We start from the raw sequence: 72,089 nt of genomic DNA on the forward strand, positions 1-72,089 counted from the left end.
AGACAACATTACCTCTACTCCGTAGGAATAGAGAGGCTGCTTCTAGTGAGACCTCTGGCTCGATGTAATAGTTATACTTAAACAAATAATATGTATATTACATAACTTCATTGATAGGGGAATTTCTAAATATTATAAATATTTTTTATGTATTATTTTCTTAATAAACAAACACCAACATGAAAATATGCTTGCGGTTCATTTGTTAGGTATCTTAAACGGACGAACCCAACCCTTGATGTTTGTTTTGAGTCATTTACAATTGTAATCACACCCATTGCAGAAATTGGTACAGCACAATCATTCTGCCGAGCAAACTTCAACTTGATTTCTTAAGGAAATCCAAACTGAGGTATAGGAAACCAACTTGAAGGGGACTGTAAAGTTTGACACCTGATATTATGCAATTTATACAATTCAATTACACCAAAGATTTCTTTCATTAACCTTCTAGATTATTCATCCTAATTGTGCAAGAATTAGCTACTACATCATCGTTGTCGTCATGCCAGTAGCGTAGAATGAATCTTTTATCAGGAACATATCCTTCATCTGTCAAATGTCTAAATAACACTAACAAAGCATCAAAAATTACCTCTGATTGTGGGTGCATATGATCATCGACAACAAAGCTATGCACTCGTTTCTTCATCTCAATCCAGCTCGTCCCCGTATCCTTCGCCACCCCTACCGCCTTCATCCTTCTAATGGTTTCGGCTCTCTCTTTCCATCTTCCTTTCGAAGAATATATATTAGCCATCAAAATGTAAGGGACAGGGCTATCTGGCGCTTCAACAGACCATTGAGCGGCTGCATACTTCCCCATCTCAGCGTTACCATGAAAACTACACGCGCCTAACAGCGCTTGCCAAAGTTGTACATCAGGCTTTACGGGTAGTGATTCGATAAAACTTTTAGCTTCATTCAGAAGCCCTGCTCGGCCCAACATGTCAACTATACATGCATAATGCTCTTTCCTCGGGCTAATTCCGTACTCATTTTTCATGGATTCTAAAAACTCCATGCCTTTGGTTACCAACCCGACGTGACTACAAGCGTGAAGCAAAGATAAAAAGGTAATGTCGGTTGGTTTTATACCTTCTTGCCGCATTTCTTCATATAATTGAAGCGCTTTAGAAGCATTACCATGACGAGCATAAGCTGCAATCATGGAGTTCCATGAGACCGCGTTCGTGTAAGCCATGCTTTCAAAGACTTTAACCGATTCATCTAACTCACCGCATTTTGAGTACATGTTGATAAGCCCGTTACTAACGTACGGATTTGAACCAAACCCTTTTTTTAAAACCATAGACTGGATTTGCTTACCGAAAGCTAAGGAAGTGTCACCACCGAACACTCCAAGAATAGCAGACACCATGTTCGGATCAATCTTGATCCCCGCTTTCACCATTCTCACAAAAACCTGAACCGCTTCTTCCTCGCACCCATTTTGCACAAAACCAACGAGAATCACTGTCATGGAAACCTCGTCAAGAACTTGAGCCGACTCGAAAATCTGCCATGCGTCTCGCACACTACCGCATTTAGAATACATATCCATAAGTGCACTTTCTATATGCAAATCTGTATTCATACCTAACTTCAAAACAAGCCCATGTATTTGACACCCTTCTTTAAACGCGTTCAAACCAGAACACGCGAGTAATGAACTCAGGTATGTTAATGTATTCGGAGACACTACCCCTCTACGCATTTCCACAAACACCTTCAAACTTCCTTCACAATATCGATTTTGCGCAAGCCCAGAGATCATAGCTGTCCATGTAACCACATTCCGATCACTAGTTTCAACAAAAACTTGTCGTCCGAAACCAGAACACCCACAACAAAAATAAGCTGTAATCAAAGCATTGGCAACGGTAGTCTCCCGCTCGTACCCGTTAACAACAACCAATGTATGAATCATTTTACTAACATTAACAAACTCCCACCCTTCACAAACAGATAAAATAGTCGTAATCGTCCCACGATCAAACCGATAAGCACCCGAAGAGCCATACATCAGTTTGAAGTAATCAAACCCAACATTAAACAATTCTTTCTTGAAACACCCTGATATGATTGTGTTAAAAGAGATTGTATCTCTCACAGGCATTTCGTCGAACAGCTTGTGTGCATCATACAAGTGGGCACATTTGGAGTACAAGAACAAGAGGGAGTTCCAAATGGAAATGTGTGGGTTGTTGATGGGGTTATGGAATCGTGGGTTCTTGATTATGGAGCAGTGGATTGAAGATCCGATTTTGAAATTGTGTTCTCTTCCGGATATGGATAGTAATCGGCATAATTGTTCTTGGTTTAGGATGAATTTGGGTGATGAAGAAGAGGAAGAGGAAGTGAGAGAGGACAGCCATGGTGGAAAGTTGGTTGTTACTTTTCGGAAAACCCATATTGGATTCATCCACTGTATATATAACCTTGGATTGGCAGCTCACAAATGTATGGAGGTTTCACTTAATTGCTCCAATTTTTTATTTTATTTAAACTTTCTACAAGTCATACCTTCACTAATCAGTTAAACACTCATTTTCTTTTATTTATTTACTCCTATTAACCATTAATTAATACATATTATATAGAATAAGATTTGAAACCTCTACATTGAGTATAAAGGAGAGACACCTTACAATCATATCATGTCTCTTCGTGACACTAAGGTAGTCTTTGTTTTTTTTAAAAGCTCTTCTTGTCCTCTTATGTCTACGTCACGCGGGTCTGCAGAGTATTTGTTTTCTCGAAGCATTTCATTAAAACAACTCTGTGCGTCCTCTTGTTTTCTAACCTTTTCTTCTTGTCTAATATTAAAAAAAGGCTTCATGAAAACCCTAGCACCTCTCCTGCACCCCTCTCCTCCACCACTCTCCTCCTCCCCACCGTCCACCCTCCCCACCGTCCACCCTCTTCCCCACCGTCTTCCTCTTCCCAGCCGCCACCCTCTTTCCCATCGTCGTCCTCTTCCGAGTCGCGTCCCTTCACCGTCGTCGTCCTCTTCACTGCCGCCATCCCCCACAACCGACCTTCACAGCCGAATCAGGTATGTTTATGATTATTTGTTGTTTGTTTTCTGATTTTAGTTCATTGTTTTTTATGATTGTGTGAATTTTTGGTGTTTGTTTTCAAAAAATGCTTATTAGAATTTAGATAGTCATTGTGATAAACAAACAATCTTCTTCTTACAGACTGCACAAGTTTGATCCACCTCTTCTACTGCAGATGTGGTCCGCAGACTACACAGACAAATTACATCTGGAAAAACAAAGAGCACCTTATTTTCTTTTCATTCCTACGGTCTTCATATTTTCACACGACCATTTTTATATAGATTTTTCATATTAAAATTATCTATTTAATGTATATATTTTGTGTATATATATATAATAAAATAATTACAACTATTCCATGTGAAAGAAATAAATTAGTGTAAAAATTTAAATACATAACGTTTTCAAAATAAATAAAAAAATTACACATTTTTGTTATATTTACCCAATTACAACAAAAATTTTAATTGGAAATAAATGTTGTGTACAAGTTATATAGTATACAAGTCATTTATGCATCATAAATCCAATTGAAAAAAAAAAACTCCTTCATTTTAGACTGTGGGGTATGGTGGGGCTTGGGTTGGGGCTTGGGTTGGGTATTTGGTGACACGTGTAAAGAGAGCCAGCCCACTGCCAGGTTACGTGTCCGCGGGATATGGCGGGGCGTGGGTTGGGCTTGGGTTGGGTGCACCGCGTGGCATAAATGTTTTTTAAAAAAAATATACAAAAAATTTATAAAAAATCACACAACATTTATAAAAAAAACCTACAACTTCATTAAAATTTTAAAAATTACATAATCCTAAAAATTACATAATTTCTAAAAATTACAAAATAAAAAAACCTAGAGCGTTAAAAAAATTTCAAAAAGGTCGATCTTGTCGAACGCCTTGTTTTCCTTGCCTCGAAACTCTATGTTCGCTACCGCCACCTGGTCCTCGTGGCTTAACTCGCCACCGGGAACCGCTTCGTAGTAAGCCTTGAAACGCTCGAGCTTGGGCCGTAGCTCGCGCCATTTATGTTGGCACGCGTTGAGGTTGTGGCGGTCGTTACCGACGTTATGTCGGTAGGCCGCGAATGCTTCCGCCCAATATTTTGTTTGGCCCGGTGGCCGCCCCTTCATAGCGTCGACGACGCTAGTTACGAGTGCCATTTCTTCTTGACGGGTCCAGGATGCCATAGTGGTGTTGGGTTCGTGGGATGGGGGGACCAGCGGGGTAGCGGGTTCAAGACAGTGGGTAGCCGGTGGGGTTTTGGTTCGTGGGATGGGGGGACCAGTGGGGTTGGGGTTGCAATATATAGGGCCTTTGGGGGACCCGGGTGGCGGTTATAGAAGATGGGGGGATGGGGGGACCAGTTTGAATTTTAAAATTCAAAATTTTAAAACAACCGCCTGACGTGGCGGGTGACCCAATGAGAATCAGCCAACTCGCTTCGCCATACCGCCCCACGCCCGGCTTGAAAGCCAAGCCCCAAGGGGCCACGCCACAACTCAAACCCACCCGGGGTGGTGACTTGGGAGTTTTCCCCCAACCCACGCCCAAACTCCCGCCCCATACCCCACGGCCTTAGTCCCCCTACCTGGCTTCGCAGATAAAGGCATCATGATTCATGACCCCGAGCAAATCCCTCTATGCCTGCCCTTGTAAGGGTGGCTGGCTGCCACCTTGGATGGTGGTGCCCATATTGCGATAGTCTTATATTGGTTTTGAAAGATTTCTTGAACCATTAACCAAGAAAACTTTCAGTTTTCTATTAAAACTAAGTTATATTAATTTTACTCTAATATCTTAATCTTTATAATTTTTTTTCTTTTACAGTGAATTTTATCTTTAAATGAAGCGTTCTTACACACCATTCACCACAATTTGGGTAGCAATCACCACAATTTGGGTAGCAACCCCTTCTGTAGGGATTGTGATAAGAGCCGGATTCGAGATCGGCAGTTACCCAAGTGATAGACCCATAAAGTGGATTAGTGTCACGGAGTTATTCTTCCAGAACTTGCGCAGAAAGTTGTGTATTTAGGCGGATCCTGACAATTAGGCTCTTCAAAGAACATAGATAAGAGAACAAGACAATAATAACTTTGATCTAATTTTTCTTCTTGATTTCATCTCAAATGTAATACAACTTAAATAGGAAAATACATAACAAAGTGGTGAACGTGGGAATGCTAATGCATGAAGTGGAACTAGAATTGTGTAGGAAAAAAAAGTAAACGTGCAAATGATTTAATTATGCAAGAAGTAAACGTGGTCAAACATGCAGGTGCTCCACTTGCGAATACGGGTCACATGGGTGGATCCGTATCAGATTGTTTCCAGTAGCACATACCTTCTGAAGGATGCTATTGAGGACCAGCAATGAATTGATTTTCAAAGGGAACTTTCCTCGTTTTCTAAAATTATAGGTGAAATCAAGACTTGTTCATCCCTTTGTATTCGGTCGCGAGCAAAAGTACAGGAGGCTGGATCAAGAACAATGAAGACGCTTTCGTTTTACTAACTTTCCACTGTAACTCTAGTTGTTCAGGCCGAGGTTATTAAGTGATTCATTTGGTTCCTTATTATGTGATTCTCACTTGAATCTGGCTCTCAGAGAAAGAATAATGCATACCACTCAATGATCATGAAATTAACAAGCCATGATAGGCAGCTATGCATCCTACAAATGTAGTTCAATTAGTTCCTTGTATGTATATATACATGTAGAAAAGCATAGATGCAAAGAATCATGGTTTCGCAACTGGACGTGTGTTATTCCAAAGCCACTCGCGTGCAGACCCGTCCACCAATGATGAAACCTGTAAGAATATATCCAGCATGCATGAATTAGGAAAGAAATAGTGCAAGCAAAAGTAGTAGGCAGCAACTTTCTCAAGTCAGTTGGGGTTATTGTTTTAGATCATCATGCAGATAAAGACGGTCAAACGGGCCAGGTTGAAAAGCCGCACACATCATAAATCGTATTTCAACGGATTAATCCTCCGAATAGTTTTATTCCAAAGTCTAGGCTTTTATGAAATAATTGTTATATTTAACACAATAATTATTTAAAGTAAACAGAAGTGGAGGAAAAGTGTTTAGACCATGAACCCAAGCTGACCCATATATCAAACCACGCTACAAAGTAACCATTTCAACACAACCCAGTCTTGACTGTGGCAAGGTGTTTTTATGAAAGCTACCATGAGATTTGTCACGCGAGTCGATTTCAGGTGTTTTATATCTATTTCTATGACAGGTTGCCCGTTGCCACAAAGAAAGAACTGGTAATTTTCTTTTGCGTGTTTCTTTTCTTAACCTTTCATACTTGTATTACCGTTTTTAAGACCAATACAATGCTTACGCAATGAGAGGAATCATAACTTGCATATTGGATTTGGATGTCTACTTTTACTTTCTTTGATCATATTTATATATGTGTAACAGGGACAAAAGAAATATATTCCTTTTCTGATTCTACACAACTAAAAGATTATATTTCCATAACAATAATTTTTCATCAGCTGTTTCTTTCTTAGATTTTGATCTGCATGATAAACTTTTTCTTTCTAAGTTTCTCTTTGTTTACTTGGATGATATTGGGGATCTATAAGTTTTAAGATAAGTGTCTCAGGACAACATAGAAGAAAGTGATTATACTGACTTTCTAGTTTGTTTAACTTGTTCATACTTTGTTTTTGTGTTATATTTGGCATCTACATTATCTGCAAAATTTAGAGTAAATTACAAAAATCGTCCTTTATGTTGACACCAGATTGCAAACTATGTCCTTTATCTTCAATAAGTACGAAAAACGTACTCGATGTTTAGAAAACCCTTACACGTTATGTCCTTTAGCCCTAACCCAGTTAATTTTTATTGTTAAATTAGGTAACACAAGGGTATTTTAGTCTTTTTACTCTTTTATTTAAACATTTTAATAAACAAAACATAATATAAACTTAAAATATTAATATCACACACATATGTATACCCTTCTCTCTCTCCTCACTCTCTCTACCTATCTTTCCTTTAAATCACCTGCAACCACAACCTCCGTGGCTCAATCACCGCCACCACCTGCCACCACCACTCCCACCTCAACCATCAGTAACTCCGGGCACCCGCATATCCGGCCACTTAGTCCCTCTCTCTCGCTGCACACACGTACTTGTTCTCTCTCCTCTCTCCTCTCTCTCTCTCTCTCTCAAGTCCACCATCGCATACCCACAGATCAGTGGTGGTTGAGATAGATCTCATAGTTGTGGCCTTTAGAAAGCAAATCGGTGGAGGGGGTTTTGATCGGTGGTGGTCGTGGCGGTTTTGGGTTGTGGCCTTTAGAAAACAGATCGGTGGTGGTCGTGGCGGTTGTGGGTGGCTTAGGAAGACCTAGTGGTTGTGGCCTTTAGACAGCAGATCGATGGCGAGCTGCTTGGTCGGTGGTGACTGGTCTTTATGTTTTCTTGAACAATCGAGGGGGGTTTTATTGTGGGTTTGATTGAATCGGGTATAACTCAGGTTTTGATTATTTAGGTATGTTATAAAATATAAAGATTGTAAATGGAATTGGGTTTTGGATTTTGATTTGAGTTTGGTGGGGAGTGTATACAATGATAGCAGGCGTTGAGTTTGATTTGAGTTTGGTGGATTTTGATTTGAGTTTGGTGGGGGGTGTATACAATGGATAGCAGGTGTTGAGTTTGATTCGAGTTTGGTGGATTTTGATTTGAGTCTGGTGGTGGTGGCAGGCGGGTGGTGTTGGTGGCGGCAAGTGGTGGTGGTGGCCGGTGGGGGTAGGTGGTGGAAACGATGAAAATTACCAAGATACAATGATAGCAGGTGTTGAGTTTGATTTGAGTTTGGTGGATTTTTATTTTTATTTTTTATGATTATTTATTTTAATATTTAGGGTAAAATGACCAAGATACCCTCATGTGGGGTCCAATTGGTCAGACTTAAGCATGAAAATTAACTGAGTTAGGGATAAAGGACAGGACATAACGTGTAAGGGTTCGTAAACATAAAGTACGTTTTCTGTAATTATTGAAGACAAAGGACACAGTTTGCAATAAGTGGCATACATAAAGGACGATATTTGTAATTTACTCCAAAATTTAATAGGCTTACTTTACTTGGGCCCTCTCCTTTTGGCGCCTCTCATCTTATTAGTCTTTTGTAGTGCTGGTCGCCTCAAGTGCGCCTTCACCTTAAAGTCTTTAATCACCTTGCCTGGCAAACCAGCCCATTTTGAAACCAAGTAGTGTCTTTTTTTGTCTAAATCAGAGGGCACTATGGATCATGTATCCTAACTGTCGCGTGCAAGACATTACTTTCAATGCCTTGATACATGAATCGAACATAAAGACCATCTCTTTTTCTTAACTTCCTATAAGTTTATGCAGTATCTTGATTCCAAAGGGTATTTAGGAATTATGTCTTGATGGCTACTATTAACTATATACCTTTTATAAAACTAAACATTGTCCTAAAACTATCGGGCCACTAAACAAGCAGTTTTCATGGGACAAAATAAGTCGATATTCTAATTGCTTATTGTTTTAACTTGTAAGCCATGTCATGTATTTTTTGTTTTTTTTCATTTTTTATATTAAAAATGCAGGTCAATTCTAATTCACCATCATTCCTCCGACGTGAATGTGGTCTTCAGTGTTTTGGCTCTATAGCATAACAGAAAATTTAAGTAAAGACAATAACAACTATACTAATAACAAAAATTACAACAGCAAATTATGATGATAGCAAAAGTCATAATAATGACAAAAATAAGTTTTCATTCTAGATGACAGCAATAAGAAGATTTACCTTCTCCCAAACTTGCGAATGGTAATCATTTAGCCAATCAATCTCAGCAGCAGAGAGCAGGGTTAAGTCAATCAATTTAGTCTACATCACAATACTGGGATTAGCATGAACTGAACTAATACGAAAAACAAATGCACAATTTAAGATTAAATATGCAACAAAATTTGTACAAGAACACCAAGACCTATAAAAGCTAAAAATACAGGTAAACATACCTGTATAGGGACAAATGTAAGCTTCTCAAATCCAATATATGTGTTTCCTCCAAAACGATTAGGAGTGTTGACCTCTTTGACAAATAGAAGATTCTGCATGACGTATATCAAATTCATCAAACGTAATTTGTATTGCCTGAAGAAATTTTTAGCTACAATAAACAAAGTCTAATATTCTAATATTAATACTATCTTTGTGGCACCCTACAAGATATTTAAACACCCTAAACAGGTAAAATAATACCTCAATTCGAATACCAAAGGCATGGTCCTCATAATAGCCTGGTTCATTGCTGATGATCATGCCTTTAAGCAAGGGAGTCATATTGCCAAATCGAAAGCTAATACTTTGTGGACCTTCGTGAACATTTAACGCGGCTCCAACTCCATGCCCAGTTCCTAATAGATTAGAGAAGCAAATTATTGGTAATGAATGCATGCATCCCATCGTATCATGTGGAAAAAGAGAAGAAAATTACCATGACGGTAATCAAGTCCAACTTTCCATAGGGAAGCACGCGCAAACGCATCCAGTACAAAACCTGGAGTATTTTCTGGAAACACTGCTTGATCAAGAGCTATATGACCCTGCAATTATTTTACATACATAACTGCTTGATCAAAAAGATCATTTTAATGTTGAAATTGATTAATAATACTTCAGATTTCAGAAGATTTTAAAGTAAGAAGATTTTCACCTGAAGAACTCGGGTGAAGCATTCTTTTTGTCGTTCAGAAGGTTCACCAAAATGTACTGTACGTGTTATATCAGTTGTTCCATCAAGATACTGAGCCCCACTGTCTAGTAGGAAGAGTTTCTGTTTATCCACAACACTACAGCTATCTGCTTCTGCTTTATAATGTATAATAGCACCGTTTGCACCAGAACCTGCGAGTTCAAATGCTTGTTTTAAGTTCATAAAAAAATATATTAAGAATATTTAGTTATCAATTCCAAGAGCCCTAGAATATCAAAGGAAATAATAAAAACATGAAAAAGAAAATGAAAAAAAAAATAAACTTAGTAGAAATATACCACTTATAGTATCGAAGCTAGTATCAACGAAACCAGCTTGACTTGCACGAAACTCAAGAAGTTTGTCTGCAACTTCTACCTCTGTGAGAGACACGTCTTTATTTATTTCCTCCTCCAGCCATGACCAAAACTCAGCAAGAGCAGCTGCATCCCTGATACAAATATAAAAGATATATAATATTTTATTTACTTATATTATGGAAAAAACAATTGATAAACAAAAGCTACAATTTTATAATGCAACAGGTTCTGATTACCTTAGATGAGAATTACGCATCCCTTCTAACTCAGCATGATTTTTAATTGCTTTAGCTATAGATATGGGAGAGCTCTTATACAATGCAGTTGGCCCCCCAGATAAGTTATATCCTTTCTTTTTACTGCTAAGCCTTTCTAAATATTTATCACATGCGGTTGCATATGTGCTTGAAATTGCAGCGTTAACTGATGATGTGTCCAACCAAAGGTGGGCCCCTCGAGCAGCTAAACTGAAGAACAGAGTGTCCAAGTCAAAATAGCATTTTTTCAACAATTCATGTAGAATTGGTATATGTGGAAAAATGGGTGTGACAGGAAATGGGTCAAAAAGGGTGATTTTGTATTTGATTGGATCAGGTGGGGTGGTGTTGATCTGGAAAACTTTTTGTGCATAAAATTATAAACTAGTGTATCAAATATGATTATTAGAACTATATCATTTAAATATTTACCTGGTTTTAATTAAATTGACTTATGAGGTTTTAGGCACATTCTAAAACACGGGTCAGGCAACTTTCTAACCATTTGACCAGGTTCATTTTAAGCTAATTTCTTTTATTTTACCAACTTGACCCATTGGAAATACACACATAAATGTGTCTAACCAAAAGTGGGCCCGAACAGCTAAAGCTGAAAGAATGGTCAAGTAAAAATAGCATCATATACTCATATTACAAAATACTATTCACCAAAATGTCTGTGGAAATGGTACAAGTAGAAAAACGGGTGGGGTGGGTAATGGGTCAAAACGAGTAAATTTATATCAGTTGGGTCAAGTGGGGTTGGGTGGACCCACAACACTTTTTGTCCAAATTCCAAAATATTATAAACTTGTGTTATAATGATTATAACAACTATTTAGTTTTATTAATGAATTTTCAAAAAATTGATGATAGGAGGATTTAGGCGCATTCAAAATGCACTTTAGGCAACTTTCCACAATTCTACCCATTTAACCAGTTTCATAAACTAATTTCTTTTATTTTACCATCAGACTCATTAGAGATAAAAACATAACCGCAATCAACCAATTCATGAGTAAATGAGTGTGTCACCTCTAAGAATCAGCATGCAGAAAAAATTCATGGTCAAAAGTCCAAACTAACCTTTCAATTTCAGAAAGAATGGCCTCATATGATCTTAACTCTATGCCAGCTTTCTTCAAGTAGTCCATCACTTCATGGGTGACTTTGGAGTTATCAACAAAAAGTTTCGCTGAATCAGTCTCCACTATCAAGTATGCATACATAACAGGAGAATGTGGAACATCATTTCCTCTCTGCAAACAAATTTCTACTATCAGCAGAAAAGCAAGATCATAGCAGAGAATACATTAGGTTGGCAAATGGATGGGCCTAAATTTTCCCCCTTTTCTTTTACTTCATAAATGATCCATGTATTTGATATGTATAGAATATATCATAGTTATTGAAGGCGCGAGGCGCCCTCAGGGCGATTTGTTGGGCCCGGGGCTTTGTTTGTGCCTAGGTGCGCCTGGGCGCTCGCTTTAATAACTATGACATGAACTAACTGGAAGCATAGTTATTAAAGGCGCGAGGCGCACTCAGGGCGATTTGTGGCTTTATTTGCGCCTAGGCGCGCCTGGGCGCTCACTTTAATAACTGTGGAATATATATACGTATAAACTGCCAAACCTTTGTTCTAAGAAAAGATGAACCATTTTTTGTCAATAATAGCAAATTACACTTACCGTAATCCTCATGGTTGCTATAACTAGTAAGAGAATGAAGTATGTTCCTATTTCTAAAAATTCTCAAATGTTGCTATTATTGGTAAACGTGTGATTGTGTGAAGGTATGTTGCAATTTTTGCACATTTATACTAATCTATTGCTTATATTTTCTTTAAATAAAGTGATTTAAGATGTTATAAGCCATTAACTACACTTCAAATCTTTCAATCCATTTGACTCATTAAAGGTGAAATTGCAACCTTCAATTACATCCATAGTTATTAAAGCGAGCGCCCAGGCGCGCCTAGGGGCAAATAAAGCTCCGGGCCCAACAAATCGCCCTGAGTGCACCCCGTGCCTTTAATAACTATGGTTCATGCCATGGTTATTAAAGCGAGCGCCCAGGCGCGCCTAGACGCAAATAAAGCCCCAGGCCCAACAAATCGCCCTGAGTGCGCCTCACGCCTTTAATAACTATGATTACATCCATGATCCATGTTTAATTATCTGGTATCTCATTTTTTTCAGCAGTGTCTAGAGCAATTTTGCATATGAAGTTATGCAACTGATTTATTGTACTGTCTTCAAAGTAACACAGAAAGAAGTAGGGCACTAGACAACTATAAAGGTAAACGGCATTACCAAGTTGAGTAGCCACGCAACTTCATCAAGCATAGATATTACTATTGCAGATGAACCGTGGTCAGTGAGTTCAGCCCTCAGGTTAGATAGTTTAGTTGATACATCTACACCAGCATATTTAAGGTCATGCACTCGAATTGGTTTGTTTGGAGGCTTTGGTCTTGCTTCTTTCCATACTTCATCCACAAGATTAACATCATATAAGTACACCAACTCATGGTTGTTTTTAGCAACAGCTTCCTTCAACTCATTTACAGCATCAGAAGAAAAAAGAAACTGCTCCCTTCACATATACAAGAGAAGGTGGCATCACACACAAGCATATTATCAACTGACTGTTAAACATGGTTGTAGAAATCACTAGTCGCTACTCGCTACTCGCTAGTCGGCCGGTAGGGTGGGGTCTAGCGATTAATCGGGATTAACCGGGGATTAATCGGAAATTAATCGAGATTAATTGGCGATTAATCGAGACTTAATAGGCGCCTAGTCGGGATTTTTACAACCATGTTGTTAAATATGCATGTAAACTTATTGGTTGCATCTACTAGGGTGAAGTAGTCTTAAAGAAACCTAAAAAAAATAAGAGTTCATTAGAAAGTTAATGATATAACTTTATACACACACACACACACATGCACATATATATATGTGTGTGTGTATATATATATGTATGTATAATATGTGTGTGTGTGTGTCAAGAGAATCATCAATGAATATTAAAAATAAATTTGCTACAGGTTGATACGCCCAAATTGTCACCTAGTTATTATCATAATTTCCGTGATTCAAAAACAATCAAGTGATCACGTGTGGTCAACCTCTGCTTACCCATGGTCCCAAAGTAAAAAAAAATAACTTCTGGACAAAGGGAACAACAATTCAGTAACACCAACACATCACAGGAATTCAAATACTACTCACAGGATCGATGCCAATTCTGCCACCAGGCACTAAAACATCATTAAGCCACTCAGTCGTGTTAGGGACACCCCAGTTACCAGCACGCATGAGAATCCAACTAGAGCTCAACTGCTTCTCAGCCTAGTAAAGACAATCGTAACAAAGAACAATTAAATATAACTTATCTTTCTTACGACGATGGACTTGCAACTTAGAAAATTCAGATTACTATATTAACCTGGAGAAAATATCTGCCATCTGTCCAAAGAGCTGCCTGATTACTCGTAACAACTGCAGTGCCAGCACTACCAGTAAAACCTGATATGTAGGCCCTCCTCATATAACACTCGGCAATAAACTCACTCTGTATCCATAGCAACTAACAATCACACTATGGTAATACAAAGTGGATAATTCTACTGAACAAGAACTTGATTACATAGTAATGCAATGTTAGCTTAATCATGTCAATTAGCAACACAATCTTCCTAGGTTGCCATTTTCAACAATAGCTTGGCTTGTTGAACATGTAAAACAACAATTTTGTCCGTTAAAACTAGAAATGTAAACAAGCAAATCCGCCCATTAGCTACTCGAGATCAGCTCGCTAAAAGCTCGAATCAAGCCGAGCTTAAACGAGCCCAAGATCATGCCTAAAATCAAGCTTTGTTTAATAAACAAGCCCAAACCCTAGTTTCACTTATTGAGCTCGAGCTGGCTAGCCTATTATTTATATAAATTTTATTAAGAATATTGAATATATATATTTATATAATAATAATAATAATCATTAATATTACATACAATTTACAATAAAAATACCTAAATAACATATCTCATGTTACATGTAACCATTTACAATCACACAAAAAGTGTATAAATCAATTAATAAAGACTTAATTACTGTTTTCGTCCCTGTGTTTTGTCAAAAATCACTATTTCAGTCCATTAGTTTAAAAATTGCGATTTCAGTCCCTGTGGTTTCACTTTCGTAACCATTTCAGTCCCTGTACTTAACAGAATAATGGATTGAAATGGTTACGAAAGTGAAAACACAGGGACTGAAATGGTTACGAAAGTGAAACCACAGGGACTGAAATCGCAATTTTTAAACTAATGGACTGAAATAGTAATTTTTGACAAACCAGACTAAAACAGTAATCTTCCTATACTAATAAACGAAAATCTTTTTGTACACGTGTCACTCTCTGGTGCCTCCTCCCTTTTAATAATAGTATTACATATTAATTTTATACACAAAATATAATATAATATTAATTAATATAGTTAGAGATGAACGTCTAAATTCAAATTTAAATAAAAAATATCTATAACAAATATGAATGTATCAAATAATATATTAAGTATAATATTATTTAATATAGTTAGAGATCAAACGTATAATTTCAAATTTAATTAATACTAAATTACTTTTTGAATCCCTATGTTTTAGTGGTTTTAACTACTTGAATCCAAAATCAAAAAGTTTAACACTTTGAGTCTCTAACCGCTTATTCACACCCTCTGTAAAAAAATTCAAAAAAACCTTTTGTAAGGTTGAGTTATCTAAGTTCTCACAACTTGTAGAAGTTTTCATTTTACCCTAACCATATATATTTGTTAAGATAAAGTATATTATTTGTAGTGCTGTAAACGAACCGAACGAACACGAACAAGGTCATGTTCGTGTTCGTTCATTAAGGAAATTAACATGTTCATGAACTATTCACGAACGCATACCGAACATAAGTTTATGTTCATGTTCGTTCGTTAAGGAAACTCAGTTGTTCACGAACAGTTCGTGAACACTGGTCTCGAACAAAAACGAACGCAAGCGAACACAAACGAACGCAAGCAAATAAAAAAGAACGCAAACGAACATTTAACTTGAAAATGAAAAAATAAAAATATTGTTATCCTTAAACATTGAACATAAGTAGTTAAATACAACTATCAAATGATAAATCAAAACACAAGAAGTCTAATACACCACCAAACGGTGAATCAGCTTTAACTAACTTAGACATAATTATCCCCAAAATGTCTTAGCATGTCCAAATTTTAGCTTAGAAAAAATAGGGTTTCAAGTTTTCAATATGTTTAGATAAAATGTTTATTATTTATTATTTTTAATATAATCAAACGAACACGGAAGAACGTAACCGGACATATTACCGAACGTTCACGAGCGCAGTCGAACAAACGAGACCTATGTTCGTGTTCGTTCGCTAAGCTAACCGAACGAAATTTTTTGTTCGTGTTCGTTCGTTAAGCTAATCGAACGAACATAAACGAACTTCCCGCCGAACGATTCACGAACTGTTCGTTGAACGTTCGGTTCGTTTACAGCCCTAATTATTTGGATATAAACTATAATTACTAATAAAGTATCAAATCATATGTACAAGTAACGAAAATATAACTGTTCTTTATTTTTACTAATTTATCTAAATAAGTCATTTCATTAATAAGGATTATATACAAGTTTATAATTTACATTTTTCGTTACTTAACCCGTGTAATACACGGGGTTGTAAGCTAGTTAACTCATTAATAAATAACAAAAGAGCCAGCTTCAAGCTTAAAAAAGTGCTCACGAGCTGAGCTCTAGCTCTAGAAATAGAAATGGAGTTCGAAACAAGCCTCGGGCTTGGTTCGTTTACACCCAAACCAGACGCTTATCTTTCCTTTTCTGGTAACCGTTTATTTTTGTTGTTAGTGGCAATCAAACTCAAAACCCTAGCAATAGCTTTAACAAACAACAGCATTAAGTAATTCATCCGTAATTTAACATACAAGCATCAACACATAACCAAACCTGATGAGCATCCTGAGAAGGAATAATATAGGCGTCAATGTTAATATCCGGCTTCCGGAAAAGCTGACGGAGAGCGGTGAGCTTCTGATCCTGCTCCAATCCATTACTGCGATTCTTCCGCATCTCGGAAGACGGCTTAGCGGTGATGGAAGAACCGCTAGAAGAAGAATTTCGAACGACGAAATTAGGGTTTAGGTGAATTGGATGTGTATTTATGGAGCGGTAAATTGGAAGTGAGAGAGAGAAGAGGCGGAGGCAGCTGTGAGGACGGGAGGCAGAGCAGGGCGGCGATGCAGAGAGAGAAAGGCCTGACATTATCGCTGCTGCTGACTTCATTAGCGGAGAGATTGATGAGGGATAAAGATAAGGCAGCTGTTACATTGATTCTGGTATTGCCACTTTACCATTACCACCAGATTTCCAAAAAAATATATATTATAGGGTTAATTACCCAGATAGTCATGTGGTTTTTCATTTTTTCATTTTTAGTTTCCAATTTTTTAAAATTACACGTATGGTCCCTGTGGTTTGATCTTTTGTTACTCGGATAGTCCGTTGAGTGGATGGACGTGGATTTACTCAGTTAAGTACATGTAAAATGACTAAAGTACCCTTAATAACACAAAATAAATTAAATAAGTATATATGTATTTCTTGGCCCCCACATATTATTAAATTATAAAAAATATATTTATAAACCAACCCCACCCTCCCTCCCTTACTTCTCCGGTGAAGCCTCTCCCCACCGTCGCCGAAAAAACGAACGACCTGTTATAAAACTACAAGCTAGACAAAACTTGTTCAGCCTTGTTCCCGCCGCGACAGAATCTTGCCAAAATAGCATGTATGTTCAATCACATCATGTATGTTTTTCCGGCGTCTCGATTCAGCCCTTTTCAACCACCTGTCTTGCTGGATCTAACAAATTAACGGTTCCTCTTCTTCAAATGATTTGGTTCGGATGGTTCTTCGTGTACCGGGTGAATCAATTGTCAAATATCATCTTCATGGTGATGACCCTTGTTTCTCCCCTGCAATCACGAGCCCTAGTAATGGTTGATCAGCGACTAAAATCATGATCCCTAGTAATGGTTGGCCAGCGATGGTTGATGATGAAGCGATGGTGGCCAGCGACGGAAAGACCATAAGGTGGGGAGTTTCCAAATCAGTTGGGTTCCCTGCAATCACGAGCCATGTATTGTTACAAATCAATAATAGTATAGGCTTATGGTGAACAATTTTATAATATTCAATTACAAAAGTGGATTCACAATTCATCCCAATGATTAACCAGATGGCCAACATACGCGACCCATTCTATTGTATTCTAATTGTATGCATCTTTGAATTTCAATGATTAATACAAAGCAAAGACAAGTTACAGTGGGGTTGGTGGTTGAGGTTGAGAAGGGGATTTGGTGGTCTGATTCGTCTGAAGATGTGACGATTGAACAGATGCTGAATAATTTGTTGCTGGAATAATGAATTGGCGACGGTTTTAGCTGGAGATGATGGTGGAAGGTGAAGTAGGTTGAAGATGTTGGTGATTGGCTGAGGGGTTGGGTGGGACCCACTTGATGTCTTTTAATATTTAAATTATTTTTAAGAGCAGAGATAGTTAAGTCATTCTACATGTACTTAACTGAGTAAACTAACAGACATCCACTCAGTGGACTATACGAGTAACAAAAGATCAAACCACAGGGACCATACATGTAATTTAAAAAGTTGGGGACTAAAGATGAAAAAATGAAAAACCACAGGGACCATTCAGGGAATTAACTCTATATTATATTTCAAAAGTGTTTTAAAACAATGACATACTAGCAACCAACGTATAACTATAAACATAAAGAACAAGTATTATAAAAAGTAAGAGAGAAAGAGAATATGAGAACTCATTCTTATTCATGTGTATAATACCAATTACATAAAACCTCTATTTATATAGGCTTAACATTAATACAAAGGTAATGTATATATGGAGGTTACATATGTGGAGAGTCACCACATTATAATGCATTCATTCACCACATTATGATGCATTCATAACACTCCCCTTTGACTATCCACATGTTGAAATATAATAGTCTACTGTTATTTTAATACGCTAAGTGATGCTGCCTCGTTAAAAACCTTGCTAGGAAAACCCAGTGGGATAAAACCATAGCTAAGGAAAAAAGAGTGCAGCGCGTATTTCCCCCTGATACTTTTGGATCAGGTGTGTTGCCTCATTAGAAACCTTACTAAGAAAACCCATTGGGATAAAACTTAGTTAAGGGAAAAAGAGAGTGCAACTTGAATAAATCTCCCCCTCATTATAATATGTATCCTTTAAGTAAAGTGTGTCCATCATCCTCGAAAGTTGCTCAAAACTTTTGTAGAATGATTTGTCGTTTGATGCCTTGAAGTGCAATCCTTTATATTGAGTAATATTGTAAAATCTTCTTGTGAGACTTCTAGTGCTTCCTCTTGCGAACAAATATCATAAGATCCAAGACTATTTGTGTTACATTCTTTATATCTACAAGACTAACAGAACTAACTTTCATGGGTTAGTAAAATATAGACACATATCATTCTTACCTCTAGGGTATCGACATATCTGTTTTACCATTCAAATGTCTCCTCATTAGACATGTGCTATATCATGTTGATAAATTCAAATAAAAATATATATTATCATGGATAGATAGAAAGTTAAATTAATGCACAATTGCACTTTAGCCATAGTACTTTTTGACTAAGTAGTTCAACATCCCTTTCTTTGGTTGATAAGAATATTTTTTCTATGTCAAGCGATCAGACAATCGTTCATGTACTCAACGAATGAGCTTTTTCTATATAACATCTTCTAGATGTAGTCAGATTGATGAGCAAAAATAGTACATCGAACTACAGGTCGAGAATAACTACACTTTGTAAAGGTCATTCAAAATTTCCTCTTTAGTTTGAGAGTTCCCTCTCGATGATGTTTACATTATCACTGTAAGAGTGAAATCTTGTTTAAATAGATGTAGCTCATTTTATCAAAATTATACCTCTCTTTTCAGAGTATAGTCGACTGTACCACATACGAGTAGTTTCCTTTAAGATTCATATATATGACACCTATGGGGTTATTGTTTCATAATGCTTTGAGCATTTTTAATCCTTCAGGGGGTTTTCATACAGATGTCATTTGTAATTATCTCATACATGTATACGGTGATGACATCCATAAGTTGTTTTATCTGAAGTCATTCTGAGATTGCGAGGCCGCTTAAACATCTAAAGATTATCGCATCCACTACAGGGGTATACGTGTCCTCGTAATCAACTGCTGGGATTTGGGAAAAATCTTTATGTTAAAACGCGTGCCTTACATCGCAAAGACTCATTATTTACGTTTCCTTTTATTTAAAGACACCCATTTATAACCTACTGGTTTGACGTCTATGGGTGTTCAAACTGCTGGTTCGAAAGCGTTTAGTTTGTCGAGCAAATTTAGTTCAACCTTAAGTCATGTAGCCATTTTGGCTATTTGTGTGTGTACACTCTTGCACACTTTCTATATACGTAATCTTTTTTTTCATCGATTACATCTATTGCTATAACATAATCAAATATATCATTTTACACGTGTTTCATTATGGTTCCATATTGTACTTATTTTGTACATAATTCATCGCGATCTCATATTTGTTTGGTACTAGAGTTTCTTTTAGAACTTCATTAGCCTCTTTTGGGGTTTTGACAACAACCTTCTTTAAGGTTTAGTATGCAACAACTTCTGGGGTTTTGTATGCAACCACTTATGGTGTTTTATGTGCCACCTCTTTTGGGGTTACACCAACTGCGTTACTCTGCTCTTTTTGTGTTTGTGAGTTTTATCTTTTTGGAACCGATTTATCTCTCACAATTTATTAATATGATAATCATTTTGTGAGTACTTCCATTCGAGCAGATAAGTTAAGCTGGTATATGTGACTTTGTCACCTTATTTGTGTTAGTGAATGCATCTTGTATTTCATTTGTTATTATTTGCAAATACACGCTCTTTCTTTTGGACTTCAGATTTGCATTGACCACTTCAGGGGTCGATATATAATATGATGCATTTTCTTTATGTTACCAGTCTTTCATTTTTCTGTATCCCCCTAAGACTGGGAATACGATGTACATATCCCATTTTATATGTTATGGTGGTGTTATTGGTACATAGGCTGCACAACAAAATATATAAAAAAATGGAAACTTGGTTCTCTTCAGGAGACCAGTTGTAATGGGGAGTATTTGTGATAAGCAGTTGGTTTTGAATTGATATAATCAATCGTCGAATTCCATCTCGACTACGTATGCCTCTCACTATATTTCACATTATGCCCAACAATGGTCCCTACAATTGGGTTGTCAAATAACAGTGTTAAACCATGTAAAAAAACAACGTTCCATAGTGTTGGGCATATGCTACATACGGGTAGCTAAAAACTCACATGTAACCATGTATGAATGCCACAATCCACACAACTGTACATTTCAATGGTCCCATATAAGAGGGTTGTTTGTAGGAGTTTATTGTTTGGAAGGGCATAAAAATTATTTTGCCACAAAAAAACTAACTAGACATATGATAAGGCATTTTGGGAGCAATGTTTTTAGATTACTTAGAGGTGCTAAGGTGCCGGTTAGCATGTTTGATTGTTTAGCATATCATGATGCTATATTGATGACCTATTTGGTCATGCCATGTGGTGAACGTATAAATATTCTAGTAACTTCTGGTTACTCACCATATTTGATTTAATGGAATATCGTGGAAAATTAGTATCATTTCTAGTAACTTCTAATATAGTCTTCTGGCCATATTTGCTATACTCCCATACAACATTCATGGTGGCATCATTACAATTTTCTTAGTTATGTATATGATCATAACCTTTGAATTGATCATTATATCATCGCATTCACATCAGGGAATGGATTAGTACCACAGAACTTCCATGCTTGTTGTTTCAAACTTTATATATATTCTTTAACAATTAATGATATTTGACGATGGAAATTGTTTTGCTCAATGGATTATGTTATATATTTTTCTCATCACATGATATAAATCGAGATGTAGTTATATACCGAGACATTTATACTTATCGGATTAAAATCTTACAAGATTCGATACACTCATAATAATCTTTGAGAAGTTAGACACTCCAGGTATCTTTTTATATAAACCGTGACCATAATTCAATCGTTTTTATAGCTTGTGATCATATACCACTACTCTTATCACTTTGATGTCCCCTTCCAAATTTATAACATATGGAACATAATATATACATTAGATTATACAATGTATGACTATAACATATCACCAAATAAATAGGTTATGATACAACCTTATAAAATAAGATTTTTTTTTTCATCACTTGTAAGAAATATATAATTTTTTTTAATATATCATCTAAATAAATCAAAGCATATAAAAGACACATAAAATTGCAATAGTGATAAGCCTATTATTATAGGTCATGCTTTAATTTATTGAAATCGTGTGCGTTAGTTGTCAAATTATTGGTGTTCCATAAAGGACAAAGTTGATATATGATGAAACTCACAATAAAATCATACATCTTGATTAATAGTAAGATAACATTTATAAAGAAAGATGAGTAAATCAATGTTTGATTTTTTTACTACTAAAATATAGCTATAACTTGCCATCAAACAGATTAAAAATTATATGATAACATCTCATGTAATGTCATATAAAGCACCAAATTTCTTATTCTTATATATCAAATAAGAATACTATAAACATATACTTATCGTATTGTATTTCTAGTTAAATTGTTAGGAACAATCACATTAAAATTTATATGTCAAATACAAGTTTTACACATCAGAAGTGAATGTACATGAACATATTAAATACTAAACAGACTTTTTCATAGTATAATAATATGTCAACTATTGTATACTACAAATTCATCTCCATCAAACGTTATTATGGAGAGTCACTTCTTAATGATGTATTCCTAACATAGTCACTCTTAATGATGTATTCTGTGAAGAGTCACTCTTAATGATGTATTCATAACATAATTAACAATATAATTAAAACTAATAAAGAATGAATTAAATGATATTCAATGATTTTTTTTTGAAAGGAAAACTTCATTCAAAACAAAACGGCGCAGTCCTCAGAAAAAGGACCACACACCCCACAAATTACAACATATACAACGGGTTTTTAACCCAATCGTTCCAATAAATCCTAGTGTTTTTGGACCTATACTTTAACCAAATGAAAGTCGTAGACTTGATCAAAGAAACCACCTCCGGCACTTTTGGTTCAGCATTTTGAAAAACCACCTTGTTCCGCTCTTTCCATATAGCCCAACTAGTGGCCCAAAAAATCCCACCGATGATCTTCTTGTCCTTCGCAGAGCTGGAACTCGAATTAGGCCATTTAAGAACCGATTCATAATCAGGGAACGAAGCAGCTCCCATTTTGCACCAACTCCACACCATCGACCAGACCCCTGTAGCAACGTAGCAGCTGAAAAAAACATGGCTGATCGACTCATCTGCTGCATTACACATCGGACAAGTAGCACTAGGGACCACGACGTTCCTCCTTATCAGCTCGACACGAGTTGGGACTCTACCTTTATCGATTCTCCATAACAGCATATTTACCTTGATCGGAACCCAGTTAATCCATCAGAACACTTTACTGGGACAGATCGCTGGAAACTACCGAATGAAGTCTTTAATCGCAGCCACTGAAAACTCTACTGCAGGTTTTTTATCCCAAATCCACCTGTCTTTGCTGTCGACTAACCGAACCTGAGATAACATATACAAAACATCTTGTTTCTCTGAAATACCTTCAACCGTATGAACATTAGAAGACCAAGAAGCCGACATCTGATATTGAAACCCATCATGAACCACCCGGGAACTGACTACGCACTCCTTGTCTCTTTCCAAAGAAAATAGCGCTGGCCATCTGATAAATAAGGGGGTATCGCCAAACCAAACGTCCTTCCAAAAACTGATACGGTCCCCATTACCCAGATTACAAGTAATCAGCCTTGAAATTGGCTGACCATTGATACGAAACGTCTCCAATAAATTTACAATAGCCTTCCAAGTACCCGGTAAAGATCTCTTAACCGGTAAAAACGACCACTTACTTCGGCCTCCATGGATACTAATCACCACCTTTCTCCACAACCCTTCATAATTAGATTTGAATCTCCAAGCCCACTTGACCAATAACGCCACATTCATGTCGCACAACTTAGAAATACCCAACCCGCCGTATTTCTTAGGCCTCGTAATCACTTCCCATGACACCCAATGTATGCCTTTACTAACTCTATTCCCAACCCATAAAAATTTTTTCATCAGCCTTTCGATTTCTTCCATAACCTCCTTTGGAGCTTTGAATAGGGAAAAGTAATATACCGGAAGGCTAGCAAGAACCGATTTAATCAACGTTAGGCGTCCACCCATAGATAAAATCTTTGCCTTCCATGATAAAAGTCTACTCTTCACCGTGTCAATGACCGATCCCCAATGAACCGATCTGTTCATATTCGCACCAATTTTTATCCCAAGGTAAATGAAAGGTAATTCATCTACCTTACAACCCAACACCTCGGCCATAGAAACCACTTCCAAGGAGGACACCCCTAGCCCAAAAATATGGGATTTTTGAACATTTATTTTCAAACCAGAGATCCAATGAAATATACGCAACAACCTATTGGTCATAGTAATATTATAATGGGACCACGAACCCATTAATAAAGCATCATCGGCATACAACATATGAGAGATACACGGACCCCCCTATTCACCTTAATCCCCTCAATATCTCCCAATGAACAGGCCCTTGTAATCAAATTCGCCAAACCCTCCATCACAATAAGAAACAAAAAGGGTGATAAAGGATCGCCCTGTCTAAGCCCTTTTTGACAGTTGAACTCAAACGTAGGCGAACCATTCACCAGAACCGCAGAACGGGCGGAGTGAACAATACCTCTTATCCACAAGCACCATTTGTCTGGGAACCCCATCTGAGTCATAATGGACACTAAAAAATCCCAATTCACGTTGTCATACGCCTTTTCAAAATCGATCTTCAAAAAGAAAGCCTTCTTATCATACTTCTTAATCCACCCAATCACCTCGTTAAGCACTAAGGTGCCATCCAAAATGAAACGCTCCTTAAGGAAAGCGGATTGCGACTCGGAGATCACATCCCCCATGACTATTTTAATCCTAGCAGCTATCACCTTAGAGATCACTTTATTAATAACCCCCACAAGATTTATAGGCCGATAGTCTTTCAATCCCATGGGCGCTTTATTTTTTTCTATAAGAGTAATTGATGTACTGAATATGGTCTAATAAAAACTACTAACCTAATCTAGACACTCTAGTTTTAAATTTATAAACTAAGACTCTCTAAATGCTAGACCACTGACAGACAAGTGTACCTATCGTACGTAGTAAAGCCTAATGAAGTCCGAGTATCGAACCCACGAGACACTAGCGACGCTAAACTAGACTCTGACTCAACTAATACTTAATTGGTTTGTTTGGATTTTGAGGTTTTAACTAATACCCTAAATGATTAAGAAGATGGCAGACACGACAAACAACGTGAAACAAACACGAACACGAGAGCAAAGTTTGATCAAATATATATAAAATATATATATGAGACAAGGACTACCTAGGTGTCGAATCCCTGGAATCATGCAATGCTACTCTGACAGTGATAACGGCTAAATATCTATTTCCCTCAATTGACCCCCCGCTAGAGATGTCCCAAATGAAGAAGCAAGACTAAATGTGAAGTGCTAGAACGAACCGGCTCGAGCTATCGATACCAAATCCTACGAAAATAGAATCCTTTTGACCTCAAAGACAGTTATGTTAAGAGAAGATCCCAAAATCGCAAAGCAAACCCAACTTTGATAATTGAAATCCTAGGAAACTTTAATTACGATGCAATAAACGAGCCCGAGCTATCGGTCACCCAATCTACCCACCAATAATTAGCTAATAACCTAGCTCACCCTAATCGTCTTTCGAGTCACAAGATGAGGATGCAAGTTTTAATATAGTGATTTTAATTATTAGTCAACTTGGTCAATTTCTCAACACACTACCTAACCCGAAAATCCTAAGATCAACGAATTAAATTAAATCCTAAGTCTAGGGGGAATTTCTTCGTGCCTAAACCGCTGAATTTATTGACTAACAAAATAACCAAAACATACCAACATGCAATATCAAGATCAATCACAAGGAAAAGTTATGTAAATCACATCAAATAACCTTAATCATGTCAAAATCGCATTACAATCATCAAGTTCATCTAGGCCTAGGTAGCATGAAAAGTTTAGCCAAGAATCATAGTCAAGAAAAAGAAACAAGTCTCAAATAATAAATAAATCATAGTATCAAATCTGAAAACACACAAAGTCTTAACAAAATTGAATACTAATAAATATCAAACCCGGACTAGAATCTTGATCGTGACTTGAACCCTCGAACCAATCTTTTTTCCTTCTCTCTTGATCGCAGCTTACTCCCAACCAAAACTGCCGTCTAACTTCCTCCTCGAATATGATAGGCAACACCAAATATATATCTTTTTTCTTTTGCTGCCGTCTATGCCTTCTGATGTTGTCGAAAATTAGGAATCCTTCATTTAAGAGCCCAAATTATGTTTTTTCATTAAGTTCGGTGGTGGGCTACAAAGTCTTTCTCAGCCCACTATATTTCCTTCGTAGGATAACAAATGTCTAAGGCTCATTAGATATTTTCACATGGCCAAAATCTCTTATTCACGTAAGCATACTTGGTTGGAATGTTTTACATGGCCCATTACCACAACAATAATAATCGCTGGGCTTGTACCCCTTACTAACAATAAGATATAAATTCACCTCCACTTTAATAACAAAGAGATAGTGGGTTCGGCCTAATCACGGAAAATAACGGCAATTTTACTCGGTCCCTGGCACACCACTCTGCCCAACTGGCTGGTTATTTCCATATTATTCGTTTTTGTTCCATTTGCACCAGGACCTGGCAAAACACCAGATAATGTAATATAATACTAAAAACTAAATAAAACAAATAAAACTATACAAAAATTATACATTTTACATGGGACAAATATGTGTATTTTACCACACATCAAATATCCCCACACTTAAACCTTTTTCGTCCCTGAAAAAGAATCTATGCATACGGAATCAGAGATGGATAAATATTCGGGTCAAAAACTTATTTATACTTGTTAAGATCAAAACTTGTGTTAGCCGCGATTGCAAATATGTTTGTCCCTTTAAACCCAAACTCAGTTCTAAGCCCCTTATCATGCAAATTTAGTTCAAGTGCGGTCAATCTACCTAGGGTCTCACGCTAGAAGCTACGGTCCACCTAATCCCGCCTCAAGCGTATAGAACAAAAGGAACGATCACTGGACTAATTCCCAACCGTCTTATATCAAAACCAAGAGAATTTAAAATCAAATATTTTTGTTTCTTTTTTTTTCAGCATTATTTTTTTTCTTTCTTTACATTCTTTTTTTTTTCTTTTAATGAGCGTAGACGTTGCTTTCCCTAACCCAGAGGTATTCCGGCTGTAGAGTCGCTATCCCCAACTCGGATTACTTAGGCTTCGGTACTTTTTCTTTCTTTGCAAGTTCGATTTCACACATCCTAGAGGTGATCCAGTTGTAGAGTCGCTATCCCCAACCAAGATTACATAGGCCTACGCTACTTTCATTCAGTTTCTAGCTCATTTTTTTTTCTTTTTTTTCTTTTTTTTTCATGATTACAAAATTCTAGCGGTTTTAACTTATAACGGTGTCCCTTATACTCTTATTGGCGGTTTCAATTTCCCATATTTCCCAGATGAAAACCCACTAGTAGACCGACAATTAAGGTATATTAAATCAAAGGGACCTAAAACCAAACTCGGGCCTATTCACATATCCCAAACTAGACACAAGCTCGACTTAATTAATATCATATTATCATTATTTGAACCCGAACAAAAACTCATCTTTTCTATCATTTTCCGTATTAATTTTGCAAACTTCTTTATTCAAAAGACATTTTTTGATTTTTTAATTTTTTTTTCATTTTTTAAATTTTTATGACTCAAGACCCACTAACTAAGACCTAAACGACAGTTTCTCATCCCCACACTTAAACTCTTCATTGCCCTCAATGTAGGATGGGAACCGACTCAAAAGACTAAAAATAAATAAGAAATAAAAAGACTAAGGGCAAATTGGAAAGGACTTAGCTGGTTTTATAACGCATATGTTCAAAAACTCTCGTCCAATCCAGCTCGATCGTATAGCATTTCGGTCGCGATCGGCTTTGACTCTGACTGGTATACTTGGAAAATGTTTGATATCTGCTTAACAGCTCCGAAATCACCCGAATGGAGATTGAGTACGGGTGGTACATATTCAAACCTGCATAAACAAAAACAAGCAAAACCAAAGCAGTACCGACTCTAAATAAAACGACTCAAAACTACTAAATTAGACTCATGGTACAAAATAAACGACTCAAAATACAAACTCTACAAACCTCCCCACAGTTGAATTTAATCAGGAGGTTTCTCCTTTATCCAACCTCGGTCCAACCCGTTTAATTCCACCCGTTCCTTATTATAAATTAAAATTTTAATGGTGGAATTTATAAACCTTTTGACATTTCCAAACGGGTCAGGCCACCAATACTTAAACTTACCTAGACCAAACCTGATTCGTGGCATGTAATGAGAAGGATGGTGTTGTGTAAACGGTTCCCCCTTCTTCTTTTTTCGGCACGATCCTTGAATCCTCAGAAGGTGTTGATCCAAGCTCTTTCTCGCCCTCTCCCGTGTTCTTGATCGGGGTGGCAGTCCATCTTCTAACTTCTCCACGGGTCGGCTATCAAACTCCTCAGCCACTATCTCTTCTATGTTTGGTGTATATTTGATCTCCATGGTCGGCGTCTCTAGATAGGCGAGATCGCCAACCGGGTCAAATTCTTCATCTTCAAGAGTTGGCAAACCTACCAACTCATCACCAAACTCCTCCTCCCAAGATGGTACATGCTCCTCAATTTTCGCATCTTCCATCTTTTCTAGTGGCTCTTCTTCAACTTCAACTTTTTCAACTGTGGTGTAGTCGAGCACCTCTAACTCTGCCTCTTCAACTACCACCTCATCATCACTCCAAAAGCCATCATCGATATTCCATGGCGTGGGACACCAATAGCTGGAATTAACGACTTGTTGAACCGGATGTGGGACTTCAACGTCCATTTTCGTCTCCGTGACTGGAATGATCTCCTCAACCGACTCTTCTTCGTCTTCCTCTAAGTCTTCTCCCTTCCATCTCTTATATGCAGCCAATTGCGCATCTATCTTCTCATCACCACAGGAAAAATCAATTATAAACTTACCATTCTTCTCTTCTTGTTCTTCCCGCTCTACCTTATCATTTTCATTTGTACTCTCAGTATCCTCTAATGGCGTCTCATTTGAATCTGAAGGCATCGCCCCTTGAAAAGCGACCGGACAATCTTCATACTTGTGCGGTCCAGCGCAACCCCGACAAAATGGATCCATGAGTTGATTGTTGCTTTCCCTCAACATCTGTTCTAGTGCTGCTGTCGACATGACTTGACCTGATTCCACCAATGTCTGAAAATAAGGTGGGCACTCGTTTTCGTTGCATGATTGATATGGTAAAGTATAGAAATTCTGATTTGGTGAAGGATAGGAATTTTGATATGACTCTGGCTCTGAATATGAGTTAGAAGAGTAATATGTGGAATACCCCGATGAATTTGGACAATATTTAGTGTAATGGGGCCCTCCACAGATCAAACACATGATAAAGATATAAAAAAATTAACTAATAAAAATATATTTACAAAAACGACTAAAAACACTAACCTACGACTCAATATACAAAAAGACCAATTAAACAAATAAGATCAGTCAAAGCTAATAACGCAATCGCCTAAGTGTCCCCGGCAACGGCGCCAAAAACTTGATGTGCTGAATATGGTCTAATAAAAACTACTAACCTAATCTAGACACTCTAGTTTTAAATTTATAAACTAAGACTCTCTAAATGCTAGACCACTGACAGGCAAGTGTACCTATCGTACGTAGTAAAGCCTAATGAAGTCCGAGTATCGAACCCACGAGACACTAGCGACGCTAAACTAGACTCTGACTCAACTAATACTTAATTGGTTTGTTTGGATTTTGAGGTTTTAACTAATACCCTAAATGATTAAGAAGATGGCAGACACGACAAACAACGTGAAACAAACACGAACACGAGAGCAAAGTTTGATCAAATATATATATGAGACAAGGACTACCTAGGTGTCGAATCCCTGGAATCATGCAATGCTACTCTGACAGTGATAACGGCTAAATATCTATTTCCCTCAATTGACCCCCCGCTAGAGATGTCCCAAATGAAGAAGCAAGACTAAATGTGAAGTGCTAGAACGAACCGGCTCGAGCTATCGATACCAAATCCTACGAAAATAGAATCCTTTTGACCTCAAAGACAGTTATGTTAAGAGAAGATCCCAAAATCGCAAAGCAAACCCAACTTTGATAATTGAAATCCTAGGAAACTTTAATTACGATGCAATAAACGAGCCCGAGCTATCGGTCACCCAATCTACCCACCAATAATTAGCTAATAACCTAGCTCACCCTAATCGTCTTTCGAGTCACAAGATGAGGATGCAAGTTTTAATATAGTGATTTTAATTATTAGTCAACTTGGTCAATTTCTCAACACACTACCTAACCCGAAAATCCTAAGATCAACGAATTAAATTAAATCCTAAGTCTAGGGGGAATTTCTTCGTGCCTAAACCGCTGAATTTATTGACTAACAAAATAACCAAAACATACCAACATGCAATATCAAGATCAATCACAAGGAAAAGTTATGTAAATCACATCAAATAACCTTAATCATGTCAAAATCGCATTACAATCATCAAGTTCATCTAGGCCTAGGTAGCATGAAAAGTTTAGCCAAGAATCATAGTCAAGAAAAAGAAACAAGTCTCAAATAATAAATAAATCATAGTATCAAATCTGAAAACACACAAAGTCTTAACAAAATTGAATACTAATAAATATCAAACCCGGACTAGAATCTTGATCGTGACTTGAACCCTCGAACCAATCTTTTTTCCTTCTCTCTTGATCGCAGCTTACTCCCAACCAAAACTGCCGTCTAACTTCCTCCTCGAATATGATAGGCAACACCAAATATATATCTTTTTTCTTTTGCTGCCGTCTATGCCTTCTGATGTTGTCGAAAATTAGGAATCCTTCATTTAAGAGCCCAAATTATGTTTTTTCATTAAGTTCGGTGGTGGGCTACAAAGTCTTTCTCAGCCCACTATATTTCCTTCGTAGGATAACAAATGTCTAAGGCTCATTAGATATTTTCACATGGCCAAAATCTCTTATTCACGTAAGCATACTTGGTTGGAATGTTTTACATGGCCCATTACCACAACAATAATAATCGCTGGGCTTGTACCCCTTACTAACAATAAGATATAAATTCACCTCCACTTTAATAACAAAGAGATAGTGGGTTCGGCCTAATCACGGAAAATAACGGCAATTTTACTCGGTCCCTGGCACACCACTCTGCCCAACTGGCTGGTTATTTCCATATTATTCGTTTTTGTTCCATTTGCACCAGGACCTGGCAAAACACCAGATAATGTAATATAATACTAAAAACTAAATAAAACAAATAAAACTATACAAAAATTATACATTTTACATGAGACAAATATGTGTATTTTACCACACATCAGTAATATAAGACAAGCTACATTCTTTACTAATAAAACCCGTTTCATGAAATTCTTCAAAAAGCCTCATAAAGTCCTCCATCAACGACCAAAAGTGTTTAATAAAATGAAAGTTAAACCCATCTGGACCAGGCGCCTTGTCAGAACCACAATCCAACACAGCTTCCTTAATTTCTTCCTTAGAAAAAGGGGCGACCAAGTCTTCTATCTTCTCTTCAGGAACCTGCTTCAAGTTATCAGAAACAAAAGCCGGTCTCCTCAGGTTAGTCTCACGAAAAAGCTCTCTATAAAAACGAAGAACTTCTCGTTTGACTAGCTGAGGTTTAGAAATCCAATCCCCATCAACCAAGAGCCCCGGAATATCATTAGCCGCTTTCCTTCCGTTAATACAGCGATGAAAAAAGGCCGAATTTTCATCCCCCAATGACGCCCAATTCGCCTGAGATTTCTGTTTTAGATCCTTGTTCTTAAAAAAAACCATTCTATCCAACTCTTTCTTACTTTCCTCCCACACCCATAGCTCATCTTCCTCAAGATCGCGAGTCTCCATAACCACCTCTAACCGCCTGACATCATTCTTTAAGCATTCTAACTCGGCCCCTTCTTTTTTAGATAATTCTCTCCACCAATTCTTAAGAGCCACTTTAACCGCCATCAACTTTTTTGAGATCACTAAATCTGCCGGGCCTTCAGACGAAACCTTATTCCAAGCATCTCGAACAATATCTTCACAACCTTCCCGGCCAAGCCACGAATTGAACCACTTGAATGGTTTAGCCCCATAATTCGAATCACTAACGGTTAATAATAGAGGGCTGTGGTCGGACAATTCCCTTGGTAACGCTCTAAGACAAGCTCCATGCCATTTATTAAAAAAATCTTGACATACCAACATACGATCAATTTTGCTCATCTTCGCGTCCTTACCATAACCTGTCATAAAAGTAAATCTACTACCCTGCATATTAAATTCTTGTAAACAAGCTTCATCAATAAAACCATTAAAGTCTCGAGCAGCCCTGTTGTTGAATTTAGAATTTTTTCTTTCACAATCCCATCTAACCGAATTAAAATCGCCTATAAAAATCCACATCCCCATCATCCCTTGCATAACAGCCAAAAGACGCTCCCACAACGCTCGTTTTCCCCCCACCTTCTGCGGAGCGTAGACATTAACCACGTTTAACACAGACCCATCTTCTACCAAATTGCCAGTCGTCACTATGAAATTATGATCCAAGGTAGTTTTTATTTTTTTAAACTTCCTAGGATTCCAAACACTGATTAACCCACCAGATTTCCCCCTGGCCTCTACAACATCAACATCACAATCCCTATTTCCCCAAATCGAAGAGAGATCGAGCTTAACAGGATCAACAAGAAGAGTTTCTTAGAGACCCAAAAAATCAACTTTGAACTTAGAAATCAACCCTTTACACCAAGGAGCTTTCCCAACCGCCCCTACCCCTCTAATATTCAGAGATAAAAAATTCATCGCTTACCGAACTATAAACCTTCGCCTTCAATTGTGTTGGCAACCAACTGATCATAACCCTGAAGGTCGATGCCAAGCCGACCACCGAACTCCTTAGTAGCTTCCACTTTTTTTTTCATTGTTTCCGCTTCCGAGACTGAGTTCGAAGAGGAGTCAACATCGACATCCGGTTCTACAGCTTCATTTTCCTCAGTCAAGTCTTCGTTCTCAACCAACAGAGCCTGAAAAGAGTTAGAAGTTTGGACTGGGTCCATACCCCTTGTTTTTAAAACATTACTATCCTGGCCCAAAATGAAAGGGTTTAAGTTAAAAGGATCATCATCAGAAAGCCCATTATTCTTGAAACCCTTAGTGGGCCTATCATTGCTGCTGGAATAGTGGCCCCCAGAATCACAGCCCACTTCTACGAATATTTTTTTAGACTTTTTCCTCTTGAGAACATTAACCGACTTTACCACACCCAAATTATGACAATGATTGCCACCATCATTACCAAATCCGTTACCCTCACCCCCTTGACCAATGATTGGACTTTGATTGCCCTCTTCAATGTTTTTGGGAGACACTCCCACACAATCAGCTGTCTCTCTCCTATTATCATTAAAATCATTATTAACCACTTCCTCAAATATCTCCCTTTCCATAATAGGTTCCGTCACCGGAGATATCAACGGTTCCACTACCGGCTCGTCTTCCTGATCAGCTACGTTCATCGGAACACCGGACCACACTCCATCTACATCGTTAATGAAATCCGATATCCAGTCTTTGTCATCTTCCTCAACCCAGATTTTAAACGTTTTACCGCGCCATTTTAAATAAATTATCTCTTGGACTCTCGCTCCATGATTAAGCAAGACCCCAATGTAATGAAAAGACGAATCCAATCCCAACCTATCCACAGATGGTTTCTTGACCACCACTCCAAAAAAACTTCCAATGTTATCGAGAACCCTATCGTCTACCATGCACAACGGGATCCCCACCACCTTCAACCATGCAATACGTTCAAAGGGCACCACTTGTCCTTCCCAAATATCCACAGAGCTAAACAATTCAGATCTACCGATTATTTCATCTCTGGCCATGATTGCAGCCTCCTTCGTCTGGAAAGAAATCAACACCATCAACCCACCCAGACACCGCACCTCTCCTTCCCGAAGCCCCATCTCATTCAACACCCGCCTGATATATTTAAGGACCTCTAAGGAACCGACTTTAACAACTAACGATCTCCCATGCAGATTCTCAAAAGCACAGATAGAATCGTCAATGTCAATCGTTTTCCCTTTAGATACCCCAGAAAACGCCTCTTTGAACGACATTGTATTAGTAGCACAACCATTCTGGAACCTGTTACCTTCATCCGAACGAAACTGAGTACTCTGCCCGACATTCTTGGGAGGACGAGAAGATCGTTGCTCATTGACTTCTCCTTCCTCCAAGACGAATCTTGCTACGTTAACTTTTAATTTAAACTCTCCCAACCGAATGGAAGACAAAACCTTCTCCATCTCACGACGATCCTTGACATCCAAAAGAGAGACAAAATCGAACCGTTTCCCCTCCCTGTTCCTTTTTCTCGCCACATAAATATCAAAGATCGGCCCAAAATTCCTTACCTCCTTTGCCAAATCTGCACCACTGCATCTATCTGGAATGTTTGAGACGAAAAACTTGGTTATTCTAGCCGATATCTCCACCGGAATAGGTTTCCGGCGAGAGCCCATAAGAGAGAGTTTTTCAGCAATATAAGAGAATATTAATAATTGATATTCAATGATTTTAATTTCTAAGCATTAACCAACATGACGAGAAAAATGATATTTAATGATTTTAATTTTAAGCATTAACCAACATTAATATCGTTTAAAGCGTTCTTTAATTTCTTAAGAATACAATTGGTTTATGCATAAATAAACGTTTAACCAAATATTTAATCCTATAACATCATTAAATTCATTTAAATTATAAACTATACAAAATGAAATCTAGTACATACATCATTTATATCTTACCACCAATACAAGCATATATATACCTAATACAATTGCACTGTTTAGTCCATAAATATTGAGTTCCATACTTTGTGATATTGAATTTAATTGTTTTTCATGAGTTCTAAAAGCACGTATAATATTTTCTAGATTGCAAATTAACTTCCTCAAATTAAAATAATTCAATAGTTTTACTTACAACTTAACAGGGTTAATATTTAACATCGTCAAATCAAACTAATTCAACAATTTTATTTACAACTTAACAGGGTTAATGAAGAAGCATAAATATATGATCATGGTGGCTCAAGGAATATGCAAATGAGCATCACTAGATTGTAAACATTTTAGTTTATCGATAGTGATCATGTGAGGAGATCAATGTTAATAATACTCATATTTATTGGGATAGAAGACAACCCAAGTATATTTATTTAAAATTTAGAGATCATGCAAAAATTACTAATTACCGACACCTTAATAATTAATTACTGAAATTTGCATAAAAAAATCTAGTCCACATTATTCGAATCCTATTTTTTTTAATATTGGATCAACATCTACTTTTTTATAACGTTATATCAAATTCTTTCTGATTAGAATACTAAATATATCAACCAAAAATTTTATAGAAACCATTATTTTTGTTAGCATCGTTTTGATTTGTTCAAAGTAATTAAATAAGATCTCAATGATTGAAATCTTCAATATATTTGTTTTATGATATTCAAAAATTTCTTTTCAATATTTTTATGGTAATATGTATGATGGCTTTTGGATGCTTTAAATTGAAAATATAAATTAATCATCCAAAGATTTAATACGGATAAGTAATACAAGATTAATAATTAATAAATTTCATGAATCAAAATAAAACTTACTTGTAGGATAATCACGCCGACTAATAATCTTTTGAGAACTTTGATTTTTGATGACGACCTGGATGTGAATTACTAGAATTCCGTGTTTAGAGTCTCGTGCTGATAACGTGTTTTGAAACATCGACATACTAGCAACCAACGTATAACTATAAACATAAAGAACAAGTATTATAGAAAGTAAGAGAGAAAGAGAATATGAGAACTCATTTTTATTTATGTGTATAATACCAATTACATGAAACCTCTATTTATAGAGGCTTAACATTAATACAAAGGTAATGAATATATGGAGGTTACATATGTGGAGAGTCACCACATTACCACATTATGATGCATTCATAACAAAAAGAAAAATATATAATATTTTAAGGAGTAAATTGACATTTTAGTCTATCAGACCGTGGGTATGGTATGGCGGGGGTTTGGGGTGTGGCCCGACACGTGGCTTGGGTGGGCTTCGCTGGGCTGACTCACATTGAAGACGGTATGGTGGGGCGGGGGTTTGGGGCGTGGCCAACCCAAACCTCTATATTTATATCTTTTATAAACAAATTTATATTTTTAATAATGTTTTTTAAATAAAAACCGATTACATAAAAAAATTCCTAGTGCTTGGAATTTTTTTTCTTTATCTCTTCTCTTGTCTCCAACATTAGTTCCAACTCTTCACCTGATAGGTGATCGATGGACTGGGCTAGAAATTTCATATCATCTCGTCTTTGTTTCAGGGCATCCCTAGTTTCTTTGCTCTTCCGAATTTCGGCCCTTTGTTGTTGGAATACGTTAAATGTATCTAACTTGCATGCAATGTCTTTAAACTGATCGATGTATAGTCCCCTACGCAAGCCCGAACTCCCAACTGAAGCCGATGGCGTACCCGATCTTGATTTTTGAGCGCGCCTTTTTGCGGCATCTCTTCCGTATTCTGGCCGGTTTGGCGAATCATCTACATCGTCCTCCAACTCTTGATCTCGTGCATCCGATTGGGCTTGGGACGAGGGTGTCCTTGAGCTTTTGGAAGACGTGTTAGTTTCGCTACCACTGGGGATATTCGCCCACTTGGGATGGAACTTACAAATGTCCCAACAATGCATGAAACGGAAGTCGCTTCCCACATTCGATTTGTATGTAACCAATGCATTTGTAACAAAGTCGGCTTCGGTTTCACCACTTTTTGGGTTTTGCTTTGCCTTATGTAAATAACCACTGAATTTGGTGAGTTGCCCACTTATCTCGGTGCACTTCGAGGATAAGCTATCATTTTCACGATAAAGCTCCCTTTCCATTTCTTCGTGGAATGCTTTACTGATCGCGTCCCACAAACGGTTTCTATGTTGAGAATTTCATATTTTAATAAAAACAACATTTAATATATTACAAAGTTATATAATAAAAGACATAAATATTAAAATAAGGGCTACAAAATTTTTAAAAACACATAAAATTGGATGTAGAAATTTCTGAACCCAAGCCCTCGCCAATGCAACTTCTTCTTTAAGGACCCATCTTTGTTGTTTTCGTTTGGCGCTTTCAAGTGCTTTTCGGCCTCGGTTTTTTTCTTGTGACTTCTCTTCTTGATGGGTTTGGATGCGGAAGAACCATCGATGGGGGGTTGAGTTTCGGGGACGGTTTCAGTTTGGGAAAGGTTGATGGGCGTTTGTGAAAGGTTGATAGGCGTTTGTGGAATCGGGCTAGGTATAAAATTGTCGGTGTGAGGGAAGTTAGTATACAAACGATTCGAGATAAACAATGCGTAACCAGCCATATCCGGCATAGTGGGGTGTATTAAAAGGGAGCAATTGGACGATTGGATGGTGGGCTAGGTGTTTCTTGGTATGCCCACGGATTGTTCGCGTCAAAACCACGATTATGAGGATTCATTTTTCGTATTGTGGTTGGATGAGAATTTTTTTTTTAAATAAGATAGAGACGATTATAGAAGAGATGGAGTAGTTGTGGTAAAAAAATGAATAGAAGTGTGAGCATTTATAGTGAAAAAAAATATTTTTTTAAACACGTAGCCGTTGGCCAACGGCTAGCCCAAACGGCTACTTGTCTTGGCCAATGAGATCCCGCCATGTCATCTTGATAGCTCCGCCCAACGCCCGGGCTGAAACCCCCGCCCAGGGGGCCACGCCGAAACCCAAGCCCACCCGGGGTGGTGACTTGGGCGTTTGTACCCAACCCACGCCCCAACCCCCACCCCATACCCCATAGTCTCAGGTTTCTACAAATAACCAAGTTTATTATTTTAGTATAAATAGTTTTTTTTTCTCATCTGGGTCTCTGAATTTTCCCTTTTCTTGTCATTTTGATCACATACGCTAACTCCGTCCAAAAACCTCATTTTTAACCAGGGGTATTTTGAGAATTTTCAATTTAAATCTTTCCCGGGGGTATTTTGAGAATTTTCAATTTAAATCTTTCCCGGTGTTATTTTAATCCATTCCCTTTTTATCTATTTCTGATTCAAAAACCATTTGATTATTAGAAAACATAAAACAAAATATTAATAATTAATTAATATACTAGGCTATCACCCGGGAATGCTTCCCGGTTAGTTTTATTTTATTACTTATTAAACATGCATACTTTTCTTTAAAATATGCCGTATTATTTCATTAAACTCTGTTAGTACATTCTTAATTCTTAATACAATAATATGACATATTAATACCTTCGCTATAAGGAGTTATAAATTTTTCATATGTTAATCACAAGTTGTGAACGTGTAATAAGACTTTTAAACTTATTGATTGCTTATGATTCGTGTTTATAAATTCCTCTATATTAAAAATAGTAAGTTTTTTTAAAACAATTAAAAAATAAGTTAACGTATTACACATAAAAAGCTTGTTCAAAAAATTTAAACGATAAGAACTCAATACAATACTAATAATAAGTGAATAGATGAATGAAACATCAAACTCCGTAAAGGCTATTTTAGTGTGGTACTACATGTTTTAGAGGTTTTGCAACCAAAAGTTTCCATTCGCTCCGTGACCATTTAAAAACACAATAATCACCAATTGACATGTCCTCACCTCTTATCAAATCACACCAACCGATGACATTATACCTAAAGGGAACAAAAAAATTACGCATACAGATATATATATATATATATATATATATATATATATATATATATATATAGGAGAAGGATTCGTTAGGAACCACCTTTTATTGCGAGAACCGCGAGAACCAATGTGAACACAACCAAAAATACCTAAAAATACACAATTTTTTAACATTTTTTTTTTTATAAAAAACGCTACTTTTAGTAGCAAAAAAAATTGTAAACAAAAAAATAATTTTTTTTGGCTACTAAAAGTAGCGATTTTAATGTAAAAATATTAAAAAAAATAAATTTTTTGTGTGTTTTTTTGGGGGTTTAGTTTTTAACATTTTAGCTTTGGGGGGGGGGGGGGAGTGGGGGAGGGGGTTTAGGTTCTTTTTTTTTTTTTTTTGGGGGGGGGGGGTAGGTTTTTGGGGAGGGGGTGGGGGTTAGGTTTTTTTTAGCTATTTTAGGTTGTGTTCACATTGGTTCTCGCGGTTCTCGCAATAAAGGTGGTTCTCGCATGAACCTTACCTATCTATATATATATATATATATATATATAATAAATCAATTTATCGTATATTTAAAAAAACTACAAACCTTATAGGCATGATACACGTTCAAGAGTGTATGATGGTCCCATCAATGTGTCTAAATCAAGCTTTTGCCTCGTCAGCAGCCTTCTACGCTTCTATGGGTCAAATGGACGAAATCATTTTCTTTTCAAAACTTCACATGGTAGTGTTCAACAAATAATGGGAAAATGTGAAAAAAATAATATTCTATTTCATATATAAGATATATCGTACCAGATGTGGCAACGTTCAACAACTTGTATGATTTATACTTGGGTACACGAGACGCGAGTTCATAGTTTTATTGGTAATAGTGTTGCCAGTGTTGAAAAATTTGATGATGAAATGTTGTTGTTAGAGCTTATTCTTTAAGTTATCATATCAGACCTATAACTATCCAATTACAACTATCCAACTGTAGCTTTCTAAATTTACGCCTCTCTTTAGCATTGGTATAAGCACCATCAGTAACAAGATAACAAGATGAGGAGAAACTGCAGCGATGATGATTCCACTCTCAAGTCTTCGCCTGAAAATCAAATACCAAACTATAATCTCATATCAACATACTTAATTACATGCCAAAATTGATAACTCGTTAGATACAAACATAAAAACTAACATACTCGTTAGAAAACGATGTGATTAATATAAGTCTTACCGTTTGATGTAGCACCATTTGTAGGAACTGTAGAAGAGCTCTCAATTTGACAGTTTCTTCTTTTTTTCTCACTGTCTTGTATCTTTGAATGCAAAAAAAAAAAAAAGAAGGATTGTATATACTAATAAGGGAAGCAAACACTTGTTCTTGAAATACATCATCAGCAATACATATAAATAACTAATAGAGTTAAAAGTAATAGGCAACAGTAATAGCCCATCTGCATACACGACCCCGTGTGTCAACGACACAGCCCCGTGTCTCCTGTACTTGCTATACGAACCCAGATTTGCAAATCTAAGAGTTGATCACGGCCCGTGCTTAGGAGGCATGGCCCCGTGTCCCTTGTCGTTTTCTGTTTGTCTTTATCCTCTAGGAATCTTGAAAATGGGGGCACGACCCATGCCCGGCTGGCACAACCCTGTGCTTGGGTTCTGGTTTGTTGTTTTTGTCTTTGGGGTGAAGCTTTGAGGGTCGGCATAGTGTATCAACTTTCCTTTCTTCATATTTATGTTGGGTTTCACAGTTAATTTGTTCATTTTGTCCGTTTAAGCTCTTTTAATCCTGAAAATGAAAAGTAAACAAAGAAACACGCTTTTTTCCAATATTAGTACTAAAAATGATTGTTTTACACCTTACTAGCTTATATCCCGTGTGACACACGGGTTTAAAAAGTAAAATTTTAAAACATATTAATAAATATGATGTGTGATAGGGATGAGATTTTTTACCGAAATACCGGTACCGTACCGGTACCATACCGATGTCGTACCGTACCGATCATAAACGGTACCGGTATCGGTAATAGATTTTTCAAAATTCGGTATCGGTAAAAAACGGTATCGGTACCGGTATTTTTCGGTAAATACCGGTATTAATACCGAATTTAATATTGACCTTATGTATTATGCTATTATCTTAGATCCCACTATGAAGTTATATTTTCTTGAACATTGTTTTACAAAAACGAATATCAAATTTCTTTTGTTTGGTTATTTTTAATCAATTTTGATGTTTTTTTAGATATGTTGGAATTTGGATGTTAAAAGTTGAACCCATAGATGTTTACCTTTTGATTTTTTTGACTACTTAATATGTTTACCATTTGTTTACATTCCTCTATATATTACTCTAGTTCAATTAATAATTGATGGATATATTGCACATGAATTTTTTTAGGTAAAACAATGGATCCCACTATGAAGTTATATTTTCTTGAACATTGTTTTACAAAAACGAATATCAAATTTCTTTTGTTTGGTTATTTTTAATCAATTATGATGTTTTTTTAGATATGTTGGAATTTCGATGTTAAAAGTCGAACCCATAGATGTTTACCTTTTGATTTTTTTTTACTACTTAATATGTTTACCATTTGTTTACATTCCTCTATATATTACTCTAGTTCAATTAATAATGGATAGATATGTTGCACATGAATTTTTTTAGGTAAAACAATGGATGACACCAAAGCGGTATCAATATGGTAAAGTACTGAAATACCGGTACCGTACCGGTACCGAATCTATAAATACGGTACGATAATCTTTTTTTTTTTAAAGGTAAATTTCATTAAAAACACAAGCGAGAAAAAGAATCTCCAAGACGGAGAAACCCACTCGCAAAAAACCACACATTACATCACATTAATACATAAAGAGTTCCATCCTTTCCAATCTACCGTCCCCCCCTTAGGGTGTGTTCCCGAGTTAAAAATCCCTCCCCATCCCTCCCCTCCCCTCCATGTCTTTCCAAATTGGAAAGACTATTATCAGGCAAAAAAAACCCCATTTTCCCTCCCCTCCCCCTGTTAAGTGGATCTCTGGAACACAGCAATCTTAGTGACGTTGACTTCAATGTTGTCGAATCTTTTCCGGTTCCTTGCTTTCCAAACACACCAACACGTCAACACGATCACCCCATACACTATTTGTTTCCGCTCTTTGGAACCACCCATCAATTTCGGTAACGGTATTTACGGTATCGGTACCGGTATCGTACCGATCTCATCCCTAATGTGTGATTTTTTAAAAATTAAAATAACATGAAACCAAGTAATTTAAAATAATAATATTTTGACACCTATAAGTTCCATTTTTTTATATATGAACATAAGTTTTAATTTAGTAAGTTGTGTGGAAATATAAGTCTACATCTCCGTTGTTAAAAATGTTCCAATGAAATGTTTGTTTAGAGTATGAAATAACAAAAATTAATGTTAATCTAAATTAAAATAATAAAAATAAGTAAATAAATAACAAACTAAGTAATTTGACATGAAAGATGTAAAAAAAAGTAAATAAATAACAACCAAAACTATTGCAGTGTATTACATAATTATCAAGTCTTTCTAACAGCGCACTATATTGAAAGTCTAAAAATAAATCATCTTGAAAAACTCAAATCAAACCTCGGGTTGCTATACTCGGTCCACGCCTTCGCCAACACCTCAGCAAACTTACTTGCTAGAATTTTAAAAATATACAACAATATTATTAGAAAATCTCATCTTATTTCCTATGTCTACCATTATCACATGTCCACCACAAAAAAAAATATGTTTATTGAATTTTTCCTCTCTTTAACCGTACACGCTCATCACACATAATTTTTTTTACTTTTACTTTTCAAATCGTATGACTAGAGCTTCACTCAACCCTATCTTGGGAAGTTTGAATGCATGTAAAGTTACAAGTTCCCAACAATGCATATTCACATGACCTACACAAACACAAAAAACATAAAGCCATCTTTTACTTATTATGAATCTGGTTCACCACTAACATGTGAACCAACCTCTTGCTCAACTTTTACTGTCTTAATGCTAGAATCTCCCCACAACCAAAAAAATGCAACTTAATTGAAAAAAAAAATATTATCATATCATTCATCAAATTAAACAATAGTACCAAGATATCAACACATTCCGTACAACATTTCAAAAAGAAAAAAAAAATCCAGTTGCAAGTATTCAAGTAATCTAGCTTGAATGTGGATAAATTACATGAAGAGAAGAAATCTTCATCAATTAGGTTAACGTAAAGTGCTACTTAATTAAAAAATGATTAAAAAGATTAAGATTATTAAGATTAAAGGTTTAAGAATAAATTTATCATGAATATAATTATTATAACTTAAATATATATGTTTTATAATTGTAAAAATAAGATATCAATTATTTAATTGTTGCTGGCTATAGCTTTGGACTAAGGGGGCCAGCCCAAATGTATACTCATATACACTGTCATCTATTTAAAACCCAACCAATTCCCATAATATTGGGTTGGGCCAAAAATGTATTTATTTCAAAAACTAAATTATAAAAAATGTTAAATAGTGCTTTTTTTAGATATGATCCATTTTTGTACTTTTTTAAGCGTTTATACAAGTTTCTATACAATCAATCAAATATAACTCTAGTAGTGAAAGTAATGAAAATATAAGACACTAAAAGGAAAAAGAGAACCGGGCTACTTATTTAACATGGACTAATTAGCAGTGAATTAGGCCTCATGTCGGATTACGTATGTATCAAAAACACTTCCGAGATATTGTATTCCGATGATGTCTAACTAAAAGCTTATGCAAATTACAAAATTTAAACCCATGAACACCCCTTATCTATTCTGACAGAAATATAGCAAGTTTAGACAAATGCACACTTTACATTGTCAGATTACCTCAGCCTAAAACAACTGTGAACAATGCAACAAACCACACGACTTTGAAACATAATTAAACCAAACCTGAAGCCTGTGAACCGCACAAGCAGTGGTTAGTCAGCAGCACTTGGTTCACCTAATGAGAAATTACTCCCCAATCGGTTTCCTCTTTCTACCAAGAACAGAAGCTTTCTGAAATCTCGTCTACCCATTCGCTCGGCCTTAAACGCTGCAAATGATGACTTAGCAGCTTCATACACTTCAAAACCAAGAAAGGTACAAAATTTTAAGTCGTTTATATTGTTATGTTTAAAAATAAGAAGCAAAAAATGGGTCACATTTTGTTTCCCCTTTCGTTACTAATGAGTGCAGATGCTAATGTATGTGCCTTGATCAACTCAAAAAAAAAAAAAAAAAAAAACCCTTAACAATCTTATTCTTTGGCCTCAATCTCCTCAATTTCTCCCCCAAATCCCCATAACTAATACAATCGAAGAAAAATAATAATCGTTTTCGAAGGCCCACCAAGTGAACGGTTTTTTTTTTAAATTTATCCTACTATATCATGAAGATGCATTAACAAATCATATATGAAGCTTTCAATATTTCATAAATATATATTTATGTATATATAAATAGTTTTTCAATGTAGCGACATGATTTGCACAGTAATCTGTTGGCATGTGTTAATTTAGCATGTATTTTCTTAATTTCTTGTATAGATTTGTACAGTTCTTTATCAAACCACTGATGACATCTGATGCAACTACAAGGGAAATAAAAGCTATTGACTCTGGTTAGCATCAATTTAATGGGTTTGGTGTATAGTTAATGTATATTTTTATTGATAGTCTTATTCACACCCTCCTTCAGCTTGTTTTATACAGAGCATCAGCAGAATTTACTCTCTGATGCATGGAGAATAAATCAGGCAATGTTGTTTTCACATATCAGTGCTATATTATAAGTTCTATGTGTAGAGAGATCAGAAGCTCTAATGTTTTTTGGCTGAAGCGTTAAAACAAAAGAAAGAAGGTTTGACTACTCACCAAAACAGATGTTTTGACTCAAAATTAAAACAAAAGTAAGTCTGATTATTTGACTCAACAAAAATAAGGTTTGAGTCACGAAAATGGGGTCTATTTTTACAGTCTATGTTAAAAAGTAAAATGGTTCAGAATGTTTTTCAGATTTCACCAAAATGGGTTTAGTTTGTAACATGTGCACAAATTTTGTACACCTCTATTCGTAGGGTATCTTTATGCATTACAACTTTTCCGTTGTTATGATTCTTTGCATTTCCCTTTTGTAAGCAAACAGGGAAGAGGTTTTCCATTTCAAGCAATAAAATTCAAAAAACAATTCCACAACCTTGTTTACTTTATTCTCCATTTATGTGACTCTGATTACCAACAAATATAACATAACAAAAGTAATTTAACTAAATTTAAACCAAAAACACAAAAGTTAAATAGCTTGGTTTGGTTAAAGTCGTTTGGAAAAAAAGTAAATATGAAGAATATCTTTACTTGATTGAAGAACTTGAATAATTTCTTATACACATGAATTATGTTGTGATTAAAGCTCACAAATATGAAACTCTACAATGAACCTGTTTACCGATTAAAAGTTCAATATGATGCATACAATGCTGGTTGTATTCAAATTACTCAAATAATCCTAACACCCTTTTGAAAAAACAACCTCTAGGTTTTGTTTAATCGTGTCTAGCATGCTGAAAACGATCATCACAATTAAAGTTTAAATAAAATAGAAGGGTTTATATAAACTTAGTCCATATCAATAAATGCAAAAGATATAAGTACGACATAATGATCTTTTATCTCAAAAGGTTTTTGAATTAACCTTATGTGTAACAGAAACACATTCTAGACCCAAAGAACCCTAATCTAAAATGAATTCCTAAAGAAAACACTAATCTGTAAAAAAAATCGAATTGGTAAAATTACACTTCAAAAAACCCCCAATTTGGTTCTTCAAGAAGAACAAAAATCCCCAAGAACATATAATTAAACCAAACCAGCACCCATTACTACGCTACTGGAAAAATGCAATTAATTCGCATGACCAAAATAAAAACCCACGACCAAAACACAATAAAGATTAAGGATTTGTCTGACCTTATGGTTTTAGATGCCGCCGTTCACAGACCAGGAAATCAGGTCTTTCGCCGTTCACAGACCAGGAAATAACAACCACTGTCAAACATCATAAATCACCATATTGGAGCTGAATATTCAAGAAATTGGAAGAAAGAAACAATTCTAAAGGGGTCGGTTCTTACCATATTGGTGGAAAAACTTGTTTAAGCCCTAGATTGTGATTAGGGTTTGCGATGAAGGTGAAGACTTGAAAAAAAAGTAGATCTTTGATGTATAAGATGACATTTTACAATAGATTGAGAATAGAGGAGAGAACAAACATTTTGAAACAACAGAAATTTGGGGGAAATGAGATTAGGGTTAGGAAGAATAGATGTAAAGGAAAAAAAACCCTGGTTTAGCAATAAGGAGGAGGCGTGGATAGGCTGAGGGATGAACACGATAGCAAATGGAATGAGGGATTGACACCTGTCTATAAGATGAATGTGGAGGGGACAGGTGTCCCAACCTTAGTTCTTTTATTATATATAGAGATTTGATATGATTTATATGTTGCATTTTGTGCATATCACCAAGCTTTAGGTGTCCATCTGTAACATTTCCATTTTTTTATATTAAAATAAAGTATATAAAACTTATATTATTAAACGGTTAGATTACGAATAAGTTGACTATTAGAATTATAAAGTATCTAGACAAACATAGGAACCGTTAAAAAATTATAATAATAAAAATATATTATAATTAACCTTACTCCGTTTTTAATGAAACTTAGGTCAAAATGTAGATAAAGATATGCTCGTTCTAATGACATATTCATCGTTTTATAAAACGTCATATTTTAGAAGTTATAAACGATAAATGAGTGAAGTAGCTGAATTAATTATAATAATAAAATAATAATATAAACTTAACATATTGAATTGTACAAATTGTGTACGTGTCATCAATTTGAAAAGATTAGTGAGAATCAAAAACTAGCGTAAGCTCCAAGTTGAAATTTCAAGTAAAATTAGACAGCAATGTTCAACATTCAAATTGCTCATTTTCTTTACTCTTTCTCTCGCCCTTTCTACTCTCTATATATATCCATTTTGCTTTAAGTATTACACCCATAATACTGCAAAGCTCTGTCCCGTTTTAAGTGTTTTAACTCCTAGTCACTGATTTGATACCATGCCCGATCGATCTTGAACCCAACAACGGATGTCAAGCGCTACCTGACTAAGGCTATGCTTTGTAAACTACGTTGGGGTTCTAATCTCGTGATGTATTGATAAAGTTGAATTGGGTTATTATACTAACACGAGTGCATTGTATATTTTATTAAGAGCTCAGGAGTTATACCAAAGATTATACCAGGATGCCTATAGTTAAACCCTAAAGTTAAAAAGTGAGTCAATCTTCTTTTTTATCAAATTGCTTTACAAAACCTTAAATGTTTTTCAGTTATACTTACAGGGATTAAGTTTTTGTATACATAACTAGTCCACAGTCACCAAGGGTGTGATAGGAACCGTTACTATTGGGTGACATGACCCAAAGTAATATGACCACAAGCACGGGGGATTGTCCCCATTCGCATACTGTTTTGAATAATTTATAGATATAAACATTGTAATCACTATGAATGTTGTAAAGTATAATAATATAATTTTTTTTTAAATGGAACGAATTCGCCAGTATTTCTTGCTGATAAAATGTTTTTAAATGCGTTTCAGGTAACTTATCGTGAAAGTAGTAGAAGCCTGCTATGGATCACTGAAGGCTTAAATAAAGTGGATATGAGTTTTAGCTCATTTGTTTAATATTAAAAGTTGGTGTTTTACAAACTCTGAAATTATTTCCTAACTACGATCCTAATGAAAAAATTTTCCGCTGCATATTTAATAAACACAGGTACCACTTGATTGGTTTACGACTTCCGCTTTCAGGGTGGGGTCGGAGACTGTGACACCATCGACGTGAAACATGCATGTTATGAAAGTGCAAGTGTCGTGGAAAAATAGATTGGGTGTAGTGTGTTATTAAAAACAAGTGTTGACTATAAATTTTGTTTTATATTATGGTGCAATCAATCATAATCTACTTTTTTATTGTAAGGTTATATGGTTTAGGCTAGCGTCCCTCGCCACATTACCTTCATGGCGTCTCGAACACCGTCCCGTGGGCGTTATAAAGGGGATCAATCGAGCGCCAATACATTGTGCATATGGGCCCAATGAATCCCACCAATCATTTTTTCCTTTTTGATTTCCTTTTTTCAGATTGTTTAAAAGGGCTTCAAAGGGACGTTATTCCACATCGTCTAAGTTAACGATAAAGCTCCTTGCTTATGTGGTACATACGTGGCGTGATAAAGCTCCTAGGGCCTTTATCTCACACCATATCGCCTAAGTGGTGTGAAAAAAACAGATAAGATGTAGTGTGTTTCTAAAATTTGTTTTATATGTGTGAGGTTCATTGGGGAACACTAAAAAGTGGGGAACAGTGGGGAATCGGCTAAAACGAACTCCGATTGGACTCATTCTAGCGACGTTGGAACCGGCTCATCAAACCCTACTACGATCTCTTTACCTAAATCCTAAATCCTAACCCCTGAACCCTAAAAATATTAGGTTTTGGCTTTTAGAATCTTATATTAGGGTTTTTAGAGTTAATCATTAGTATTTAGGATTTAGCTTTAGCCTTTAGGGTTTAGTCTTTATGGTTTAGCCTTAGGGTTTATAGTTTAAATTTTACGATTAACTTAGATTTTAACCTTATCATTTAGCTTTAGTGTTAAAGGATTCTAGTTAGAGTTTGACGAGCCGATTTCAACGCTTAATGAGTTGGTTCTCCAATATTTTAATGCTCCTCCAAACTGTGGTCGCATTTCGATTTGTTTGTAGTGTGAGTTACACACCCACTTGCAACAAGGAGGGCCAAATTCTATTTCCAGTGAATTTTCACATATATAAACGGTTGTTACTCCTTTTATACTCAACAATAGCGTGCCGACGAAGTTTATGAAATACACCCGCCAAATAACCCCTCGTCCCTAATCTTCAAATTCCAGAACCCTAATTCCAACTCAAACCCTAACTTTGCTTGTTTATCTCAATGAATATCATATTGTAAACAATTCATTGAATTATTTAATGGAGGATTCTCAGCCTGATTCGAAGATTTTCAGTGTTCGAATCGTATCGATTGATTACTACATGTCTCCACCGATTCAGGGCCTTGATTTCTGTTACAGTCGCTTTCAAGGTATTCATTCTCATTGTTTGAACAGTATTATTTGTTTTAGTGTCTAATTGTTGTATGGATTTATGCGACGTCGTTTTTGTTTAGGGCTATTTGTTGCTAATGATGAGTGGAAGTGTTTTTGTGTTTTTAATGTTGAATACGTTTAAATGAATGTTTGAGAAATGAAATGGATTATTTGCAGAATGAAAGTATACCAATTGTGGTCTCTTTTGTGTCTGGCCTCGGTTTTAAAAAGCGAAAAGCGCACAAAAGACAAAAGCAAGGCGTGAAGCGCCAAGCACACTTCCTTTTGTATCCAAGGGCAAATAATTATATAATTTTTTGTACATTTCTTATAGGCAGTGGCGCGAAGCTTGAAAATTTCCACCGGGGGTCGTAAGTCACCGGACCTAAAAATTCTATATAAGTGATTTTTTTTTATAAACCGGGGGTCGAAAATGTATATACCAAAAAAATTCTATAAGAAATGTACACACATAACACTACTGAGCGAAAAGTTGGGGGGGGGGGGTCGGGCGCCTCTCCCGGCTCCTTGAAAGCTGCGCCAATGCTTATTGGTTTCTAGCATCATTTAGCCAATATATAGAGACAAGTAAGCTTTATGTATGCTTTAATATGGAAATTACATACATGTACAACCATTTGCTGCACAAAAATATGGAAAATATATGAGGCGCGCACCTCATGGTCAATTGTTGCCAAGAAATCGTGCCTCAGGTGCGCTTTAACAAAAAACTTGCCTTATGCTACCAAAAGTGCAGGGCTTGCGCCTAGGCGCACCTAAGGCGTGCTTTTATAAACCAAGTGTCTAGCTGATGCAGTATTTTCTTTTCAACATGCTTCTTCTCCAATTGATCTTTACCTAAGATTTTGTTGTTCATACGGCATACCTTTGTCTACTATCACCATGTATGTCATATGTGTATGTTTTTTTTTTTTTATAATTTTATATGTTATATACTCAGAGTGATTAACTAAGATTATTTTAAGACAATCAAGTAATGGGCCTGGTGCATGCTGATTGTGGGCTATACTTGTGCAAAACTTCAACTACTATAAATACAAACTAAGCAAACAAATGTACCCTGTAAAATCCCACTCATAGAAAACAATTTGTAGGGTCCGGGGAGGGTGGGATGAGGGCAAACCTTTCATTTAACCATAGAAATAGAGAGGTTGCTCCCACTGAGACCCCTTGGCTCCGAAAACTTCTTTTTAAACGTGTACAATACATAATTATTAAAGGCGCTAGGCACACTCAAGGCGCATAGGCCTCACCTGGGGCCTAGGCGCAAAGTGCAAAAAAGCAAGGGCCTAAGAAGAAAAAAGCGCACAATGGAAAAAAAGATTATGTACTAGAAAAATAATAGTATTCTTCAAATAAAATAAACAAGAGCTATTATATAACAATTAATATCATCTAATTAGTACCATACTAGAAAAATAATAGTATTCTTCAAATAAAATAAACAAGAGCTGTTATATAACATTCAATATCATTTAATTAGTACCAAAGGTTCTAAGATATTAATGTATCAGTGTAGAAAAGTAGTATTAAATTACATTTTATTTTATAAATTTACATAAGTTTTCTGAATATCTAATTAGTACCAAAAGTTCTAAGATATTAGTGTATCAGTGTAGAAAAGTAGTATTAAATGACATTTTATTTTATAAATTCACATAAGTTTTCCGAATATCAATATAATTAAATGGCATATACTAAATTTTTGTTAAGATGTAATTAGATAAATATAAATTAGAGGATTTGGTATTTAATATTTTTTGGGGATTTGATTTACTGTAATTTTGTTGTAGTGTTTTGTTTCTGCTGCCTGTGCCTTTTGGTATTATAAAGCCATCGGTTATGTTGACTGGCTTTAAGGTTTTAACTATTGGAGAAAGAATTTTACATTAAGACCACGGTATGGAGGGGCTTGAATATGGGGCATTATGCGACACGTGGACCACGCGTCAGAACGTGGCGCGGTGCTAAAACGGACGGTGTGGCCTGGGGTGTGGAGACGTGGCGTTTTTCAACACATGGCACACACCTTTTAAATTTCAATAAAAACCAGTTAATAATAATTAAACAAATAACGTGACATAACTTAAAAAAACATCACATAACTTAAAAATAAAAAAAAAACATTACATAATTTAAAATAAAACATTAACCAAAAAAACGTATTATTCGCCACGCCGCGTAGTGTTTGAAGTCACCACGATTCGTATAACGCAATGTCCTCTTCTACGCTCCATTGCATTTCGAAGTGTTTTTTGACATGTAATGGAAGAACAGATATGTGGGTTGAGAGATTATGGTTGTGAAATAATAGAAGTGGTGTATTATATATAAGAGAAGTAAATTTTTAATTTTTTTTTACTAGCCGTTTGGGCAACGGCTACTTACCACATCCAATAAAAGCATGCCACGTTGCACCCACTTGCCCTTCCACGCTGGTGGAATTCCTCCCGCCTACTAAACAACGCCGTGTGCGGTGTGGTGTGGTGTGGTGTGTGCGGCGTGGAGTGGCCTAAACGCCACAAATCCACGCCCACACCGTGTGGTCTAAGTATAAAAGACGGATTAACTAATAATAACTGCACATGGGAAACACTTTAATTGTCTTGGTACCATAAGCGCATTTAATGCGCTTTGCATGGAATTCGCGCCTAGGCGGAATAGGCACTCAACTTTAATAACTTTGGTACAATATAGCATGTATAGTAATCCACACACCGCCGAACAGTAATGCACATCATAAAATGGTTAGGGTCTATGTCTGTTTTGCTGCAAAGAATATTCTATGCAAATGCATCTTTTTATCTGTTACTTATAATTCTGAATGGATAGGTGGGAAGGTGAATGAGGTTCCTGTGATTAGAGTATACGGGTCGACACCAGCTGGTCAGAAGACCTGTTTGCATATTCATCGAGTAAGATTCTGTGTCCTACTCCATCACAGTTTTATGGTTATAGAATAAGTTTATGCTTAGGTGCCTGATGGCTAGTTTTAAATGATGTACTGTCCTGGTTCCTACTTTATAATGGTAGTTTATGTATGCACTATATTGATTGTGATGCAGGCTTTACCATATCTGTATGTTCCTTGCTCGGATATTGTTCAGCAACCAGACCAGGAAGGTACCACGCATGTTCTTATTTCAGCCACTTGTTATAGAAATGTAATTTTTAATTACAAGCTGTAGAAACTATTTTGAGCAGATTTAATCTATAGCTGTATGAATGTTATTTGAACTTACAATTATGTAGACTGGCACCTTGAATACATATTAGATAATGTACAAAACATCGCGGCAAGCAGCAGTTACTCATTACTTTTGAGTACTGTGATTCTTAGTCTTGGCATGGATTTAAGCTAGATATAATATGATTTCTTCATGATATTTTAATGACATTTTGACTATTTTTCAAATCATTCTTTTGCTCAGGTGATGCTTGTGTGCAAGTGATATGTAATGCCCTTGAGAAGGCACTGAAGGTATTTTCGGTCTGATAAATGTGTATTTGCAGGTTTTCATGTTCAATCATAGGTGCTGATATTGATTAGTCAATTCTTTGCTGTCGCAGCTTAAAGGTAGTGCTGGTTCAAAACGTCAGCATGTGCATGGCTGCAGTCTTGTCCATGCAAGAAGGTTTTATGGTTATGATGAATCTGAGCAACTATTTGCGAAGCTTTATCTGTATCCATTCTCTTTACCTAACCTTTTTGTTAATGTAGTTTTTCCCCTTTTTTATCATGTTCACGGAAGGTATTTTTTTATATACTCCGGGATTATGATTGTTCTTCTTGAATGTCAAGAAATCTATACAAAGTTTTTTTCATGGTTTATGTTAGTTATTTGGTTTATTTTAATTTTTAAACAACTAATTATTATAAGAGTTGAAGGTACTAGGTAGTGATCTCTCTTTCATTACGATGGCAATAGTTAAATATCTGAGGTCTAATGTACGATGGCAATAGCTAAATATCTGAGGTTTAATGATCGTTGTTTTTTTCCTCGAGCATTCATACTACATTGAGTTGTGCTATTAGCTCCTTGACAGATATCAAAGATACCATCCACAGGATGTTTCGCGGGCATCAAAACTTCTTTTGGTAAGCATTTTAAGCTCCTATATGTTTGGTTCATGTGGCGTTTGTTCTTCACTTGAACACTATGTTGTATGTTGTATAATTTTGTGTTTTGCTTTGCTTGTGTCATTTAAATGCGTGTGCATATATATATATATATGTATATGTGTGTGTGTGTGTGTGTAGTGTTACTTTTAAGGACCAAATTTATGTTGCTTTATTTTCTTTGGAAAAAAAGCTGATACAGTTGCACTATATTCATGGATTTTTTCTTCTTTTTGTATCCCTACCGTAGTATTGCATATGTTAAGGCTGTAATTAATTGAGAATCTTTATTAATAGCGACTCACTCCTAAGCAAAACAAAATTTTCATCTTATAATTTTCAGTGCTAATCGATATCTAATGGCATCCCATTCTTAGGGTGGTTCAGTTCTCGAGAAGAGTTTGCAGCCCCACGAATCACATATTCCATTTCTTCTCCAGTTCCTGGTAAACACACTTATGCTAATAAACTTCCGCACGGAATCTGTGTTGGTTTCTTTACGCACCTGGATTTTATGTTATTGTTAGTGTGCTGGTATGATTTGTAATTTCATTGTGTAGTAGCGTGGTTATTTTTTTTTACTTTATCAGTTCTCTTGTTTCTTTCACTAATATCTGTACTGTTTTCGTGATTCACATTGTTTAGGTTGATTATAATTTGCATGGAATGGGGCACCTACATGTATCAAAGATGAAGTTCCGCCATCCAGTACCACATGTTTTTACCAAGAAGAAGTTGACTTATGATGGGCAACATAAACAGCAGATGGATAACTCTTTTATGGCTACTAACTCTAAGGTTGTTGTTGTTAAACATGAGCTCTGTGGTATGAATATATGATATTCTCACTTGGCTATGTTATGTGGCAATCGGTCAGGCAGATTCAAGTGGTGACGCTTGTCTAGAGTCACCAATCTGGCTTTCATCCGTCATTCCCGATACTTGGATGTGGCATTTCCCGAGTCAAGATCTGGAGGATAGCCTTGCTAAACGTCAGAGTGTCTGTGAACTTGAAGGAGATGCTGCTATTGATGGTTAGTCGTGTCAGTTTTATGCAGCATCCTAGAACATGTTCATTACTGATAATGTTAATTTAAATTTTGACAGATATTCTTAATCAGCAATATAAGTTGTACTCATCCCTGTCACAAACCCTTTCTGATGTTCGAATGGTCCAGTCACTCATACCAATTTGGGAGGTCTTGTTCCGTTGTTCGATTTTTCTTCCACGCAGCCATAAGTTATTATGTTTCACTTTGTTTTTCACTGTTACAGGAATTTGAGAGAACTGGAATGCATACGGAAACCATATCGTCTGATCCCGAAAAACCGAGCCCGCAGAATGGTTTGAGTGCATTATCGAATAAAATCGAGTTTGAAAACAAGCTATCGGAATTGTGTGATGCAGGAAATTCCTTACCTTGTACTCCTGTCAATAATGATCAAATGTTATCACAATCTGTAAGATCTTCAAGTGATGGCAAAGACGTGATTGAAAGTAGCAAACATGTACAGTCATTAAACAAAATGGATATTGTGTCATCACAGTGCCGCTATAGCGCAGAAGATCCTGAAGCTTTGAGACTTCTGAATTGGCTAGCATCTTCTCAGGCTGCAGAAGATATAAACTCCGATGATGAACTTAGACGGGAAACCATTTTAAGCCCGTTAATGCCCGCAACAACAATTGACGAGGTACTGGAAAAAGCTGATATGGACTTTATAAGTGCATCCCAACAAGAATGTCAAGACATCCTTGATTCTGTTCAAGATGTAACTGATGTAGAATGTAAAACTAAAAGTGAAACCGAAACCTCTGCTACAGCTCTTGATTGTAATTATTATTCTCCTCAATTATCATCCAAGGAAGAGATCCCTCAAGTGGATAGTAAAAAACCTATTTATCATACTAAAAAGACACCTAAGACAGAGAAGAGCAAAGGAAAACGTCCGCTTTGGGGGTCTTTGCCTTTGTGTTCAACTGAAAATGCAAATGATGGCCAGTCAGCGGATGCGAAAGTTGGTAGATGTGACAGTGAAATAAGTATTGGTACAGTAACTGGTGCAGGAAGTACAATCGTTGGATGCTCTGTTCGGGATCTGATGAGGAGAAAACGTTACCATCGAGTCGAGCCTTCGAAAGTCGAAATTCATCATGATGTAAAGGCTGCACCAGACAAAGAATCTAACGAAAGTATGGACTTGACGTATGAAGTCCCTGCAGTTGGAACATCTTCAACGCTTACCCCTGGTTCAGATGTGAATAAGGCTGAAGAAAAAGGTCTGGACCTTGCTCTATGGCATCTTTCTTGACTATTCTAATTGTTTGACGCAAGTGATGCCTAATTTATTTTCTGTATCATGTAGTTGAGGATAAAGACGTTGACGAGTGTGCCCCTTTCGTTGACGGGGACAATCAAGAAGCTATACACACTGGGTCTAAACCAGACGACTCCATTTCTCATCAAGAACAATCCATGGGTACTCCTACGCATTACCGTGATGATGGTTCCTGTTTCTACATGTTGACTCCTTCCTTTTTACCTCCATCAACAGATGAGGTTAATAAATGGCTATTTCATAATGAGACTGGTACTGGTGCAACCAATTTTAGATGGAAGTTTATAACTTTATATTAATCAGGAACTGTTCTTATATTGACTCTTTGATGTTAGATGTCTTGAAAGAAAATGTAAACGCGTTAACAGAAGAATCTTTATCGCCGAAGGGTAAAGTCTTTGTATTGTTTTCAAGGGACAAAATATCACATATATAATTCTTTAATTTTTGCAGGCTCTATTGGCCATGGTGTGGATTCACAAAATGTTTCTGCTGGCATGCGTAATGAGCCTCCTGTGGACCCCACCTCAGTGTCTACCATTAAAACTAGTTTGGATCATGCAAAAACACCAGATGTCTCTCAGTTATCAGGCCCTGAATGCAAAAAGCTTACGCCTTTGAGTCAGGCAGGCTTTAGGGATCCTGCAAGCATCGGTGCAGGACAGCAGCTGACTATGTTTAGTATCGAGGTTCTGTTGGTTTTTTATGACATTATTTTTGAAAGTTGAACCATATGACCCTTGTATGCTTCAAGGAAATGATTGATATGTGGACTAACGTGACACTTGTTGACAGGTGCAAGCAGAATCTAGGGGAGACTTGAGACCAGACCCCCGATTCGATGCCATCAATTTCATAGTAGTTGTTATCGAGGAAGATGATGAGCTTGCAATCAGTAGTTATGTTCTCTTGCGTAGTGAGATGACAGCTGTTAGAAGGTGCGTCATTTTTGTTGAGATCATGTAATGTTAAATCCAAATTGAGTAATTCTTTTTATGTTGGATATGGAAAATAATCATGTAAGTGTTTTCCTCTATCGATTAAAGCTTGTTTTTGCATTTTGAATGGCAGAGCAAGTTTATTATCAAAAAATTGTTTATAGTTAAAGACTTATCTAATCTAACATGGAATTTTGCTGCACAGAAATATGGACGGTATAAGTGGTTGCACGTTTATACTTTGCAGCCAAGAGAAGCAGCTGTTCAATGAGTTCATGAAAATCATGAGTATTTACGATCCAGATATACTAATGGGCTGGGATATCCAAGGCGGTTCAGTTGGTTTCTTAGCTGAACGAGCTGCATTTTTGGGAATCGGATTGCTTAACAAAATATCTCGAACACCATCACAACCAGTTTCAAATGCAGAAGTTTCAGATATTCCAGATGAAGTAATGACGGGTGATGTGCTCCCTGAAGCGTGTAATTCTCAAACCGATATGCTAAACGAGGCAATCATTGAGGATGAGTGGGGCCGAACCCATGCAAGTGGGGTCCATGTCGGTGGTAGAATCGTCCTTAACGTTTGGCGTCTGGTTCGCAGTGAAGTTAAGCTTAATATATACACAGCTGAAGCAGTGGCAGAAGCGGTTCTTAGACGAAAAATTCCTTTTATTCATTGCAGAACGTTGACAAAGTGGTTTGCTAGTGGTCCTGGGAAAGCAAGATATAGATGTATAGAATATATTATTGAGAGGGCAAAATTGAACTTTCAAGTGATGAATCAACTCGATATGGTATTGCATTCAACTTTCATGTGTTCATTATGTATTTGAATAGGATAGATTTATTATTTATACTGTATTTTCATACGCAGTACCTCTTGTGTGTATGCAGATAAACAGGACATCAGAGCTTGCGCGTGTGTTTGGTATCGATTTCTTTTCTGTTCTTTCAAGAGGTTCCCAGTACCGTGTTGAATCTATGTTAGTGCGATTGGCACACACACAGAATTATCTTGCGATTTCTCCTGGAAGCCAACAGGTTTTTGCTCAACTGCAATGTGGTCTGCAAATGTTTTGAACTCTATCAGACCGGTTTTGAGTCGAACCGGCTGGTTGGACTGGGAGCCGGTGGTCGGACCGGAAAACCGGCTGGTTGAACCGTATTTTTATTAAAAAGTTTCCAATTTTACACTATTTATTTCTATAATTATGACGGCATCACCCGGTTCTTATATCCGGTTCGACTGGTTTGACCGGCCCAGCTATTGGACCGGAAAGGATATCTGTTCGATGTTCGACGTCCGGTCCGGTCCTGAAAACACTACCTGCATTTATTTCGGTTTTTGTTATCTATTTTTTGGTTTGGTATATTGGCGTTTGGCAGTTACTAAGATACTTGTTTGTCAACTAGGTTGCTTGTCAACCAGCAATGGAATGCTTGCCACTTGTTATGGAGCCAGAATCTGGGTTCTACGCAGATCCAGTTATCGTTTTAGATTTTCAGTCTCTATATCCATCAATGGTCATTGCCTACAATCTCTGCTTCTGTACATGCCTCGGAAAGGTTTCACCATCGAAGCCAAATACGCTTGGTGTTACTTCATACACGCCAGACCCAAAAGTACTACGCGGATTGAAGCATGACGTTCTACTTACTCCAAATGGTGTAATGTATGTGCCTTCAAAGGTCCGGAAAGGTGTACTACCTCGATTACTTGATGAGATATTGTCAACACGAATTATGGTTAAGCAGGCAATGAAGAAGTTGTCCCCTTCAGATAAAGTACTTCATCGGGTACGTCATCAGTCATCACTACTCACTATAGTCAACCTTTTCTATGTGCCCATAGATGTGATTTATTTGGGTTACGCTATATAAGTTGTTGAACAAATTACAAGTTGTTTTCAGATTTATAATGCAAGACAGCTTGCATTGAAGCTAATAGCAAATGTGACATATGGATATACAGCTGCTGGTTTTAGTGGTCGCATGCCTTGCGCTGAACTTGCAGACAGTATTGTTCAGTGTGGGCGTAGAACACTTGAGAACGCTATTTTACATGTGAACACACATGATAAGTGGAAGGCTAAAGTTATATATGGTGATACTGATAGGTATGCTGTTTATCTAATCCATTTACAACCAACCATGTAAAATGTTTAGTTTTTTATACAGTATTCATGTTGGTTGCATCTGCGTTTCAGCATGTTTGTACTCGTACCAGGACGTTCTGTGAGTGAAGCGTTACAAATCGGAAACGAAATAGCATCGGCTGTAACCAAGATGAACCCTAGTCCAGTTGTACTGAAAATGGAGAAGGTGTACCATCCTTGCTTCCTTCTTACAAAGAAGAGATATGTTGGTTATAGTTATGAGAAGCCTGACCAACTCAAACCCGTCTTTGATGCTAAAGGTATTGAGACCATACGCAGAGATACATGTGCAGCTGTTTCCAAGACAATGGAGCGTTCCTTGCGAAACTATTTTGAAAATCAGGAGATTAGTAAGGTACGCTTTGCTACATAGTTTATTGAGTTAGTTACACAGATAGTCCTTGTGGTTTATTGAAAGTAACACCTTTGAGTACCAACTTTTTTTTTGTGACAGGTTCAGGTTCTTTGGTTTCATTTTTGTAACACCTTTGAGTATTATGGCTAATTGCCGTTAGTTTTTCTGTTAAATCACTGTAAAAGGACTAAAATACCCTTATATAATTTTCTTGTAGCGTATTTTATAATATATTTTTTTTTTATAAATATAATGAGGTTTTATATTTTTTTAGAGTTAATTACACAAATAGTCTTTGTTGTTTATTGAAAGTAACGACTGAGTACTAACAGAAAATTATATAAGGGTATTTTAGTTATTTTACACTGATTTAACAGAAAAATTAATGGCAGTTAGCCTTAATACTCAAAGGTGTTACAAAATCGAAACCATAGAACTTGAACCTGTTACTAAAAAAGTTAGTACTCAAAGGTGATACTTTCAATAAACCAGAAGGACTATCTATGTAATTAACTCTAGCTTATTTATTCAAATATTTATCTACAGGTGAAATCATACTTGGTACGTCAATGGTCACGTATTTTATCCGGCAGAGTTTCAATTCAAGATTTTATTTTTGCAAAGGAAGTTCGCCTAGGTACATACAGTTCACGTGTTTCTTCCTTACCACCATCAGCAATAGTAGCTATCAAAGCTATAAAAGCCGACCCTCGGGCTGAACCACGGTATGCAGAACGAATACCTTACGTGGTGATTCACGCCGAACCCGGGGCACGCCTAGTTGACATGGTTGTCAATCCGATGGAACTCTTGGCAATCGATTCACCGTACAGATTAAACGACATGTACTATATCAACAAACAGATAATTCCAGCATTGCAGAGGGTGTTTGGGCTTGTTGGTGTTGACATAAGGCAATGGTTTCTGGACATGCCACGGCCCGTTAGAGAATCTGTTGGGAAAAACCAGTCTTATGGCCCGAATTCTAACCGGACCCGGATCGATTACTATTATCTTTCTAAACACTGCATCATGTGTGGGGAGAAGGTCCAGGCATCTGCAGCACCTTTATGTGGTAAATGTTCAAAAAATGGAGCAGCTGTCGCGGTTGCAGTAACCGCAAGAACCGGCAAGATGGAAAGAGAGATTCAACACCTTGCTGCCGTAAGTATTATATCCATTTTTTTTAATGATCGGTTATCAAAAAAATGTTTGATGAGTGGTCGTGTATTCTAGATATGCCGGCACTGTGGAGGCGGCGACTGGGTTATAGAAAGTGGCATAAAATGCACATCGCTTGCGTGTTCCGTCTTCTATGAAAGGCAAAAGGTTCGGAAAGAGTTGCGGTTTTTCTCAAACTTTGCCACGGAGTCGGGTTTGTATCCTAAGTGTATGGCAGAGTGGTTCTAGACTATTATATTAAAGCATGTTGTATAGGGGCACCTTTGAGAACCGCATAATGTATTTGTACATAGCGTAAAGGAGATAACTAGAAGTAGTGGGATAGATAAACATAGGGGGTTAAAGTTAAATAACAATATTGTGTATCACATTCAAAGCAATAGGTACAAGTACATTATGTGGTTCTTTTGTTTTTAAAATATAATTGGTTCTAAAACGAACATCCGAGTCTTCACATACACTTATATGATTCCTTTGAAGGAAATCTATCTAACTTTTATACAATTTGTGGTGGTAATGGATGAAATATTTGGTTAGTTCGAAGCTCTTAACTCGAGTAGGTTATTATCTATTAAACTAAGAGGGTGTTTGGGTTGAGTTTTGAAAATAGATTATGCGTTTTGAATAATCAGAATCAGAAAATTAAGTGTAACAAAACGAGATGTTGAAAGATAGTGTTTGGATTTGATTATGTTGTTTGATATCACAATAATCAGATAATCCACTATTTGAGTGTTTGGCAAATATATATTTAAAAAAATAAACAAGTGAAAATCCTTTTCTAAACGCAAATAATCAATTTTTGGAAAACTACGTTTTGTTGCAGTAGGGGGGAGCTGCTTTTGGAAAACTCCGTTTTGTAACTTTCTAAACGCAAATAATCAATTGTTTAATTTTTTTTACCCAAATACTCAAAACTGATTATTTACGATTTCAAAACTCAATAATCTAAAAATCTCCTTCAAAACTCAACCCCAAACACCCTCTAAATATAATATCTAAATTATTCAAAGATGGTGCTTTTATCAACCATATTAAAGTTATTTTACCCAACTTTAAGAGTTAAATGTCTGGTTGGTCCATGTGGTTTGCCATTTTTGCACACTTGATTTCAAGGCTTCAATAATTTTAGAGTTGGTCTCAGTGATTGCGATTTTTAAACTTGGTTCTTGTCACTAACCTCTGGTAGATTTCTCAGTTTAGTATGTTTGAAATGACTGTATTACCCTTGAACAATTAAAAGATAAAAAAAATACAAGGAGACGACCCACTACTCATCTTCTTCTCCCCCCCCTCTCTGAAATACTCTACCACCACCTCCTCCACCTTCACAACTTGCAACAACCTCCACCTCCGCCAGCCATCTGATCACCTGCAACTTCCCCACTTTACTCTCTAAAAATACAACCACCCCAAACCACCACTACTGTACCACCACCTCTACTAGTTAACCACCACCATCGCTGTACCACCAACATCAGCTGAACCACCACCACCACCGCTGTACCACCACCATTAGCTGAACCACCACCACCGCTATACCACTACCACCACCACCGCTAAACCACCAACACCACTGTACCACCACCAAAACCGCTGTACCGCCCACCACCACGCCCTCCCAAATGACTCAAAACCACACTACCGCTTCTTGTCCAACTCACCGGAAAACGTACCTTAAGCTCGTAGCCATTGGATCTAGCGTAAATCAGAACACAGACCACCCTCTGCCGTCAGATTTGAAGAGGACCACGATGGATCGTAGCCACTGGCTGTTGCGCCGCTATGGTCTGTTGGTTGCACCGTTCCAACGTGGTTGCCGTCGGGTTCGGTGGTCAGTTCTTCCTCCACCCCCAAGCGCTCTCTCCCTCTCTCTCTAAATGTGTAGAATATGTGTGTTTGCGGGGCTAGGGTTGTATGTGTGGATGAAAATGAGAAGGGAAAGAGATAAGAGGATGGTGGTGGTACAATGGAGGAAGAAGATGGTGGGACCAATTAGTTTTAGTTTTAGTTTTTTTTATTTGTGTAGGGGTAATCTAGTAATTTTACACACTTAACTGAGAAATTCAACCTAGGTTAGTGATAAGGATCACCCGAGTTCAAATATTGCAACTATGGGTATCACTTATGTAATTATTGAAGCCTCGGGGACCAAGTCTGCAAAAATGACAAACCTTAGGGACCAACCAGGCATTTAACTCCAACTTTAACAATAAGTATATTTACCGGTATATTAATTTGCAAATTTTCCCTCTCGCTAGATTACTCTTTAATTTTGTGTAACCTTATATTGCTTTTGTAGCGCCATTTACTCCATTAACACATCCTCTCTCTTCTCATTTTTTGGTTTACTCTCTCTAAAGCTCTCTGTCTTTTCTCCCCCCACTTTTCTGGTTCTCTCTCTAAAATTATCTTCTCTCCACCTTCTCTAGCGACTGTTTATGGTTCCATCAGTTCCTTTTGTTTTGGTCGTCTATGGTGGCGGTAGACCTACGACAATCTCGTTCTTTAGTGGGGGAATTTGTTTCCACCATCTATCATCTACGGAGACGGGGGACCTAAGATGGTATGATTTTCTAGATAGAGAAACAGATAGAGGGGGTTTCTAGAGAGAGAAATAGAGAGGGGTGTTTTGCCATGCTGTTGTTGGCGGCTTTTCAGCCGTATATGGCAACGATGGACCTGTGCAGTGCCTTCTATCTTTCTCTGTCTTGCTTTGTGCCTCGATGATGTCGAGCTTATCCTTGTAGCCTCATTCGAGAGATGCTTGAGTCTGTATTGTAATCTAATGATGACCGGGGGGGGGGGGAGGGGGAGGATTTCTGGCCGTCTATGTCAGCGTCGGACTTACATTGGTTGGTGCCTTCTGTTGTCGTTTCGGTTTCGCGGTTAAGATATGCAGTCCAGGTTGTGATGGCGCTTCGCTATTTGGCGTGGTAAGTTATGTTGCAACCATGGCGGAAATCTGAGCCTTGAGTGCTTTGATTCATATCATGAGTTTTTCTTTTGGTACATAACATGTTAAATTTGACTTTTTAAGGGTTTCTACTCCCGTCACAACACACATGTCCAAACACTAATTAAATTGAAACTACAACAAAACTATTATAAAGTAGTATCATATTTATTTAATTATTATCAAGAAGTAAATATTTTAAACAAGAAATATAAAAAAATATTCTCATGTAAAATATCATATTTTTAACAAGAAATAACATGCATAATAACAATATATCTGAGGATTAAATAATTTTAAAAATAGTTTCTTATAAAAACTATTAATTTAACATACAAATGTTGTAAAACAACGTTGTTATAGCAACATCCAATGTATATAAGAGATATAGAGAGAAATGATATGAAAGAGTAAAGGAACAACTCTTATTTGATTAGTGATAATCCTCATCTAAAACATACATCACATATATATACAAATACTATATGAAACCGACTCAATAATAATTAGGAGGAATGATGATACATAAAGATTATTAATAACACTTCCCCTTAGCCACCTTACCACTCATTATACACTATTAACAACATACTTCAGGATGATGTTAAATTGGTATTTCAAGACCAATAAATAAACTGGAACTAATAGAATAGTCATGCTTCCTCTTTAAAAATCTTACTAAGAAAACTGAATGGTGCAAAACTTAGTCAAGGGAAAAAGAGTGCAGTGTGTATAATGTTCACTAATGCTTTTGGATCAGTTATGTTGCCTCGTTGAAAACCTTATTGTTGATGCATATTTGGTATGTCCGCCACTGCGCGAATAGGCTAGATAGAGCGTGTGTTGAATATTATATAGCTTAGTGTGTAAATGGACCAGGATTTGTAATGTAAATGTCACATTCGTGTGGATGGCCGATTCGCACGAATGAGATATCACATCCATCCGGAGAGAGCCTATCCGTCCTTTTGGTGCATACATGATAAATTCCCATCTGTGCTAGATGGTACTTGCGGATGGGGCATGCCTATAAATAGGAGATGAGGTCTCTTCATTTGGACAAGTTTTGGTTCCCAGAGGGGAAACTCTGTCCAATTGGTTTCGTGGTTCTGTAAATTCAAACATTGAATAGAAAGTAGTTTAAATTAACCTGTTCGGTGCTTCTACTCCTTTCTTATCAATAATATTCTACCAAATCAGTTATCTTGGGGCCATAACTCCGTCAAACCTGTCGAATCCTGGAATCTCAATTGGTATCAGAGCTACGGTACCGATTCCATCGATCTAACAGTTGATTGAATCACCCACGCTCATGAATTTTGGATTTTTAGGAGGTTTTGACGTTAAACATCAAATAAACATCAAATTGAAGGTCAATTCACGGATGGAATTTGAAATTGAAGACATCATTAGGTTCGTGATTGATTTTCGCACAATCCTGTGAAGTTTCATCATGAAATTCGTAGAAATAAGGATTTTGGATCAAAAAATGTGATTGGGAATGTTCTTGAGAATAGATTAGCTTCTCTGGAATGGATGTGCAGGTTCGCACGAACCGGCAGTTCTGATTCGCACGAATTGGGATCCCATTCGTTCATAATGTCATTCATTTCAAAATCAGCCCATTCGCACGAATGAGCAAATGCCTAAAAAGGCATTTTTTGATCATAATTATTGATGAGTCTCTAGAAAAAAATTGGTGATTGAAAAATTTTCAAGTTTTTAACAACCAAGCTGGGTTGTTCGGGGACACCATCCGGCGCTTCAGAGAACAGATTTGATGATGCGATCACTGATTGTGGAAATTAGTGGGGTAGTCATGATACTGGTGCAGAATGTTTATCATCTAGATTATCTGACTACTAATGGGCCTTAAAGTAAAATCCGCAATGATGAAACACTGACGTTTGGGGATCAAAATTTCATATTTTCGTTATAGTCGAGTTTTTCAGAGATAAGAGAAGACTGAATTGCTCAATTTGAGGGGGAATTCAGTGATAAGATGCCAGAATTTGCAAAAATGAGGGGGAACAAAAATTTCATAAAATATATTGAAATTCCAACATTATTGAAATTCGTGACAATGCAACAACATTCGGGTAGTTCCGACTTCAGATTGTCTGGGGATGCATAGGATCTGGATTCATGATTTTGTGATCTTAGGATCTGGCGTCTTAGGGTTTGAGTCCCGGGTCTTCGTCAAGCCGGTCAGCAGGATTAGCATCAGGAGATGCGTTTGTATTATGGATACTTATAAGACATCACAACCTTGTGATAGTTGTCACACCCCCAAAATCCACCTGCGGAGTATCACCGCTTGGGAGCGTGATCAACCAGGATCAAGCCACCAATCATATCAAACACAGTATTAAAAAGTAGATAATGTAATTCATCACGACATGATTGATGTTCAAAACCAAACATTGTTTAAGTAGCGGAAGCATGTAAGTAAACCCAACATAAGTAATAATGTATAAATGTCATAAGTGTTTAATTAAGCAATCATGATCCATGCTCCACAACGACCTGCTCCTCCCTGTGCAAGCTCCATGTATCTAACGACCTGCAAGGCATGTAACAGAGAGTCAACAACTAGTTGAGCGAGTTCACAGAAAGTAAATGCGTAATAGTAAGTTCGTTTGTAACATGTGGCTCTACTGGGCCGATAGTATGTTCTATTGGTGGGGGCTTCCCATGTTGTATAACCACTAGACTATTCGTAACCATAAGTGTTCTTCACAACCGAGAACAGTAGTACGTACAAGCTTTACGTAGGTTTTACGTAAGTGTCCTTCTGTACCCGAGGACAGTGGTACGCGTGGGGTTTACGTAGGTTTTACGTAAGTGTCCTTCCTGACTCCGGAAGACAGTAGCATGTTATTGTTTACGTAGGTTTTACGTAAGTGTCCTTCCTGACTCCGGAAGACAGTAGCATATTCCTGTTTACGTAGGTTTTACGTAAGTGTCCTGCTTAACCCGAGGACCATGGTAGATAGTCTAGTAACCGTATATGTACGCGTAATTGTTCAATTCCATCATTCAACCCATTCCCTATTCCCCGGGAATCCCATGCCTTAGTAAGAGTGTGAACTCACCTTGGTTTGCTCGGTATGTTATTGCTTCTAGGGTTTATTAAATGTCTAAGTCCGTTACACACGACCTAAGTACATTGCACATGATACGATGTAAGTGTTTGCAAACAATTAGGGTTTGCAAGTCATTGATATTCAAGCAACGGTGTTTTGTGTGCTTATTGTGTACAGGATGATATCACATAGAATGATTCATACATGCAAGATCATACAGTTGCATTCAGTATCATACGATCATATATATAGAATCATACGTCACGTAAATAGTTAATCGCTTTCACGTAATTCATGCGTCGCTTCTTGATTACACAGTTTAATCTAACGTGGATGTTAATTTAATTGCCACTGTTAACATACTTAACATGTTACATCGTTAATAAGCTTAACAGGTTTAACAGAGTTTGCGGATTAAACAAGTGACATACACGTCTTAACAACTTCAGCATTTAATAACACACATTCAGGGCCTCATTTTATCGTCACACAAAGTCAGACAGGGCCTTGCCCTTCTTAGAACTCAGACAAGTGTGTGTGTGTGTGTGGGGGGGGGGGGGGGGTTTCCCCTTTTAAAAACTCGGACCAAGAGCAATCAAGGCCACAAAGTCGGACAGGGTTCTTGGGGGTTAAAAGGTCGGACAGGGGTTAGGGTTTCAAAACTCAGATAACTTAACTTCCCCTTGACATAACTCGGACCTTATATCCTTACACAAAAGTCGGACATGTTGCAATATAATAAAGATCGGACAAGGGTATGGGGCTCACAAAACTCGGACAACATGTAATTCACATAAACATCGGACACATCACAAGTTTAAAAGTCGGACCACATAGGTGACACAAAGCTCGGACCAAAGACATTCATTAAAGAAACTCGGACCATAAGGTCATGAAACTCGGACCCCTAAGTGTATAAGGAAACTCGGACAAGAACAATCCTTAAAGGTCGGACCTTAGGTTGGCTCACATGAAACTCGGACATACTAGGGTTAAGGCCAAAAGATCGGACCACTACTCCCATGTTTAATCAAACATCGGACATCAACACATCACATATAACAAACATCGGACTATCATCAATAACAAAACTCTGACTAACATTAATGCGTGAATTCCAATCTTTGCACAGAATCGAGAGATCATAACAGTTACGTTTTCTATGTTCAAGCAAGTCGTGAAACCCTAATTACATACACTGGCAACCCTTTCAATCCTATTATAAATCACAATTGTAGCATATCATGTAACTTGACACAAACAAACCATTACGCAACTAATCATCATCATCATTATTATCACAATTATCCAGAATCAAATCAAAATCACAGAATGTATTATATAAGGAACTAGGGTTTCTATGAACACATAATCAAGAATCAAGAATCAAGAATTGATAATAATCAAGAAATCAATAGACAATTACCTTGTGTTGATTCTAAAGAAAATGTGGAAATCGAAAGTGATGAATGTCTTGTGCCAATGATGGTGGTGATGATGATTGCCAGAGAAAAGTACGTGCTTGGATTTTTGTGAGTATGATTAGTGAACAAGGGATTAGGGTTAAGTATAATTTAGGTTTCACTAATTACTCTATACTACCCTAAGTATTATATTTTACACAAGAACACCATCTCACAACAATTTCACAGTTTCACCACCAAGTTTATATATTTGTCAAGTCTTTCAATATTTAACAAACAATCATGCACAATCACACAATACCATTCATTGCATCAAAGCGTATACAAGTCCATAGCAACTAATTGTGCAAATAAACAACTAAACAATAAATGAACGTGCAATAAATGTGAAATAGGAATCTTGGAAATTCGAGTTGTCACAATAGTAGAAGGTGTCAGAATGGTTAATCTTTGAGCAGAGGAATTGTTTTTCAACCGTCGGGGAATGAAGATGTTTGTTGATTAAGTTGCTGTCGGAACTAGCGGGGAAGACTATATATCTATTATCATGATTGAAGAGGAAGAATGTGAATCTGATCGTGGATGAATGTTTCTGAGATCTGAAAGTGTTACCAGATGATTTGTTATCCGATGAAGATTTGCTGATTGTGGAGATTACCGTTTATACTGATCAATCATTCAGAAAGGTGCTTAAAGTTGATCTCAAAAAACGAGATTTCAGATTTTCGTGGGTATTCATAAACTTGAGGTTTATCGGTGCAGTGTTCAAAGTTTCTATCAATTGTCGGTTGGGTTTTTGAAGATAAGATGATTGAGCAGGCGGAATGCACGGTGAAGCTGAAATGTTAAATAAAAAACCGAACGCGGATGTGGTTAAAGTCTAAACAGAGATGTTCCATTGATTAATTTCAAGATGATGATTATTCGTGAATATTGCAGTTCAGTCAATCAGAGGAGGGGTCGTGAACTGTGCAAACAAAGACCTAAAGTTGCATTTCAGGGGGAGTTTGTGCATAATGCTGATAATGCAGCCCAGATCATCAATCAAGGGGGGAATCGATCAAATATTTCAAGATGCCTGATTGAAGTTGCAGAATATTCAAAACACGGCTCTTATTTTCAAAGTTCAAGATTCGACAGTGACGACCAAGGGGGAATCTGTTGATGCATATTTTGTATGTTCGCCATTGTGCGAATAGGCTAGATAGAGCGTGTGTTGAATATTGTATAAATTAGTGTGTAAACGGGCCAGGTTTTGCAATGTAAATGTCACATTCGTGCGGATGGCCGATTCGTACGAATGGGACATCACATCCGTCCGGAGAGAGCTCATCCGTCCTTATGGTGCATTCGTGATAAAGTCCCATCCGTGCTTGCTAGATGGTACTTGCGGATGGGGCATGCCTATAAATAGGAGACGAGGTCTCTTCTTTTGGACAAGTTTTGGTTCCTAGAGGGGAAACTCTGTCCAATTGGTTTCGTGGTTCTGTAACTTCAAACATTGAATAGAAACCAGTTTAAATTAACCCATTCGGTGCTTCTTCTCCTTTCTTATCAATAATATTCTACCGAATCGGTTATCTCGGGGCCAAAACTTCGTCAAACCTGCCGGATCCTGGAATCTCACTTATTAAGAAAACCCAATGAGATAAAACTTAGTTAAGGAAAAAGAGTACGACGTATGTAATACCCCCCATATTTATATATCCTTTAAGTACCAACTTTCGATCTTTTGTGAAAGTTGCTCAATGTATTGTCTTCATATAAGAAGACTTCTGGTGTGCAACTCTTGATAGACATATCCTTTGAAGTAAATGATTTGACGCTTGATCTATTAATGTGCAACTCTTGATGTCGAGCAATTATGTATTTCTTCATGTAAGACACCTAGTGTCTCCTCCCATAAACAAATACCACAAGATCCATGATCGTGTTGTGTTACATTCCTTGTATGTACAAAACTAACCAAACTTGTTTTGATGGATTAGTAAAATACAATATCATACCTTTAGTACCTTAATAGTATCCAAATATTTGTTTTACGCATTCTAGTGTCTCGTTATTAGACATGAGCTAGCACAAAACAAAATATAGGAATTTTACTTAGCTATGATACTTGTGGGCCATAAATTCTTATTCTTTGATAAGAGATGATAAAGGGATAATGATTGTACAAATTTCCGTCCAGGGGTAAATGCTAATAACTTGAACTAAGACCACCCCTTATCCAAATGCTTCAAAACTTTCCTACTTTCTGTGGCCAACCCGACGAAGACCCTCACTTCCATACATCCAACTTTTTGGAAATCTGTGAAACTTTTAAAATTAATGGCGTCTCTGACGATGCCATTAGACTCCACATGTTCCCATTTTCACTCGAGGACCGAACAAAAGCGTGGCTAAATAGCCTTCCCAATGGTTCCATTACCACTTGGGACGTTCTTGTTCAATATTTCTTTATAATTATTTCCCACATGTTAAAACTGTCACACCCCGACCACGTAAAAACAACAAATCGTGGCGGAAACGTCGGGGAGCGTTGTAACAGAATCATTGTTTCATAACACATGGAAATTTGAAATTTTGTTTTATTGATTAACTGAATTACAATGTCTAAGCAAACAAAGAAGTATAACATAATTAACTAGTCTTGCATCTTTTATTGTCACTAAGGCCCAAGTCCGCCTACGTGTATCTTGATCAATCCTATACATCATTTCCTGAAACACATGTGAAAATAGGTACCTCAGAATAAAAAATGCCGGCGAGTACATAAGTTTTATTGATTTAGGATTCATGACTTATAAGTTTAGAAAAATTTGTTTAACAAAAAGTCAGTCATGATCCTTGTAAAATGTTTTGTTTAATAAATCATTTGAAAAGCGATGATAGATATGTATATTTAAAAGAATAATGTAAGGTTAAATGAATAATCAAGTAAAATGAGTTTGTATAAACCAAGCTGTTTTGTAAAAACAATGTTTTGTGAAAAATATATTATTTGTGTAAAATGTATAAGTCCAAATTGAATGAATTAAATAACGCTACGACATGTAATATAATACGCGCACTTATATATAGGAAGTACCAGCGGCGTATCCACCATGCTTGTATCATACTACACACGCCTCGTTACTTAAATCACTTACCCAAACAAACCACTAATGTAAAATGTTCATGTTTAAACTGAATGTCAAATGTTCTTGTATAAACTAATGTCATATGTCAAAAGTCAAATGTAATCAAGTAGCATGTGACAAACGTTATGTATGGTAAGTAATATATGATTACTTAAACCAAAAGTAAAAATGTACAAAACAAAGTATTTTGAATATATCAAAAAGTTGTGTTTTGCAAAGTAAATGCATGTTTTACTGATACAAACATTTATACGATAACTTAAACGCATACATTCAAGCCTTGAGACAGACGGATAACCCTAAGTCAAGGTTATCAAAAGAAATGTTTTCGGATTCAGTCATTCCTTTCACCCAAACAAAGCTAGAATGTTAGGAACGGGATTTGTCAAGTCCTATGGTACCATTACTGACTACCGAGCAGTGTAGCTAATGTTAATGAATGTATATAAGTCCCGTTTTTACAAACCAAATGTCATACCAAATGTAAACATGTTTTATGAAAATAATGTACCTAGTATGCTTAAGTGAACATACAAGGTAGAGATGTAAACAATGTGTCCATATGTTACTAGAACATATGAAACAGAGATGCAATGTAAAACAATGTGCTAGCATGCCAAGTAAACATACATAGCAAATGAAATGAATGTAAAACAATGTACTAAGTATGCACACAATGGACATACGTAGCATAAAACATAATGAAATCATGTACTAATAGTGTACTAATGAATATAACAAGTATATGATATGAAAACATGGAAAGCATGAAAGTAGCAAGTAGGCACATGTGTTTCACCCCAAAATGTTTGGAAAACAGTAAAAGAGGGGACTATGTACTCACTTGAGGGTGCTTAGAAGTCTTGAACAACAACCAAGCAAAGCTAGATGGATCACGGAATCAAACGGCACCCTATATAGATAACCATATAAATAACCGGACCTAAATCGGGGGATTGGATAGTATGAGGTTTCATAAACCAAATGAGTATTGGAACTCATATGATATGGTTTAACAAAGCCCACATACTAAAATGAAACCTAACCTAAGTGCTTACGACCCATTACGACCCGCTTAGGTAGCTTATGCTACTTTAACGCGTCGTTCGCGTAAAACGCGTTCGGACCGCTTAACTAGTCCTATGACAAGTATTATATGCCTTAATATGTCTAATATAGTTGCCTAATCAGTTTAGATGTCAAAATTTAGGTTACACATGCTTAAAATGAATTTATGCGTAAAAAGGGTATTTTGGTAATTTTCCTAAGGCATATAAACTACCTATCATACAACTACTTAAACGACGTGACCATAAGGTATAACCT

At 36.7% G+C, this 72,089-nt stretch overlaps 4 protein-coding genes and 1 long non-coding RNA gene across 9 annotated transcripts; 1 reads left to right on the plus strand and 4 right to left on the minus strand.

Moving 5' to 3' along the window:
• Positions 1-375: 375 nt before the first annotated feature.
• Positions 376-2,529, minus strand: LOC110910696 (pentatricopeptide repeat-containing protein At3g05340). The gene has a single exon (XM_022155306.2). It carries the CDS (start codon positions 2,423-2,425, stop codon positions 443-445), a length of 1,983 nt encoding a protein of 660 aa, XP_022010998.1. The 5' UTR covers positions 2,426-2,529; the 3' UTR covers positions 376-442.
• Positions 2,530-5,659: 3,130 nt separating this feature from the next.
• Positions 5,660-16,860, minus strand: LOC110910695 (aminopeptidase P2). 2 transcript variants are annotated; one of them, XM_022155304.2, is made up of 13 exons: positions 16,444-16,860; positions 13,864-13,989; positions 13,647-13,766; positions 12,723-12,998; positions 11,494-11,666; positions 10,387-10,617; positions 10,130-10,281; positions 9,792-9,982; positions 9,573-9,681; positions 9,338-9,492; positions 9,094-9,186; positions 8,879-8,959; positions 5,660-5,874 (listed from the first exon to the last, which is right to left on the minus strand). In XM_022155304.2, exons 1-13 carry the CDS (start codon positions 16,777-16,779, stop codon positions 5,803-5,805), a joined length of 2,115 nt encoding a protein of 704 aa, XP_022010996.1. In that variant the 5' UTR covers positions 16,780-16,860; the 3' UTR covers positions 5,660-5,802. The 2 variants fall into 2 exon arrangements, with proteins under 2 accessions (XP_022010996.1, XP_022010997.1); XM_022155305.2 differs by lacking the exon at positions 12,723-12,998 and having other exon boundaries at positions 16,444-16,857.
• Positions 16,861-22,653: 5,793 nt separating this feature from the next.
• On the minus strand, positions 22,654-23,118 carry LOC110913301. Its single transcript, XM_022158142.1, has one exon. It carries the CDS (start codon positions 23,116-23,118, stop codon positions 22,654-22,656), a length of 465 nt encoding a protein of 154 aa, XP_022013834.1.
• A 20,442-nt stretch (positions 23,119-43,560) lies between these two features.
• LOC110914787 lies at positions 43,561-46,172 on the minus strand. The gene is made up of 3 exons (XR_002578592.2): positions 45,969-46,172; positions 45,805-45,882; positions 43,561-43,922 (listed from the first exon to the last, which is right to left on the minus strand). It is a non-coding gene; the product is annotated as an uncharacterized LOC110914787 (long non-coding RNA).
• Positions 46,173-48,676: 2,504 nt separating this feature from the next.
• On the plus strand, positions 48,677-60,597 carry LOC110910694 (DNA polymerase zeta catalytic subunit). Of its 4 annotated transcripts, none has more exons than XM_022155299.2 (22): positions 48,677-49,038; positions 51,896-51,978; positions 52,129-52,186; positions 52,495-52,544; positions 52,634-52,746; positions 53,120-53,162; positions 53,561-53,629; positions 53,829-53,981; positions 54,061-54,217; positions 54,291-54,382; positions 54,459-55,464; positions 55,551-55,775; positions 55,859-55,912; positions 55,977-56,212; positions 56,319-56,461; positions 56,667-57,258; positions 57,359-57,505; positions 57,878-58,261; positions 58,376-58,581; positions 58,672-58,975; positions 59,522-60,139; positions 60,212-60,597. In XM_022155299.2, exons 1-22 carry the CDS (start codon positions 48,927-48,929, stop codon positions 60,383-60,385), a joined length of 5,019 nt encoding a protein of 1,672 aa, XP_022010991.1. In that variant the 5' UTR covers positions 48,677-48,926; the 3' UTR covers positions 60,386-60,597. The 4 variants fall into 4 exon arrangements, with proteins under 4 accessions (XP_022010991.1, XP_022010995.1, XP_022010992.1 ...); XM_022155303.2 differs by lacking the exon at positions 60,212-60,597 and having other exon boundaries at positions 58,672-58,786; positions 58,881-58,975; positions 59,522-59,658; XM_022155300.2 differs by lacking the exons at positions 48,677-49,038; positions 51,896-51,978; positions 52,129-52,186; positions 52,495-52,544; positions 52,634-52,746 and having other exon boundaries at positions 53,126-53,162; positions 53,571-53,629; positions 60,212-60,576.
• Positions 60,598-72,089: the final 11,492 nt, after the last annotated feature.

Source organism: Helianthus annuus, chromosome 6 (assembly GCF_002127325.2).
Source record: "Helianthus annuus cultivar XRQ/B chromosome 6, HanXRQr2.0-SUNRISE, whole genome shotgun sequence".
Lineage (NCBI taxonomy): Eukaryota > Viridiplantae > Streptophyta > Magnoliopsida > Asterales > Asteraceae > Helianthus > Helianthus annuus.

Coding starts and splice junctions, on each gene's coding strand:
- LOC110910696 (XM_022155306.2), bottom strand. CDS start 2,425: ATGAATCCAATATGGGTTTTCCGAAAAGTAACAACCAACTTTCCACCA.
- LOC110910695 (XM_022155304.2), bottom strand. CDS start 16,779: ATGAAGTCAGCAGCAGCGATAATGTCAGGCCTTTCTCTCTCTGCATCG. Junction 11,667..12,722: donor TTGCGTGGCTACTCAACTTG/GTAATGCCGTTT, acceptor ATTTGTTTGCAG/AGAGGAAATGATGTTCCACA. Junction 9,682..9,791: donor GCTTCACCCGAGTTCTTCAG/GTGAAAATCTTC, acceptor AAATAATTGCAG/GGTCATATAGCTCTTGATCA.
- LOC110913301 (XM_022158142.1), bottom strand. CDS start 23,118: ATGCTGTTATGGAGAATCGATAAAGGTAGAGTCCCAACTCGTGTCGAG.
- LOC110910694 (XM_022155299.2), top strand. CDS start 48,927: ATGGAGGATTCTCAGCCTGATTCGAAGATTTTCAGTGTTCGAATCGTA. Junction 51,979..52,128: donor CCTGTTTGCATATTCATCGA/GTAAGATTCTGT, acceptor ATTGTGATGCAG/GCTTTACCATATCTGTATGT. Junction 53,163..53,560: donor GGGCATCAAAACTTCTTTTG/GTAAGCATTTTA, acceptor TCCCATTCTTAG/GGTGGTTCAGTTCTCGAGAA.